The sequence below is a fragment of the Polypterus senegalus genome, chromosome 4 (assembly GCF_016835505.1).
Source record: "Polypterus senegalus isolate Bchr_013 chromosome 4, ASM1683550v1, whole genome shotgun sequence".
NCBI classification, from domain to species: domain Eukaryota; kingdom Metazoa; phylum Chordata; class Cladistia; order Polypteriformes; family Polypteridae; genus Polypterus; species Polypterus senegalus.
In genome coordinates this window covers 250,919,967-250,980,914 of record NC_053157.1, presented here as the reverse complement: position 1 = coordinate 250,980,914, position 60,948 = coordinate 250,919,967, and the positions used below count along the sequence as shown (strand labels likewise).

General features: G+C 41.3%; 1 protein-coding gene across 1 annotated transcript; it reads left to right on the top strand.

Annotated features, from left to right (window-relative positions):
• Positions 1-1,006: 1,006 nt before the first annotated feature.
• On the top strand, positions 1,007-27,021 carry LOC120528464 (tripartite motif-containing protein 16-like). Its single transcript, XM_039752622.1, has 6 exons — positions 1,007-1,608; positions 18,091-18,186; positions 20,280-20,510; positions 22,453-22,612; positions 25,144-25,209; positions 26,379-27,021. Exons 1-6 carry the CDS (start codon positions 1,030-1,032, stop codon positions 26,918-26,920), a joined length of 1,674 nt encoding a protein of 557 aa, XP_039608556.1. The 5' UTR covers positions 1,007-1,029; the 3' UTR covers positions 26,921-27,021.
• The last annotated feature ends 33,927 nt before the right edge of the window (positions 27,022-60,948 follow it).

The following is a 60,948-nucleotide window of genomic DNA, read 5'->3' as shown; positions in this document are numbered from 1 at the left end:
CCACACACAGAAGCATACATGGATGCCATCTGGGCCAATTACAGTATATCAGTACATAAACAGGGTCATACTTCTATAATCCTTGTCTTAATAATAAATTGTAAATTGGCAAGTGTGTGTGTGTGTGAGAGTGTCCACCTTGTGATAGACTGGCACCCTGTCAAGGGGTTGTTCCTGTCTGCCCTCAATGGTTACTGAGGTAGACTCCAGTTTCCCCAGAGTACTGCACCGTGTAAACAGGTTGGAAAATGAACGGATGGATGGATGGATGGATGGATGGATGGATGGATTATTCTGTTTCTTAAAATGAGGGGCTTTACTTACCTCGATGGAAGTCTAACAGCTGGGAACTTCAACTACAGAGAAAGGAAAAGAAAACAACGTGTGCGCTTTACTGAATAATAAAATTAATTACTGGCATTGACAAAAGGCACAACTGGTTATGATTTATTAGACAGATTGACATCAATCAATTTCTTTTTCTCCTCCTCACATTCCTATGAGTTTAATAAGTTAGAGAAGAGAACTTACTATGGGATGGACATTTTGATTAATAAAGAGCACCAGCATGAGAAGAATGATTCCTCAGTTTAACAGCTCGCTCTCTCGGTCTGCTGAGGTGCTGCCAGGCCATCACATTACAAATCTGTTTATGGTGATTTATGTGTTGTTTTTTATTTTAATTTTATTTCATTTGTAAATGAGCACTGACCTCTGAGTCTGTCTAATGTGCACTGCAGTATGTAATAAATGAATAAGAAATCTTGACATGAATGACACTTTAGCAGACCCCATGTGACAGGTCATCTCTTCTCTCACTTTGTGGTCTTCACTCTCTAAGCTCCTGTCTCACATTTACTGTTCACCCTCAGTGTCTCCTCAGATGTTCTCTCTGTGAGCTTTCAGCTTTCTCTTTAAATATCCTCTTCTTCCTCCTCACTGACCACAAACTTTCACTTTCGTTTCTTCACAAGTCACTTCCTTGTTTGTCTGACTGATTCTCTCTGCCTGCCTCTCCTCAGCCTGACGATGGCTGAAGCCCAGCTGTTTGTTTCACAGGACGAGTTCACCTGCTCGGTGTGTCTGGACACCCTGACTGACCCTGTGTCACTGCATTGTGGCCACAGTTTCTGTCTGAAGTGCTTAACTAACTACTGGGATCAGAGTCAAGAGTGCAGCTGTCCTCAGTGCAGACACACCTTCACCACAAGGCCTGAGCTGAACAGAAACACTCTGCTGAATGAACTCATCAAGAAATTAAAGAAGACGACACTCAATTCTCCTCCATCTCAGAATTATGCCGGCCCTGGAGACGTGGAGTGTGACTTCTGTACTGGGAAGAAGTTCATAGCGGTGAAGTCCTGTCTAACCTGCATGGCCTCCTGCTGTCAGACTCATCTGCAGCTTCACTATGAAGTAGAGGCCTGGAAGGGACACAAGCTGGTTGATCCTGATAGAAATCTGAAGGAGAAACTCTGTGAGAAACATCAGAAAAGTCTGGAGATGTTTTGCAGAACCGATGAGACGTGTATCTGCTTGATGTGTGGAGTGACTGAACATGATGGTCATGAAAAGGTTGAGCTGGAGACGGTAAAAGAAGAAAAACAGGTGAGTGGAGTTTAGTGTTTAATGAAGCTCAATAAAAAAGGAGTTAAGTGGTACATAAATGTAATTTGGCAGAGTAATCTATTCCTTCACGTTGAGGAGTCTCAATTTGCTTGTGTAGGACAGCAGGGAGCTGGAGCTTATCCTGGTGAGACTGGGTGGGAGACATGAAACAGTCCAGGATGAAATACACAGTGTGAACAATGGACAGTCGAGTGAGCTGAGTGCTCTCATTAAAATGAGCGGAGGTTCTTTGTGTTCTGATCACTTGTGTCTCGAGTACTTCAGGCCTCTTTAAGTTCAGAGACTGGTCTAAGAGTACCAGGTGGGACTCCTCAGGGCCTGCTGCTGTCCTGATATTCTGTTTCCTGAAAAGGTTTTTGTACCTCCAGGGTGGGGTGGAAAGGAATGACTGGGGGAAGGAAGATGAAGAAGGTGAATCAGACTTCTGTGAAGGGGGTCTTAGGGGAGTGACACTGAAATGGTTGTGAAAGGGAGAGGGGGGCTGTTGATACAGAAGGCAGAGGGTCAGAGTCCAAGCAGGGCCTCATGTCCTTGTCAATCCCAGCAACTCATTCATCTGATTAGCTAAAATGGAGGAGGATGAGGCCTGGGAGCTCTTCTGCCTTTTACGTTTAACTTCTTTCCACACTGCCTGCCTATTACTGCTAAAGCTTTTCTCCAGCTAATCTTTAAAAGTGACTTTTGTAGCTCGCAGAACTTTATTAAACTGCCGCTTTGCATAGTTATATTCATCCCTGTTTCCAGACCTGTGTGCCTGGGCCTTAGCAGCTCTGATAACCCTCCGCTCCTTGGTGAACCACAGCTTGTCATTGGTGTATCTCACAATGGACTTCTTAGGGACACACACATCTTCACAGAAGGAGATGTAAGATGTTACAATATCAGCAAATTCATCTCTGCTGCTACACCAGCCTTCCATGGCTTTCCAGTCTGTGGAGCCTAAACAGTCCATCAGCCTTCCAACAGCCTCAGGAGTCCATCTCCCTGCAGATTTTATTTTTTAATTTTTTAATTTAAGTGGCCATTGGACCTTACTCTTATTCTATGTTAATTAATGTTGACTTATTTTATTTTCTTACTGTGTCTTTTATTTTTCTATTCTTCATTATGTAAAGCACTTTGAGCTACATTTTTTTGTATGAAAATGTGCTATAGAAATAAATGTTGTTGTTGTTGTTGTTATCTGCAGCTAACAGTCCTGGTGGGCTTTGAGGGTTCCAGTTTCTGTTTATAGCTGGTGTGGTGCCCAGGTGCGTACCCCAACATAGACAGTCAGGACATGGGTTCAGTACACAATACACACTTTTATTTACAGCGGGTAGCACTTTTCTCTGCTCCCCACAGCATAAGACAGTACACCAAAACACCACCACAGTCACTTTGCCACCCCTTCAGTCCTCCACACAGGCTTAGGCAACTCACATGCAGATAAAGGCGGAAGCGGAAGCAGAAGCAGACAATGGCCGGCAGTGAGATGAATCACATTGTCGTCGTCATTGAAGAACTCCAGGCTCTCGACAACCAGATCCAAAAGCTCCTGTCCAGACGGTGGTACCTTAAGGATTTGAAGGCTCGGCTGCTGGGAAAACCATCCTCGTCATCTGAAATCGATGTAACACATTGGGTTTCAGTAATATCGACTCCGCGTTGTGCCACTCACCTCCAAGGCCAAGTGATCTTCATCCTCGCACATAGTCATTGGAGCGACAACGCCACCGATGAAGACCTCGGCTTGTTTCAGCTATGCAGGTTTAAGGCTAGAACACCTCCATCGGCACAGGCGAGCATCTCGACCTAGAACTGGTTCGACCCCCTCCGCGGCCCCAGTTTGCCTTCAACCCCGGGCGATGTAATCGTGATGAGTGATTCAATCATGCGCCGTCAGTCTTCGAGAAGCACAAGAACAGGGCAGTGAACTCCATTGTGATACACGGCAGGGTAAACAACGTGAGACACCGACAGTCGGAGATTCTCAAGGCTGACTTCGCAGCACAAATCAAAGCCACGAAGGAGAGGACTCTGTCGGCAAGGATCTTCATCTCAGGTCCACTACCTCACGTTAGAAGATCAAACGAATACTACAGTCGTCTGCTGGGATTAAACACCTGGCTGAAAGGCTTCTGCGAGAATCAAAACATCAGGTTCATAGACAACTGGGACCTCTTCTGGGAGAGGCCACGTTTCTTCAAGCGGGATGGTCTGCTTCCAAATGCATTTGGTGCCCGGTCCTCTCCAAAAACATCGCTAAGGTAATTTGTATCACTTGACTGTCTACTTCTACTGATGCTTTGCTAAGACATGATAATTCTTTAACAAAGTCTTCTGCAAAAGTGCACTGCATTATTACTCTAATAACTAATCTCAATGCATGTAAAAAATCTAGGCATTGCGGCATAAACACTAATAATTTAATTACAATTGCACCTTTAGATGAAAAATGTATTAAATCTATAAAAACAGATTATAGATTAAATAAAAAATACGCACAGAGAGGCGCTAATAAAAATAACTTAATTTCTATTTCAAACACCCATAAGAAAAGCAGCAGGCCCTGACGGCTACCCTGCAGAGTTTTACAAGAAATTCTCCGCTCAGCTAGCTCCCCTCCTATTAGCAACATTTACAGAAGCCAGAGATAACCAATTTCTTCCACAAACCTTTCGCCAAGCACTAATCACTGTCTTTCCAAAACAAAATAAGGATTTATTACAATGTGCATCATACAGACCAATTTCACTTCTGAATAACGACTTAAAATACTCTCTAAAATCATAGCTAGAAGGATGGAGAAAGTGCTCCCTAGGTAATATCACAAGACCAAACTGGATTTATTAGGGGCCGACACTTATCTTCAAATCTTCGACGCCTGTTTAATGTAATATACTCACCAACTAAATCAAACACCCCAGAAATATTATTATCATTGGATGCAGAAAAAGCATTCGACATGATTGAATGGAAATATCTTTTTACTATTTTGGAGAAGTTTGGGTTTGGCCCGAACATTTGTGCATGGATTAAATTACTGTATACTAACCCAGAAGCTTCAGTTTGCATCAATAACATTTGCTCAGACTACTTTAAACTAGAACGTGGCACAAGACAAGGATGCCCTTTGTCACCACTGCTGTTTGCAATTGCCATTGAACCACTGGCAATACATTGTCGAAATACTGATCAGATAAAGGGGATTAGCAGAGAAGGACTGGAACAGAAAATCTCATTATATGCAGATGACATGGTACTGTATATATCGGACCCAGAAAATTCTGTGCCTGCAGTCTTAGCAGCACTCACAGAATTTCAAAAGCTCTCTGGTCTCAGAATTAATCTGAATAAAAGTGTACTCTTTCCGTGAATTCTCAAGCATATAATATTAGATTAGACACCCTACCTTTTATCATTGCAGAACAGTTTAAATACCTCGGGGTAAACATCACAAGTAAACATAAAGCTCTATATCAACAAAATTTTGTCGCCTGCATGGAAAAATTAAACAAGACTTGCATAGATGGTCAACCCTTCATCTCACACTAGCTGGAAGAATTAACACTGTTAAGATGAATATTCTTCCTAAGCTCCTTTTTATTTCAAAACATACCAATATACATTAATAAATCGTTCTTTAAGCAATTAGATTCAACAATAACCTCATTTATTTGGAATTCTAAACATCCACGCATCAAAAGAGCGACCCTACAAAGACAAAAGGCAGAAGGTGGCATGGCTCTACCTAACTTCCAGTTTTATTACTGGGCGCAAATATACAGGCGATAAGAACCTGGACACAAATAGAAGAACATACACAGGCATGGACCGCAATAGAAGTAAAATCCTGCAGTACTTCTTTGTATTCCTTGCTCTGTGCTCCAATAAACACACGTTATCGGCAATACACTAATAACCCAATTGTGCTCCACTCACTTAGAATCTGGAACCAATGTAGAAAGCATTTTAAGACGGAGAAGCTTCTTTCTGTGGCACCCTGCAAAAGAACCACCTCTTTCAACCCTCACAAACATATGCAGTTTTAATATCTGGAAAAATTTGGAATTAACTTGCTTAGAGATCTTTATATAGACAACGTCTTTGCATCCTATGAACAATTACATTCCAAATTTAACATTCCAGCTACACATTTCTTTCACTATCTTCAAATCAGGAACTTTGTTAAACAGAACCTTCCAGATTTTCCTCATCTTGCACCCTCATCCACGCTGGAAAAATTATTGCTCAATTTCAAGGACTTAGACTCCATCTCTACAATATATAAAATCATTTTACAATCCCTTCCTTTCAAAGATCCAAGAGGACACTGGGAAAATGACCTCTCAATTAATATATCAGAAAAGGAGTGGAAAGTAGCAATGCAGAGAATTCATTCAAGCTCCATATGCGCAAAGCATACAATTATACAACTCAGAATTATATATCGAGCACATCTGTCTCGACTAAAACTCTCCAAAATGTTTCCAGGGCATGATCCAACCTGCGAACGTTGCAACCAAGTCCCAGCCTCACTAGGTCACATGTTCTGGGCCTGCACCAAATTAACATTATTCTGGACAAAAATTTTAATTACCTCTCAGACAGCCTTGGACTCACAATCCCTCCTAACCCATTAACAGCTGTGTTTGGGGTTCTTCCAGAGGGTCTTAAAGTGGAGAAGGACAAACAAATTGTGATTGCATTCACTACACTGTTGGCACGCAGACTTATTCTGATAAACTGGAAGAACCCAAACTCTCCTCTTTTAAGTCAGTCGGAAACTGATCTATACTAATAAAAGGCAAAGCCCTCACTCACTCACTGACTCACTCACTGACTCACTCACTCACTGACTCACTGACTCACTCACTGACTCATCACTAATTCTCCAACTTCCCGTGTGGGTGGAAGGCTGAAATTTGGCAGGTTCATTCCTTACAGCTTCCTTACAAAAGTTGGGCAGGTTTTATATCGAAATTCTACGCGTAATGGTCATAACTTGAAGCAGTTTTCTCCATTTACTGTAATGGAGATGAGCTTCAACGCCGTGGGGCGGAGTTTCGTGTGACATCATCACGCCTCCCACGTAATCACGCAGCACATAGAAAATCAGGAAGACCTCAAAAAAGCGCTGAAGAAAACATGCATTATATAATTGAGAAGGCAGCGAAACAATAAGAAGCGAGCGAGTGACATATACAACCATGTTCATGAGTTCTGCTACTTCGGAAACAAAGCACGTGTAAACCTACACTTTAAATTAAGTTCATAGACAGGCTGCCGCTGGCGTTTGTAATTTAGTGCCTGCCCATATAAGGCCGTCCGTCAGCGGCAATCCAATAGCAAACTGCCACTAAATATTCACGGGTTAAGGACTGTGCTTATGGAGAGGAAGATGAGATGGTCAGGGTGGTGTTTGACACAAACTCAGCGAAACTGCGAGAGAAAGTTTTAAGTGCCAGGACTAAGGTAACATTAAATACAGCCATGGACATAGCACCAGATGGCACCAGCACAGCTGGGAACCTTCGATGCATGTACACCGAGTGGCTCACGTGAACTGACGCAGTGCACAGATAAAAGCAACAGTTCCAAAGAGCTGAACAAAACCGAATTACACAATTGAAAAGGCAGCAAAAAATATGAAGCGTCTGATACATACAAGCATATTCATAAATCCAAAACAAAGCACACGTTGGAAAAAGTCAATGTCCCGCTAAACTAAGACAGTGTAAAAAAAACCCGTGCATGCAGTGTGTCAGGTCTCAGATAAAGAAGAAGACGAGCTGTTTATTGATGCAGTAAGAAACGAATCGATAAATGAAACCTGTCATCTTTACAACGATTGACAAACACGGAATGTAACTTGAACACAACACATCCTACAAATACGAACCTGATTGAAAGAAATAATGATAATCAAATCCTTGATGACAGCAACACTCAGTAACACTCACAAAACAAATACTGTATATTGACAGTCATGTTACGTTATTTTTAAAATGTTCCCTTTTCTTTTTCTACCTTTTTAACACACTACTTCTCCGCTGCGATACGCGGGTATATATATATGTATATATATATATCCCGCTCTACATACTCGAATAATGGATACTTTATTCGCCATCAATGATTGTTTTGGTAAAGCCATACTCAGTGTATTCATTAGATGAACGGTAAAAAAGTAAGAGCGAGGGGAAGATGCAGGCAGTAGTGCGCGTCAACTCTATCTGAATTGCGCGATCACATTTGAAAAAATATATCTTTTCAAGTTCTATTTAGTCCATATGTGTCAAACTCAAGGGCCGCGGGCCACATCCGGCCGGCGTGTAATTATAACCGGCCCGCGAGATCATTTTATATACTGTATTATTGTTATTAAAGCCCGGGTATATGAAGCGCTGGTAACACAATAAACTACAGATCCCATAATGCAGCGCTTCAGCTGCCTTGCCGAACACTTACCGCTTACTAGAGTTATTGCGCACTGAGTTTGCACGGCGCTTTGGTGACTTTGAAGAACAAAAAAAGTCCGTCTACTTGCGTCTCGAACCTTGTGCATGTTTGGTAGCACATATCTGTGTGAGAAGCTCTTTCCAGTGATAAAGAATAACAAAACAGCACACAGGAGTCGCCTCACTGATGAGCACCTGCAATCCATCCTGAGAATCTCCACAACACAGAACCTCACACCAAACAGAAACGAACTTGTGGCCAAAAAAAGATGCCAGGCGTCCAGCTCTAAAATGACATATGAGCAAAGACAACTGAATGATTTGATTTGTTATTGCACGTAATGGGGAGTCAACTGTTTTAACAAACAGCGTATTGCACTGATACGAAATAGCTGTGTGTGTATATATGTAGATATGTATGTATATGTATATATATGTTTATATATGTGTGTGTATATATGTAGATATATATGTATGTATATATGTGTATATGTATAGATATGTATATATATATATATGTTTATGTGTGTGTGTGTAAATATATATATATATATATATTTATATATATATATATATATATATATATATATATATATGACAACAACACTCATCACTCACAACAGTGACAAAACAATTACATTGACAATCAGGTTACGTTATTTTCAAAATGTTTCCTTTTCTTTTCATTGCTTCTTTAACACACTACTTCTCCGCTGCGAAGCGCGGGTATTTTGCTAGTGTGTTATATTATTTAAAATTGGAAAAAATCAAATACTCAGTTAGAGGATCTGTACAGACTTTTTTCAAAACATGGCAGGATCTAATCAGTAATATTTTAAAATAAGTTTATAAAGCACAGAGAATTTATTAATTTAGGTATTTTTACAAGCCTTATATTTTACACCGTTTGGCTTGCTCTCTCTCTCAAGGGTGGGGATCGATCTGTTCTTAACATAATTCTTTTTTTTTTTTTGTAAAAACTTGATTGTAATAAAATTAACAAATAAAAATTAAAAAAAAACAAAAAAAAAAACACCCATAACACACATAAAATTCAGCTCTGCTCCTGCGAAACATTAAATATGGCTTTATTAAATGTTAGAGCATTAACCAACAAGACGTTTTTCACCAACGATCTTATTAGTGATAGGAAAATTGATTTTATTGCACTAAGTGAAACGTGGCTTAGCTCTGATGGTGCATCTGTTTTAACCGAATCTGCACCTCTGAATTACAGCTTTACTCATGCAGATCGCCAGGGAAAGAAAGGCAGCATTTTAGCAAACATATACTCGAGCTGGTTAAAGTGTAAAGATGTCAGTTTTGGTAAATTCAAGTCCTTTGAGTATCTTGCCGTTGTTATTCGTGGAGTTTCTCATATTCTAGTATTATCCGTGTATAGACCTCTTAAATTTAATGTGTCTTTCTTTGAGGAATTCTCAGACTTGGTGTCAATTATAATTACGAACTATGACATACTCTTAATAGTCAGCGATTTTAACTTTCATATCGATAATCAGTGTGACCCAAAAGTAAAAGAATTCATGAACTTCGTGGACTCTTTCGATTTGAGACAGCTCGTAAATCAGCCTACACATAAAGCAGGCCATACGTTAGACTTAGTGATTACTAAAGGACTAAAAGTTGATGTAAAGCAGATCATTGATATCGGTCTATCAGACCATTTTCTTTTACTATTTAATATAGAAATAATCATAGAAAACATTCATAAGAAGCATATTGTTAAAAAACGCTTCTTTGACTCATCAGCAGCCTTTAAACTTACAAACATTCTAAGCAATCAGTCCGTTTATAGTGCCAGCTATAATAGCGAGGATAATGTAAATAGTAAGGTGGAAAGATTTAATACTAAGGTGAGAGCTGCTGTTGACATAGTTGCACCTGAAAAGACAGTTAAAAAATCTTCTAGCATTGTTATACCATGGAAGACCCAAAGTGTGTCGGATTTAAAGAGAACATGCTGGAGAGCTGAGCGTCAATGGAGGAAAACTAAACTAACTATCCACTAAGAGATATTGAAGGCTAAAATAACAGAATACAATAACACTGTCCGTCTTGAGAGGCACTGCTATTTCTCTAAGATTATAAATAACAATGCTAGTAATCCCAGAGTCTTATTCTCGACGATTGATTTTCTGCTAAACCCAGGTAATGCAAAGAAATGCCTCCAGTGAAACCTGTGAGGCTATTGCTGTATTTTTCAATCAAAAAATTAATGATATTAGAAATAACATAGTATATCTCACCAACACTGTGGATCCTTTTAAGCCCCAGTACTCCGTTATAAACAAATTAAATTCTTTCACCAGGATAGCTTTACCTGATTTACATAAAATTATTTCTCAACTGAGACCCTCCACCTGCATCCTTAACCCAATACCAACAACTATTTTCAAAGAAGTATCAGGCGTGCTAATTGATAATATTCTTGACATAGTAAATTCGTCATTAGATACGGGTGTTTTCCCAGACTGTCTTAAGACTGCTGTAGTTAAACCCCTACTCAAGAAAAATAATCTTGACCCCTCTGCTTTTGAAAATTTTAGACCCACTTCTAACCTGCCTTTCTTAAGTAAAATTCTAGAGAAGGCAGTCATTATGCAGTTAAATGACCACCTCAATAAACCTGCTATTATTGATAAATTTCAGTCAGGTTTTAGAACAAATCACAGCACAGAAACTGCACTCGTTAAAGTAGTAAATGACTTGCGGGTAAATGCAGACAGAGGCCATTTATCTGTTCTCATCCTCTTAGATCTGAGTGCCGCATTTGACACCATTGATCACAACATTCTTAGAAATCGCCTTAGTCAGTGGGTGGGCCTCTCTGGCAGTGTCTTAAATTGGTTTAAATCCTACCGGGCAGGGAGAAAATTCTTTTTTAGTTGTGGTAATTACAACTCAAAGACACGTGATATCCGATATGGGGTTCCACAAGGCTCTATCCTGGGTCCGCTGCTCTTCTCAATCTACATGCTTCCGTTAGGTCAGATTATCTCAGGGCACAATGTGAGCTACCACAGCTATGCTGATGACACACAGCTGTATTTATCAATAGCGCCTGACGACCCCAACTCTGTTGTTTCACTAACACAATGTCTTACTTGTGTTTCTAAGTGGATAAGTAGTAATTTTCTCAAGCTAAATAAAGAGAAAACAGAAATTTTAGTGATTGGCAATAATGGATACAATGAGGTTATCAGAAATAAACTTGATGCATTATGTTTAAAATTCAAGACGGAAGCAAAGAATTTAGAGGTGACTGTTGACTGTAACCTGAATTTTAAATTGCATCAACATTCAAGCAGGTGAGGGGACGCTGGCGCACACAAGTTGCTGCCGCTCCTCCCTGTTAACAACACTTTTCGCAAAATTCGCCTTAATTCTACACTTTCTCATGCTTGTTTTATTTCTTTTATTGTACGTATAGTTCGTGGATACAGCCGACTTGAATTGCATGGATTTGGCTTAATATTTACATTTTTTATGGACTCCACTTTGACTGGGAACAGTGTGTCAAATTTACATTGTGTGGAAATAAACCCTGATTACGGCTCTGTGCAAAAAGATGCCTCATTAACTACTATTGCTCTGTTTAACTCGAGATCTCTTAATGGCAAAGCATTGTTGCTGTCAGAACTCATCACTAACACCAAACTTGATATACTGTGTTTAACGGAGACTTGGCAAAAAACAAACAAATTGACGTCTCTCATGGAGGTGACTCCATCTGGTTTCACTTTCCATAAAGAACCTCGCAGCTCTAGACAAGGAGGTGGGCTAGCGGTAATTATCAGAGCAGACTTAAATATAAAAACAACTCCCAATTGACTGTCCACTGTCTTTTTAGTGCCTGGCTCTTAAACTAATAACGGAAACAGGTCCTGTCTCACTCGTTGTTCTTTATCGTCCCCCAAAATACAATGCATCCTTCTTATCTGATCTGATTGAACTTTTAACCCACCTAAGCTCTTACTCTCAGAGAATTATCCTTCTTGGTGATTTCAACATCCATATTGACACAACTACATCTAAACTGAGAAATGAATTCCTATCCCTACTGGACTGTTTTGACTTGACTCAACATGTTGATTTTCCTCCATCCAACCCACTCTGGTGGTCATATATTGGACCTGATCTGCATTTCTGGTCTATCTGTTACCAACATTTACAGCACTGATTTGAGGTTTCCTTTAAACGTTCAGCTCCTTGGTATAACTCAAAATTGCGATCTATGAAGGCAGCTGGCCGACGCCTTGAGAGAATGTCACGTAAGACTAACCTCACCGTGCACATCCAGGCTTTCTCTGACTACCAAAGAGCTTACAAAGAAGCACTAACTGCTGCTAAGAACACCCACTATGGCAGAATAATAGAAAGTGGCCACGATAACCCAAGGGTTTTGTTTTCTGTAGTTAATAAACCACTCAAACCTGCATCTGGCCCAACTACCTCTTCTACTGAAGTCTGTGAGAATTTCCTCCACTTTTTCCGTAACAAAATTAAAGATCTAAACAATTCAACTAACATAAATACATCATCTGTTTATATTTCTCCCTGTTTTCCCACTCCATCCAGCTCCTTCTCTAAGTTCTCACCAGTCACATCTGCTTTTGTTAATGACCTGCTTTGTAAGATGAGACTGACTACTTGTGTACTGGACCCCATCCCCAGCACACTACTTAAATCCTGCCTTCATGCCATAATCCCGACTGCTACAACAATAATAAACTCATCCCTTGACACTGGCTCTGTGCCGCTCACTTTTAAAATCGCTTCTGTAACCCCAATGTTAAAAAAGTCTGGTCTTGATACTGACAATCTAAACAATTTCCGGCCTATTTCCCATTTACCTTTCCTGTCAAAAGCTCTTGAGCGTGTTGTAGCCTCCCAGCTCACCAATTACTTAACCTCTAATAACTTAATGGAACCCTTTCAGTCTGGTTTCAGGACGCAGCACTGCTGTGAACCTGCTCTGCTACGGTAACCAATGATCTGCTTATGGCAGCAGACTCTGGACAAACCAGCATATTAATTTTATTAGACCTCAGTGCAGCATTTGACACTGTCAGACATGACATTCTACTGTCCAGAATGGAGAACATGCTGGGTATCTCTGGCACTGCCCTCCAGTGGTTCAAGTCCTATCTGACTGATAGGCAAGAGTTTGTTAGTCTTGGCAACAGCAGATCCAGCTCGGCGCCAGTCACACAAGGAGTTCCTCAGGGCTCTGTCCTCGGCCCTCTTCTCTTCTGTATTTATATGCTTCCCCTTGGCCATATTATTCGTAGCTATGGACTGGGCTATCATTTTTATGCAGATGATACTCAACTCTACTTCAATGTTAAAAGTGGAACTTCATCAGAGCTTTCTCAGCTCACAACCTGCCTCAGTGAAATTAAAACCTGGATGGAGCAGAACTCTTTAAAATTAAACTGCAACAAAACTGAACTCCTGCAAATTGGGACTAAAATGCAACTTAATAAAATGAGCTCCTTCACAGTCTGTCTTGGTGGTGATCTCATCAGACCTGCCTCTACTGCAAAGAATCTTGGTGTCATTTTTGATTCCTCCCTTTCTTACTCCACCCACATAAATCACATTATGAAACTTTCTTACTTTCATATCCGTAACATATCCCGTGTTTGCTCCTGCCTCTCCTTTTCTAATGCTGAGGAACTTGTCCATGCTTTTATTACATCCCGCATAGATTATTGTAACTCACTGCTGGCAGGTTTCCCTTCTAATCTTATATCACAGCTCCAGCTTATTCAAAACTCGGCTGCAAGAGTCCTCACTCGAACCAGCAGCATCGAGCACATCACACCCATCCTGCTCCGTCTTCACTGCTCCCTGTGTCTTACAGAATCGAATATAAAATCCTACTAATAACCTACAAAGCCTTAAATAACTTCGTGCCAAACTACATCAGTGACCTTCTTCATCACTATGTGCCTGTCTACCCACTAAGGTCCTCTGATTTTGGTAATCTTGTTGTGCCCCACACTAATCTACACTCCATGGGTGACAGCAGGGCCTTCAGCTGTATAGCGCCCAGACTCTGGAATGACCTACCGAAATTAATCAGGTCAGCTGACTCCATGAATTCTTTTAAAAAACAACTTAAAACTCATCTGTTCAGGAAGGCCTTTAGCTCTACTTGACTTTATTACCCTTCTCTCAGTTTACCTCTCTGTCAAGATGCTCATGTAACCTGTGTGTGTGTGCAGACCATCAATTCTGTTGTCTGTTAGGCTTTCTCTGAATTTACTGTCTTAATCTTCTTTATTTATTTATTTGCTTTGTACTATGGTATATACTGTATACCCTGGCGTTCTTTCTTATATTCTGTAAGTGCCTTGAACAGGGGAAAGGCGTTATATAAATAAAATGCATTATTATTATTATTGTTATTATTATTATTATTATTATTATTATTATTATTATTATTATATTAGTCAGATCACTAGGACAGCATTTTTTCACTTAAGAAACATAGTAAAAGTTAGACCTCTTATATCACTGAAAGATGCTGAGAAATTAATTCACGCTTTTGTTTTCAGTCGACTAGATTACTGTAACACACTCCTCTCAGGACTTCCCAAAAAAGATATAAATCATTTCCAACTTCTAGCAGCTGCTAGAATCCTAACTTGGAAAAGAAAATCCAAACACATTTCTTCAGTTTTGATGACACTACACTGGTTACCTGTGTCATTCAGAATTGACTTTTAAATACTGCTTATGGTTTATAAAACCTTAAATAATCTCGCCCCATCTTATATTTCAGAATGTCTGACACCTTATATTCCAATTCGTAACCTCAGATCCTCAAATGAGTGTCTCCTTAGAATTCCAAAAGCTAAACTTAAAAGAAGTGGTGAGGCGGCCTTCTGCTGCTATGCACCAAAAATCTGGAATAGCCTGCCAATAGGAATTCGCCGGCTAATACAGTGGGGCACTTTAAAACACTGCTGAAACACATTACTTTAACACGGCTTTCTGATAACTTCATTTTAGTTTAATACCGATGCACAGCATATTCAATTAATTCGTGGTGGCTCCAAAATCCGTACTAACCCCTACTCTCTCTTCTGTTTTTTTTTTTCTCTGGTTTTCTGTGGTGGCGACCTGCACCACCACCACCTGATCAAAGCACCGTGATGTTCCTTCATTGATGGATTAAAAGCCAGAAGTCTACACAACCATTGTCATCAAGTCCTTCCATGAGAACCCTAAACACAAAGAGGACTGTTTCATTTATGTTAGGTTTAATGCCCAGAGGAGGCTGGGGGGTCTTATGGTCTGGAACCCCTGCAGGTTTTATTTTTTCTCCAGCCATTTAGAATTTTTTTTTTTTTTTTGTTTGTTTTTTCTGTCCTCCTTGGCCATCAGACCTTACTCTTATTCTGTGTTAATTAGTGTTGTCTTTTTTTTTTCTTTTCTTCATCATGTAAAGCACTTTGAGCTACATTATTTGTATAAAAAATGTGCTATATAAATAAATGTTGTTATTGTTGTTGTTATTCCTCTTGACTCTTGGCCCCTCTGGGGGAGAAACTTTCCTAGAAGTACTCCCTCCCTCGGGCCTTTCATAAGGGTAAGGGTACCGACCGTACCGCCACACTGGGAACAAATCATGGCATGGTCAGAGTGGGCAAGACGTGCACAGGAGAAATGGTAAAATGCCCTTTTAATGTTGGTGTAAAAGTGATCCAATGTTCTGCCCTGACATGTGGGCCAGTTGATCAGTTGGTGGTATCTGGGCAGATTGTCTTTCATGTTACTGTGGTTAAAATCCCCCATAATGAAAATCAAAGAACTGGGGAATTGATTTTCTAAATGATGAATGTTATCAGCTAGCAACTGTTCTGCCAATTGAGCATTCGCTTCAGGAGGAATGAAAATACCAACCAGTATAACAGGATGAAATTCCTAGGTTAGATAGAATGGCTTGCAGTGAATGATAAGAGCTTCAATATCAGCAGAGGAAAAGAAAGAATTTCAGACACATCCCTGCATCAGCCTTTGTTCATAAACAGGCACACGGCGCCACCTCGAGGTTTGTCACAAAGTCCACTGCTATGGTCCACTCTGAATAACTGATATCCTGACATTTGAACCCCATTGTCAAACATCTGAAAGGCAGATTGGCAGGAGTGAAGCACGGAAGCCTCCGCATCTCCAGCACACCTGAGCGCCAGCCTGCGTACCGCAGTACCGCCTGGTGAAGTGGAATTGACGGGCGGCATTCCTGTAGGCAGACGGGACAACTTCTGTGGTAAATCTTTCTCATCACAAAAAAACACAGGAAAGAAATCAAATGGAACTAAGGCCTGTATTTTCAAAAACTCTTCACAAGTAAATGTAATACTTGAAGTCAACAAACAACACACACCAACTACTCAAAACACCCAGACGCTTACTGTTTAAAATCATATAAGATTTGTTTCAATTATAATTTAAGATAAAGATTATATTTTTATTAGCATATATTGTTTTACTTTGTTGACTTTCATACTAATATCCACCCCAGCTTATCCCTTATTCTTATTAATATCTCTGCCTGTTTCTCTTCATGAGTGTGTAACCCCATTTTCACCTGTCTTCTTATTTGTAGAATTAAACTGTAAATGTTGTCCAGCCCCTCTAAGGAGAGATCATGCACTGATAGAGTGTGGTTCTGCACCCACCAGCATCAGTTATATCTTCTTTGTCTTTCTGCTCCTCCCATTTAGGGGTTGCCACAATGGACCATCCGTCTCCATCTCTCTCTGTCTTTCACATCATTTTCTGCCACACCAACTGCCTTCATGTCCTCCCTGACCACATCCATAAACCTCCTCCTTGGCCTTCCTCTTTTCTTCTTGCCAGGCAGTTCCATCCCCAACATTCTTTCCCTGAAGTACAACTCATCTCTCCTCTTCTCAATCCATCTCAATCTCTCCTCTCTCACTTGGTCATCAATCTGTCATTCCTGTGTTGTCCCCCTGATATACTCGTTCCTAATCCTGGATACCCTCGTTACTCCAAGTGACAATTGTAGCATCCTCATCTCTGCCACTTCCAGCTCTTTCTCCTGTCTTCTGGTCAGTGCCACCATCTCCAAGCCATACAGCATAGCTGTTCTCACCACCATCTTGTAGACCTTCCCTTTCACTCTTGCAGATACTCTTCTGTCACAAATCACTTCTGACTTCTTCTTCACTCAGTCCACCTTGCCTACACTCTCTTCTTCACCTCTCTGCCACTCTCTCCATTGGTTTGGACTGTGGAACCCAAGTATTTAAAATGTCTTACCATCATGTTGTCTGTTCCTTGCTGTCTCACACTTCAGTTATAATATTTTCTTTAAATATTACCATGAGTTACTCATTCGTTTTATGGTCGGATTTATCTGAGCTCATTAAACTCATCTCGGATTTAACTTTTTGCTGAACTCCTCAGACTCACTCGTGTATTCTTTGCCTCAGTTATCTCTCTTGAATCCTAAAATGGCCAAACATTTGGCAAAGTTCTCACAAGTCTGAACTCCACAATGGCCTTGTAGATCCGACACTTGCAGCCGTTGTGTGTCCAAGTTCTCCTGGGTCTGCTAGCATTTCTTCATCCTCCACAGTCCAGTGTTTTTATGAGTGAACGTCTGATATCCTGGTCATCAATCCGATGTCATCTAAACATCAAGGACTGACTCATACACCAGTGAGCCTTCAGACTGTCTTCTTTATTTGTAGCTCTCTTCAAGCCCAAACTCCATCTTGAATTGAATTATTAAACAAAACCTTTCTTTCAAATCTTTTCTATTATTATACTTATTTTAGCAAATCTCTGTGTGTCACCTACTGTGGCATTATGAAGACAAGTGTGACAGAAACAATAAGTTGTGTCATGGCACGTAAAACAAATGTGTTGCATAAATATATGCACTCAGAATAACACCAAAAGTGGAAGTGAATTCTGATGAGACCCTCATGTGTCCTCTTGTGTCTCCAAACAGAAACAGCTGGGGGCAACACTGAGTGAAATCAGGAGGAGACTTGAGAAGAAAGAGAAGAAAATGAAGGAGACGAGGAGAGCTATAGAACAGATGAAGGTGAGTGGAATTAAGATAACACTTCATATGAAAGTAAGGAAAAAAAAGTAAAAGGGTTGTCAGAGTTTCTGGTGATGAGGACAGGGAGATGGAGAATGAAAGGAGATGGTTTATTGTGTCCTTCATGGCTTTTCACTGTGGACAGCATTTCAAGTTTAATTTATTAGGAATTCAGACACTGACATCTTAACATCCTCAGGTTTCTCATTCCACCACTTAAAGATGACTTAACTCCCCCTAACAATAACTATTGATGCTGATGTTCTGATGTTCAGATGTGCATTAAGCCATCTCATCTATTTAACCCCATGTGTACCGGTGTGTGTGGCACAAGTGGAAATCCTGAGGTGACCACTTTGTCAGTTCTGCTTCTTAACTTTGCACCCAACTCTTTGCCCTGCAGAACTGGCAGTCTGATCTCCATATTTCAATTGTACAATGACAACTAGACAAGCTAGATGATGACATTTGGATCCTTCACTGCTCTGGGTAGGAGCCTATCCAGCTATCCACAAAGGTTTTCTATCTGTGTACCGAGAAGGCAACACAACATATGAGACTCTCTGTATCTGGAGCAAAACTTTATCTCAATTCTCATAATATCCGAATCCCTGACTATGACTACTTTCAGGGCTCCTCATCCCTGCCTACTGTCTCAGAGATATCAGAGTCACTATGCAGCTCTGCAAGGTCCCGAAAACAGCTGAACACGTCCAGCTTTGGGGTTGGTGATCCTGGACAGTGTGCACCTCATACCCTACACTTACATCTGACTGTGACCCACCTGCACACAAACTTTCACCTCAATGACACTCGGGTGAACCGTTCAAATACAATGTCACAGTGGCATTTATTAGTAATAATGAAAAGTTAAATAAAGGAAATAGAACTGCAGCAACCTGATATATAAAGACTAGCAACTCTGAGGATTACGATTGAAAACAGTTGGGTGAAGGTTAATAGATCCAGGCCTTTAATGACCTCTTGGGCAGAGCCACCAGCAGTGTGTTTGTTTGCGGATAGAGTGCTGACCTTGTCGAGAGGTTTACTTAGCTTGGCAGTGACCTTCATGTCTCTGGTGACTCTTCCTATGAAGTCAGTAGATGAATTAAGAGATCATGAGGGTTCATGAGGTCACTGGAAAGGGGTGTGTGCTACTTATATTTATGCAAAAGGACGAAGGTCCAAGTCTTTAGAGTCCTGGTGCTTCCTGTCTTGCTATATGGTTGTGAGACATGGATGCTATTCAGTTACCTAAGACTGGACTCATTTGGTACTGTGTCTCTCCTTAAAATCCTTGGGTATCATTGGTTTGACTTTGTGTCGAATGAGCGGTTGCTCATGGAGTCCCGAATGAGGCACATTATCTGCATTGTGAGGGAGCATCAGTTACGGCACTACGGCCATGTGCCGTGTTTCCCCGAGGGTGATCCAGCTCATAAGATCCTCATTGTTGGGGACCCAAGTAGCTGGACCAGGCCAAGGGGTCGCCCACGTATCACCTGGCTGCGGCAGACAAAGGGTCATTTCCGGAGGGTGGAACTGGACTGCGTGTCTGCCTGGGGTGTTGCCAACCGGGATCCCAAGTTTTATCATCATGTAGTGGATGGGGCGACACACTGTACCAGTGCATGCTTCCTAACTTGACTTGACTCAACTTTAAAATCTGATGATTACAATTGAATACAGTTGGTGGGTAAAGGTAAATAAGCAAACACACAATTAATGTAATTAAATTACAACAGATCAGCTTTTTTCCATAATACCAATTCTTCTTCTTCTTACTTCAATCCCAGGATTACCAGGAGAGGCTCTTTTAAAGACACACCTCTGTAACACTACCAGAGTCCTCATTGGACAATAGAGCTGTCCTGCCAATCACTCTTATAGATCATAAAGAGCCCCTTATTAAGACGGCACATTCCATACGGTCTTTCAGGTGCCTTCAGAAGATGCTGCTACCCAGAGTACCAAGGGTCTGCTACTGCCCGTATCCTAATTCAAATTATCCATCACTATATCAGAATACCAACAAAAGTGTCTTAGGATTGTTTTTTTGTTTTTAATTCTATATTTTTCTCTTATACAATCAGCTCTCTGTGGAAAGAGTGATGGAGGAACATAATAAGAGCTTCAGTGATCTGGTACAGAGCATTGAGGAAGCCCACAAGGAACTGACTGAGATGATCAGAGAACGAGAAAAGAGAGAGATGGAGAAGGCTGAAGGAGTCATGGAGCAACTGGAGGAGGAGATTGAGGAGCTGAAGAGACGAGAGGCTGAGCTGAAGGAGCTTTCAGAGAACAACCAACTCCACTTCCTACAGGTGAGAGTGACACATCACAGGGAGTCTGGTTAGACTGGGGTTTGTGGGACCTTAAACTTTAAAGTTAATTTCAAAGGATCTGAGGAGTTTATACAAACGGCAAGAACAGGCCATTCAGCCCAATTTCACATTTGCCTAATATTTCCCTAATTTATACAAAGCTCTCAAAGTTCCTGCCTTTTTCTACGGCCTTCAAATAACATCCTATGGCCACCTGACAACATTCCACCTCAGTTTTACTGCACTGATCAATGTAACTCTTTTATGACGTTTTATAATATGAAGATTGGAAATATCCACCAGCAGTTAACTTCTCTTGTAAACTCTGTACATGGAACATTTTATGATCCCCCTCCTTCTTCTTTTCTTACTATTTTTAATCTCCCAACTGTGGTTGAAATATCTGATATTATTAGAAATTCCAAGCCCTCTGGAGTTGGCTCCAGTCCTACTGATTTCTTCTTTCCTCTCTAATAACTAACATCATACATTCTTCTCTTATCTCTGGTCTTGTTCCTTTATCTCTTAAAACGACTGTGATAACTCAAATTCTAAAGAAATCTGGTGTGGATCTCTACAACCTAAATAATTATCATACAATCTCAAATTTACATTTCCTTTCAAAAACACTTGGAAAACAGTTGCCGTGCTCACACTCACCTTACTGACAATCATTTGTTTGAACAATTTCACTGTGGCTTTTGTCCATTTTACAGCACAGTTACAGCCCTGGTTAAAATCACCAATGACCTGCTGATGGCCGCTGACTTGGGGCTGTTGACCGCACTTGTGCTCCTTGATCTGAGCTCTGCCTTCGATACAATATCTCATGATATTCTTCTGGAGAGATGAAAATCGATTGGCATTATTGGCACTCCACATGCCTGGTTCAAATCTTATCTCTCAGATCATACACAGTTTGTACAACTAAAATATTTCAGATCCCAAGTTTGTCCAGTTGTTAGTGATGTTCCCCAGGCTCTATCTTGGGTCCTCTTCTATTTATTATTTATCTTCTGCCTCTTGATCGTATCTTTAAGAAATTTGATATTCACTTTCACTGTTATGCTGTCGACCCCCAGCTCTATCTGTTTACTAAGTCTGATTCCACTCTTCCACCTTCTTCATTCTCTGACTGTCTGCAGGAAGTTAAATCATGGCTGTCTACTAATTTTATTAAATGAAATAGTGATAAAACAGAGGTTCTTCTGGTAGGAACTAAATCTGTTTTGGACAAATGTGATGATATTTGGTTGACTATTGACAATTCTTTAATCTCTTCTTCCTCCAAGGTTAAGAGCTTAGGTGTCATTCTTGATAGCACCTTAAATTTTGAGGTTCATATTAATATTATAACTTCATTGGCATTTTTCCATATCAGCTGTTTACGCTCATCTCTTTCAGCTACCAGCACTGCTATTCTCGTTCATGCTCTGGTCACATCTGGTAATTATAGTAATTCTGTCCTCTCTTAGTCTTCCTCATAAACTCCTCTATCTATCTATCTATCTATCTATCTATCTATCTATCTATCTATCTATCTATCTATCTATCTATCTATCTATCTATCTATCTATCTATCTATCTATCTATCTATCTAAAGTAATTTAATCTCAGTACATTAAAGAGCCCAATGCCTTGTTTTGTCTGCTAAGTCAGTTTTTCACCTTCCTGTCTGCTGCCCCCGCAGTCCACTTATCTACAGTCTGATGACTGCTCTTATGGACTTCTGTGTGAAAATCTTTTTGAAAGTCAAGTCACCTGACAATTAATGGTCCACTATAGTGAAATATTCTCCTATAAATAACCAATAAATTAATGAAAATTAATTTGTCTAAACCCAAACTTTTTGTTCACCATGCTGATCCTTACTTGAGAGGTGGTCCTTCTTATTATTGTTACTTTTTATTTCTCCTTTGTCCCTTCCTCTCTCCTGATGCAGACTTTGTCATCTCGCTGTGACCTTCCTGCTGATGGAGGCTCTCTCAGCTTCATTGTCACCACCGATTTCTCTTCTGAGATTCTCCTAAAGGAGCTATCAGGTCTTAAAAGGCGTCTGGAGAAGATCAGCCAGTGGAAAATCCTGCCATTGACTCCATCAGGTACATCGTCTGGTCATGTTGTGTTCATGTTACAGTCCACTGTCCACAAAGACAGTGAGGTGCATGAAGATGGCCTGTTCATTGAGATTTATCCATTTTCTCTATAAGTAATTTTTATAGTGCTGTTCACAATGATGAGCTGAGTGATATCACACTCTCACAGTAAGGAGCTGCTTTTATTTAGAGTTCTTGATATTGTGAAGGATGGCCGGCATCTTTACCCAGTCAGGACACCCTTAGGATGGAAGGAAAGGGGGAGACAGATTGCACATTGCTTTATCTCCCCCAGGACACTAGATGGCAGTGAGCCCAGGCTCAGATTCTCATGAGTGCCCGCAGGGCATGCTGGGTATTGTACTCCCAGGGCATAGCCCTGTTGGGACCAATGAGTGCCACCAGGGGAAGATGCAGGATTGGGGAATCCCTACGTCATGGGGTTTCCACCTCACATGGAAGTGCTGACAGACCACTTCAGGGGCAGCTAAAAAAAAGGGACTGTTTGCCTCACATTGTGGGTCATAGTCAAGAGGAAGGAGGACAAGCCATCAGTTATTTTGTGCTTTTGTTTCCTCTGTTCATTGGACATTGCTGCCCTCTGTTGGACACTCAATTACATTATGCTCTGGCACAGATGTCGGACATTGGACCGTTTATTGCTTTATATATACAGTAGAGAGGATGCTTTTTCTATTTACTCCTTTAAAAGCTTCTTCTTCATTTGACATTGTGATTCTCTTTATGTGCTCAGCATAACAGCCAACATAAAATAAGGAACAGGAAGTTGTGTTAAATTGGCAGGGCCAGCTCAGAGTACAAATGAAGACACAAAGGAAAATGAAACTGAATTGGGATCAACTTCAGTGCTTTGTGATATCATGAAGTCTGAAGGAGCTACTTAACAAGGATGAAACCCACTGCTCCAAAGCTACCATCAAAAACCAGACTGCAGCTTGTAATGACACAGGGGGACAAAGATTTGACCTTCTGGAGAAAAGACTTCCTGGCTGATGAATCCAAGATTCAACTATATGGCCAGAATGACCATAGTGATGTTTGTAGGACAAAGGGTGAGGCTGCTAAGTCAAAGAACAACATCACAGCTGTCAAGCATGGAGGTGAGAGTGACATGTTGTGGGGGCTGCAGGATGGACTGGCACACTTCACAAAATAGATGGCCTCATGAGGAAGGACAATGATGGGGATACACTTGAGCAACAACTCAAGAGCTCAGCAACAAAGATGAAGCTCAGTCGCAAAGGGGACCTCCAAATCTACAAGGACCTAAAAAGCTGAGGTAAAATAGCTTAAAAATAACAGGGTTGAGGTATTGGATTGGCCATCACAAAGCCCAGACCCCAATCTGATTGAATTGAAAAAGAGTGTGTGAGCAAAGAGGCCTAAGAACCTGTCCCAGTAACACTAGTCCTGTCTAAAGGAATTGGACGAAACTCCAGCACCTTATTGTAAGAATTGGCTCAAGTTAAACAATTTAAAGGCAACATGACCAGATATGAACAAAGTGTGAGTGAACTTGTCACCATCTGGAATTGTAATACGGTCAATAAAAAGTGAAATACTTTGAACATTGAAGAAAAAAATGACTTCTGCCCTGCACAGAGTAGACATCTTAAATGATTGCTAGTACAAAGTATACTGTGTCTCTTTGGAGAATCCTTGGGTACTGCTGGTCTGACTTTGAATGAGGCACATGACCTGCACTGTGAGGGAGCATCAGTTACGACACTACGGCCATGTGGCGCGATTACCTGAGGGTGACCCTCATTGTTGAGGACTTGAGTCGCTGCACCAGGCTAAGGGGCTGTGGTAGATAGAGGGTCATTTCTGGATGGTGGGATTGGACCGTGTGTCTGCCTGGAGGGATGGCCAGCCAGGATCCAAAGCTGTTTCATCATGTGGTGGTGTGGCAACATGCTGTATCAGTGCATGCCCCTCAACCTGACCTGACCAGACCTAACTAAATCTGTGGAGGTTATAAAGTGCTGTGCAGATTTATTTAAACACACAGTAAGATAAAGCAGTTCTGCACTGATGAACATAAATGGAACCTAACAATGTCTGTCCATGGCCAGAACTGCTGAGCTGTGGACAACTGATAATACAGGAGAGGAAAACAGAAAGTGAGGTGACGAGGGTTAACAGGTCAGACATGTGTGCACCCAACTGCACCGGCACTGTTTACTACCTGGAAGAAAGTCTGAGATCCAATGGTGGATTGGACTGGGCAGACTGAACTCAGTCAGTTTCTTATCATGGAGCTTTGAGATGTTGATATCTAAAGCAGAGGTCAAGTCCACAATCGAGACCCTCACATGTGTCTGTGACTCATCAAAATGTTGGTAAATAAAACTCGCTGCATCATCCACACACCGGTGGGCTCAGTACACAAACTTGATCCGCATGTCTTGTTGTTTTATTCAACTGCACTGCGTTTGTAATAAGTGTCTAAGAATTTAACATTATAAAAATCCATCTTAACATTCTCCATTCTTCTCTTTTCTTTGTATTTTCAGGTCGTGAAGCTCCAATCTTCACCATACTGGCTCCTAGACCTCAGCGCAGAGAGGAGTTTTTACAATGTGAGTCTGTCAATTCATGGTGTTTATCATCATTTTACTTTTAATATCTCAGGCCAGGTTTATGATATGAAAGCATTATGTGAGTGTGGTGTGACTGATGAGCTGAAAGTGACGGTGGTCCTGTGACTGGTGCATTATGGGATATTGAGATTCAGTACAGGGTGACACCAAGGCAGTCTATTGGACTTGAGTCTCTTAAGAGTCAAGTGGACTCACAGAAAATTAAAATGAAATCCTGCCGACTACGCCAGGTCCTCCTGTCACTCCAGTCCTACCTCCATTGTTCTTTATTCCTTTGTCTCATTTTTTCATTTCACTTTCTGCTGTTTTCCTTTTCTCTTTTCTCCTTTCTGTTTCTTTATTATTTCAGTCATTCCCTTACAATATTGATAAGAATTATTTATTTACACAGCACAAGGCACACAATGAAAGCAGCTCAGTGTGCAGCACATAAAATCACAATGTCAACTCCATTAATATCTACATATACAGTCTATGTGTTTTTAATTCAGAACTTAAGATATTGTAAGAATAAAACTAAACTAAGATAACAGAAGAAAATACTGGGAGACCTTAGATGTTAAAAGATCACATTAGATGAGAATTAACCCTCTAATGAGAATCTCAAGGGTCTTCAGTCACTTATTAAAGTCCCCACTTTGCTGTGATATGTCATTGTGTGCCTCACACTGAACGTGGACAAGGAAAAAAGAAGAAAGGATGAAGGTCACAGCTGACCAGGTCAAGGTGAAGACTACAAGACCACCTCCAAAGATCTTCATGTTCATGTGGGCACAGCAGCTAACATTAAGAAGTTTAAAGTCCATGGGACTGCAGCCAAACTCACTGAATGTCACTAGAAATAAAAAACGGATCCCTTATTGACCAGAAGGACAGTTTAAGAGGTGAAGAACAAACCAAGGAAGACATCAGGACAGACTCGGGCTGACCACCATGATCAAAGTACAACGGCTTCAAGTAGCTCAGTCAATCACTTACTGAATGAAAGGGGGCTTCAAGGTAGAAGAGCCCACTTCTGAAAGATAGCATTTGAGCCTTGTCACCACAGCTCCTGATTGCTTCTTGTTAATTGTTTGTGTTGTGCTCCGCCCCCAGTCCTGTTACACACTCCCAGATTTCCTCACTCATTTTTTTTTCTATCCTTTCAGACTTCTGTCCCCTCCTACTGGACATCAACACGGCACACAGAGACCTCTGTCTGTCTAAAGGGAACAAGAAGATGACACATGAGGGGACAAAAACTGAATATCCTGATCATCCTGACAGATTTGACTGCTGGTACCAAGTTCTCTGCAGAAAGGCTCTGATTGGGACTCGCTGTTACTGGGAGGTGGAGGGCAGTGGAGGGGATGTGGTGATTGGAGTCGCATATAAAGGACTGAGCAGGAAAGGACAGGGTTTGGACAGCCTATTTGGATTAAATGGCAAGTCCTGGTGTTTGTGGTGTTCTCAAACCCAGTACTTTGTGTGTCACAATAACAAGTGGACTGAAATCAGCACCCCCTACAGCACCAGAATAGGTGTGTATCTGGACTGGCCTGCTGGCTCTCTGTCATTTTATAGCATCTCACACACAATGACCCTCCTGCACAGGTTCAACAACTCCTTCACTGAGCCCCTCTATCCAGGTTTTGGTTTTGGTCGTAACTCCAGTGTAACAATCAGCCATCTGACACCATGTGAACACTGACCAGTACCCTCCACAGGTCACTTGATGTCCTCACAAGCACACAAGGTCATCATTGTGTTTGTAGTTTCAGAGTAAAATTAAATTTGCAGGATTTGGGGTCAGCACCTCTGTGATTGAATTTGTGGATGAGAATGTGGGGCGAGTGCAACTGTAAGGGTCTCCTTTATTATTGGAGTGGCCAATCAGGTGTGTGTGTGTCATAGTGAGGGGCGGAGAGACCTCAGACCTACAAATGCCAGTCAGACCAGCAGAGGTCACTGTTGATTCACAGCCACATGACCTTCAAGCTAAAACCCCAACAACTACTGAGGCCCCCAACTGTCATTGAATGTCACCTGTTAAGTAGGACAGGCATGTGGTCCTGCTGGATCAGCACAGCTGAAAGGTGCTTTAAAGACTCAGTATGGAGAGCTCTTGAATAGTGACTATATGTAGGAGAAGAGAGTGACAGATGGGACTGGAGTGTTGTCCTCTCACCAGACATTTGTGACCCTCCATTGGTCACTCAAAGGGTCTATAATTTCAGGATGAATAAGAATACAATACAATACAGTTTATTTTTGCATAGCCCAAAATCACACAGGAAGTGCCGCAATGGGCTTTAACAGGCCCTGCCTCTTGACAGCCCCTCACCCTTGACTGTCTAAGAAGACGAGGAAAAACTCCCAAAAAACCTTGTAGGGAAAACGGAAGGAACTTTGGGAAAGGCAGTTCAAAGAGAGACCCCTTTCCAGGTAGGTTGGGCGTGCAGTGGGTGTCAAAAGAAGGGGGTCAATACAAGACAATACACAGAACAGAACAAATCCTCAATGCAGAATAAAAATACTAATTTTAGAAGTACGGAACACAATTTAACAGTAGATGATATCATATAATAAGATTTGGATATTTTTCGAGTCCTGGAGACCTCATCCATCAAGCTGCCTCCCCCATCTGGCCATTCCACAGCTGAAACAGTGCTGGGCCAGCCAATCTGATGAAAGGACCCCTCTTTCCCATGATTCCTGCGATCCTCCATCAGGGATGACTTTACCATAGGCAGGCAAAACAACTTGGCAAGTGAGCTGTGGCACCAAGTGCCACATTTGAGTACCGAGAAGAGAAACAGAATAGGTGAGGGTTTGTATTCAATTATAACTGTCATGTTACTTCTGTTTTAGTGCTAATGACTAACAACAGAGGTGCAGTCTGTACAGTTAATCAGCAGCTCTAGTCAGGGTGTGCTAAACTGAAGTAGTGAGTCTTCAGCCGGGATTTAAAAGCTGAGACCGAAGGGGCATCTCTTATAGAAGCAGGCACACCACTCCACAGTTTAGGGGCCCTGTAACTTAAAGCTCGACCTCACACTGTTATTTTTCATAAGCAGACCGGCATCTTGAGATCTTAATGTGCGCTCAGGTTTGTAAGTCATGATAAGTTCAGACTAGTAAGCTGGACCTTGGCCATTTAATGCTTTATATGTTAAAAGGAGGATTTTGAAATCTGCCCTAAACTTAACCGGGAGCCAGTGTAAGGATTTAAGAACTGGAGTTATGTGTTCATATTTTCTTGTTCTTGTGATAATTCTTGCAGCCGTGTTTTGGATTAACTGGAGGCTGTATAAAGAACAGTTTGAACAGCCAGTGAACACCGCATTGTAGTAGTCAGTCCTACTACAGATAAATGCAGGAATTAATTTCTCAGAATCCTGTTTACTTAGAAAGTGCCTTAATTTCCTAACATTTTTAAGATGGAAGAAACCTGTTTTGGACAACTTTGTAATATGTGCTTAAATGACATGCTAGAGTCAAAGATAACTCCTAGATTGCGGGCTGATTCAGTAAAATTAATTGGGATTCCAACTGAGTTAAATGACGACAGAATATATTGTTGTGATCCGCGTCATTCTCTCCAACAATTAACATCTCTGTTTTATCTGTATTTAAAGAAAAGTAGTTCTCATTCATCCATTCCTTTAATTCACTAACACAACTAATTAAAGACAACATCGGAGAAACTTCATTTGATTTAAATAAAAGGTATAACTGGGTGTCATCTGCATACGAGTGAAAATTAACATTATGTTTCCTAATGAGAGATCCCAGTGGAAGCATGTAAAGTGAAAACAGTAAAGGTCCCAGTACTGAGCCCTGCGGGACACCATATTGAACTTCTGTGTATAATGATGGAGTCCTGTCAGCACATTTCTGTACATATTGGAATTGATTTGATAAATAAGAACTAAACCAAGCGAGCACAGGGCCTGTAAGCCCAACATGATTTTCTAGCCTGTGCAATAAAATAGAATGGTCAATGGTGTCAAATGCTGCACTTAAGTCCAACAACATAATTACAGTGGAGTTTCCTTCATCAAAGGATATCAGAATGTCATTTAAAACCTGTGTTAGTGCAGTTTCTGTACTATGACCAGTGCGAAAACCAGACTGGAATTTCTCAAATAAATTGTATTTTTTTCACTGTGTAGAATTCACTGTGAATGTCTAAAGACGAGAACTCATCAGTTAGTAAGATGTCAGCCATAATGACGGAGGACAAATAATTAAATAATGATGTGATTTCAAACAAGGGATTGTAATTGTGATTTGTACCCACGAAAGTCTGAGTATATAAGTAGCAAAGATTGGCTAGAGGATCTCCAGATTGTCAACACACGAGTTAGAAAATGATTGAGATGTTTAAAAACAATGTTCATCAAAGAAAGAGTGGAAGGGATTTTCAAATCTCTCCCTCTGTGGTGTGTAATATCATTAAATGGTTCAGCAATCAGAAGAATTCCAGTGCGTAAAGCGCAAAGGCAGACCATCTCGGACCCCTCAGACCACAGGCCCTGCATCAAGGAGCGTCACTCCTCAGTAGCTGACAGAACCTCATGGCATGACGTGGGATTACTTTGGCAAACCTTCGTCAAGCACTACAATAGTTAATCCACAAATACCACTTTAATCTTCACTGTACAACAAAGAAGCCTCGTGTTCACCGTGTCCAGAAGTGCCGTTGAATTCTGTGGGCTCGGCGGTGTCTGTGATGGACCATTGCACAGTGGAAGTGTGTATTGTGGTCAGACGAATCAAGACTCCAGATCTTTATTGGAAGAAATTAACGCCGTGTGCTCCGGACCATCCAGACTGTTATCAGAAACAAGTCCAAAAGCCTGCAGGGCCTGTCATGGTATGGCGTTGTGTCAGTGCCCATATATACTTCTGTGATGGCAGCATTAATGCAGAAAAGTACATTGACATTTTAGATCAACAGGCTAAGGAAGAAGAGGGCAGGGCTACTGGACCGGCCTGCCTGCAGTCCTCACCTGTCCCAGTAGAGAATGTGTGGAGAATTCTGAAATGAGAAATGTGACAATGACAACCCCGTACTGTGGCACACCATAAGACGTGTTTGGAAGAAGAATGGGACAAAACAGCAACAGAAACGTCTCATCGTTTGGTATCCTCAGTGCCAAAACCTCTTTGACGTGTCGTGAGAAGGAATGGCGACTTTACAAAGTGGTGAATGCTTTACCGACCCCACTTGTTTGAAATGTGTTACAGGTCTGAAATGAAGGAATGGATGAGCATTAAGAAAGGAAATGAAGTACGCATGGGAAATTATTAAATGTCTTAGGTCTGCAAAGAAATACAGTTCAAAGGACATTTAAGAATAACTGCGTTATGTATATACATACAGTATATATATATATGTTTTATTTTTTTGCATTTCCCATACCTTCCCAACTCTTTTTTGTACTTATTTAGGGTTGCAGTATTTAGACCACCATGTCCCTGAACTTCCAAAAGGTTCCCCATCTGTGGAAAACATCCTGTGTGGTCCCAGTGCCAAAGAAAGGGCATTCCAGTGACCCCAAGGACTTCAGACCAATTGCTCTTACTTCATACCTCATGAAGACCTTTGAGAGGCTGGTCCTAAAACAGCTACGGCCTCTCATTTCAGCACATCTGGATGGTCTGCAGTGTGCCAATCAGACACATATCAGTGTGGAGGATTCTGTCGTCTGTCTTCTCCACAGTCCTACTCACACTTGGACAAAGCCTGCACCACAGTCACAATCATGTTCTTGAATATGTCCATGGCCTTTATCACATTCAGCCTTATCGACTATTGAAAAGGCTCAAGCCGATGCATCATGATGCCCCCCTCAGTCTCCTGGACTACTTGAACAACAGACGAGAGTTTGTGAGGATCAAGGGCTGTGTGTCAGAACCGATGGTGTGTAATACTGGAGCACATTTGGGAAATGTTCTGCCTCTCTTCTTGTTCACTCTCTACACAACAGACTTCCAGTACAATCTCAGCAGTTGACACCTGCAGTAATTCTCAGAAGATTCCTCCATTATTGGCTGCACTAAAAATGGAGATGAGTCAAAGTACAAGAGGCTTGTGAAGGACTTTGGTTTGTGGTGCAGGGAGAACCACCTGCTGATCGAATATCATCAGGACAAAAGAGTTGGTGGTGAACTTCTGGCAAGCCAAAGAGCCTCTGAGACCACTCGCTGTTCAGAGGGATGACGTACACGTGGTGCACAGCACAAGTACCTGGAGGTCCATATGAGCAGCAAACTGGACTGGTATGAGCACACAGTGGTGCTGTACAAGAAGGACTGGAGCAGCTTGGACTTCCTGAGGGGACTCAGGTCTTTTGATGTGTGCAGCAAGCTGCTGGAAATCTGAGAAGCATCCACTTGCAGAGCCACAGTGCCATACGTCACCACAGTTTCAGACCCGCAGTTGTAGACCTGGAATTTATAGGCAAGGTGAACACAATGCCTCCATTTATCGAACACAAGTCTCAGTTTTTAGTATGAGTGCAGCATTTTCAAACACAAACAAAATATGACAGAAAACAGCACAGTATTGTTATTATTATTATTACTGTTATTCTTAACTAATTATAAAACTGTACATTTTGCAAAACGTTTTTCAAAACAGTTTGAAAAGTTAACGTTACGTTTACATGTATGTAATCTTTGGCTGGCGAGCTAATTGTTAATGTCTGCAACACTAATTGAATGTTCAGAATTTGGTGCATTAGTTAACAAGGCTAAATCTTCCTTCATTTTCTTACTACATTTGTGAAAGATCTTTTACTTTCTCTTTGGTAAGCCACATTTAAGTATTATAAATTAGTTTTTAAATCTTGGATATGTACTTACATTATTTATACTGGCTAATAACCTCTTAAGGTAAAAAAAAAACTTTTTAACTGTGATCTATCAAATTATAGACCAATTTTCTATTCTTTCTTGTATTTTTAAAATTTAGAGAAAGCTGTAGGTGAGCGGTTCTCTATATTTTTGCAAATAAAAGTAATCTCTTGTAACATTTTTATTCACGTACTGCTTTAGTCAAAGTATTCAATGATTCGCACTCCACTGACCACGGTTGCATTTTTAGGCCCTTAGTATTCTAATCTACAGTGAGTGCCACATTTGATACTATAGACCATAATATTCATCTGATCAACTTCATGAACCATCTCAGCGTTCTACAATAGAGGTTTGCCTGTTAGAAAGTCGATTCCTTGAAATTTTCATTTGTTGAATTGTAACAAAACAGAAGTGCTAGTCATTGTTTCGAAAGCTGCTAAAAATGTCAGTCTGAATGTAACATGTCTGTAGATGGCACCCCCATCACTCACAATACACTCCTTCTAAACTTGGGTATATCTACAGTGAAAATGATGATCTTTCATTTGATACACTTACTAAACATGTATCTAGAGTAACATTATGTTAGCATTCCATGATGCTAAATAACTTATCCGTGCTTTTATTACTTCTACATGGATCACTGTAAGGCTTTGTGGCTGATGACAGACTTAATTTAATTCAAAATACAGCGGCTGAAGAGCTTACAAGAGCCAGGAAATATGAACAGTTTATATCACCTCTGTTTTGCTTTCTTTACATTTTCTGTCTGCAAATTTTGTGTTATTTCGTATTGAATTATTAGGTACTGGTGATCACCTGTATCACTTTGCATAGTTAAGGATCTCAATATTTGAGTTACCTTTTAATTCTTTACAGTCACTCTTACAGGAAGTGAGATATCTTGTTGTCTCTAGAATAAAAAAAGCTGTAGCTGGAAATAAAACAGCAGTTTGTAAAGCACACCGTTAGGAACAACCGTCACAAAGTGGTATGAGATTCTGACAGTCTGTCAGCCTTCAAATCTGGGATAAAAATATATTTGTTTAGTCAGTCCAATAAGTAAAATTTACAATGAAACTACATTCCTATTTGTTATTTGTCTTTTCATTTTAAACTTGCTATATTATTTTTAATTTGTGTAAAACAAAACAGACCATTTTTTATTTTGTTCAATAATAATCTGGTACTGACACCAAGATTTTTGTCCCCGGGTTTATAGCCTGGAAATATTTAAAGCTGCTTTGTGACAATACTAATTGTGAAATGCACAAAATAATTCAAATTGGATTGCTTGATTAAAACAGTGTCACGCACGCACGATTAGGAGACCGCGGATGGACCTTAAACCGCTTCGAAAGATGTTCACCGGCAGGCAGTGGTGGGGTACTAACCTTTCTCCTTTGATTTCTTCCAGGAAAAAAGATGCTCCGCCATCATAAGCCTTCCCGCAGTACGTTTACTTCCACCCTTCCTCCGCCATCTTTCCTGACGTCATCAGTCCCATCCTCCCTCACGGTTCCTTCCCAGCATTCCTCCACTTCCGGCTCCTCCCTTATAAAATGGCTGCCGACCCCTCTAATGGTGTCACGCATATGAACTGTTTTGTTTATATCTTTTGACCTGATTTGCAGAGTGGATTTTTCTGCAATATACGGGGCCCGGAAACCCCAAACCTTTATGTTGTCTCTTGTTGAGTCTTTTACAGTGGCGTAGTTGGCAGGATACAAATTCCGAAGAAAATGACTGAAGGACAGGACCTCAACACACTGCTGCAGGGGATAAATGCCCAGATCCTGTCCCTGCAGCAAGCGCAAGCCGCTACCACCCAGGAGTTGGAGGAAACGAAGGCCAGGTTGGCAGAAGCCTGGAGGGTAAGACCCGACCTGCCTCGTCCAACGCCTCCGCCTCTGGTGCCTATGACAGAGGCTGATGACGTCGAGTCGTACCTCGGCATATTTGAACGGATGGCCACCCGGAACGAGTGGCAGCGGTCCGAGTGGGCGTCCATTCTGGCGCCCTACCAGAAGGGTCCCGCGCAGCGCACTTACTACGATTTCCCCGAGGAGGTGGCCGCAAGTTACGACCTCCTAAAACAGGAGATCCTGGCATGCTACGGCATTACGCCGGGCCAGCTGGCGAGTGAATGGCGGAGCTGGCAGTTTGACCCAGAAAAACCGGCCCGAGCCCAGGCCTTTGACTTCTGGGGTAAAATGGGGCGCTGGCTACGGCCCGAGGGTCCCCAAGCCCGGAAGGTAGTAGAGCAGGTGGCCTGTGAGGGCCTCGTAAACGCCTTGCCTAGCTCCCTCGCATAACAGGTCCGGCGCCATCCTTACAAGGACATGCCAGGACTCCTGGAAGTCCTAGAGCGTCAGCTCGTGGTCTTCCTAGCCAGGGGGGTCGGAAAGGCAAGCTCGTGGGAACCGACAGGGACGGGCGGCCACCCCCAAGCCCTCTCAATGCGCTGCGGAAGCGCCGCAAAGAACCAAAGAAAGGCCGCTGTTACAAGTGCGGTGAGACCGGCCACCTACTGCCGACCTGTCCCCTCAACACCACCTCAGAGCCGATGGACTGCACCTGGGCCACCACGGAAAGGTACTGTACTCCATCGCACCCGCTGGCAAGTCCAAACACGGGAGTGGTGTTATTGAACGGGCACTCGGTGGTGGCTTTATTTGACTCCGGCAGCAACATTACCATTGTCGCTCGCCGTTATGTATTACCGCGACAGTGGCTTAAGCAACATTTGCAAGTCACTTGTGTGCATGGGGAGACCAAGTCATACCATTTCGTTCGCTGCTACACCACCTGGAAGGGGCAATTGTCTAATTTGGTGGTCGCAGTGTTGCCCGAACCACCCTATCCAGTGATTTTGGGACAAGACTGGTCACACAGAAACTGCGGTAAGACACACACCGCTCCCGGGGCCTCACTGGGTCTGGCTATGAGGGGACGAGGCGCCCTTCCCGCGGTCTCCATGCCATGCTCTGGGGCAGGCCCTACTGGCGCAGGCACATCGGGGGATGCTTCCTCTGCGACGGACCCTGACCCCGAAGTATCCGCCGGAGAAAGGATGAGCCAGGGAATGCTTCTGCTAACTCGCTCACAAGACCCCCTTAGCAACTTGGACCATCAGTTTCGATCCACGCCTGCCTCATTTAAAAGGGAGCAGTGGAATGACGATTCCCTGCGGTTTGCCCGGAATGCGATTGTTCTTCCAGGCAGCTCACAAACTGACGGTTCCATTCTTTGTTCTGGAGAATGATCTGCTGTATCGGGTGGCAACCCACGAGGGGGAGGTGCGGAAATTGTTGCTAGTGCGTACCTTCCAGCGGGAGTTATTTGAACTAGCTCACGCTCACCTCCTAGGCGCCCACCTCAGGGCCGAAAAAACTTTGGAGAGAATCAAACTCCACTTTTACTGGCCCGGGATCAACGAGGAGGTCCGGCGCTTCTGTCAATCCTGTCCAGAATGTCAGACTCACCAGATTCATAGGAGGGATCACGTCCCAATACCCCTGATAGACATCCCTTTTGATAGAATATGGGTGGACTTAGTAGGCCCCCTGGAACCCTCAAACCGTGGCCATAAGTACATATCGGTCATGGTGGATTACGCTACATGATACCCAGAGGGGGTTCCCCTGCGCTCTGCTAACACAAAAAATATTGCACGGGAATTAGTCAACCTATTTTCTAGAGTGGGTATCCCCAAAGAAGTCCTCATGGACCAGGATACTCCCTTCACCTCAGATACGTTCAGGGAGGTTGCCAGATTACTGCGAATAAAGCACCTGAAGACGTCTGTCTACCACCCTCAAACAGACGGGCTGGTGGAGCGGTTTAATCAGACGCTTAAACAAATGCTCCGCAAGGCAGTCAACGCCGATGGCAGGAATTGGGACCAGCTCCTACCGCTCGTGCTTTTTGCTTACCGGGAAGTGCCCCAGGCCTCTATGGGCTTCTCCCCTTTTGAATTATTGGACCGGCGACAACCTCGAGGACTTTTAGACATACTAAAAGAGGGCTGGGAGGCTGAGGCCCTTACCTCCTCCAATATATTGGAGTATTTGGCGCAACTGCGCGACAGACTAGCTAAAATCAGGCCACTCCTAAACGACCATGTGACTCGTGCGCAGGCCCGGTGTTACAATCACAACTCCGTCCTCCGAGAGTTCCGCACGGGGGATCGAGTGATGGTGCTCGTTCCTACCTCCCATTCCAAGTTGCTAGCTCACTGGCAGGGGCCATACGAGGTTAAGGAAAGAAAGGGGCTTGTCGACTATTTAGTTAAGCAACCTAATCGTCGGCCGAGCGAGAGGATCTATCATGTCAATTTGTTAAAACTTTGGAAGGACAGGGAGGAGACTCCCGACACTCGTAGATCCATCTCCCTATTCGCTAGCACGTCTGCCCTTAACCTCGGTGCTGAGCTGACACCCTTACAGCGGCAGGAGTTAACCCAGGCAATCCAGGCCGTCCCCGAAGTAGTGAGCAAGTCACCGGGCCGGACCTCGCTGATTACGCACGATATAGTCACGGACCCCGGAGTAGTCGTCCGGGAGAGGCCCTATAGACTCCCGGAGGCAAAACGCGCCGAAGTGGAACTGGAGGTGCAACGGATGTTGGATATGGACATTGTTGAGGAAAGCCATAGTCCTTGGTCCAGTCCTATCGTCCTCGTTTCCAAGCCAAATGGCTCTTGGAGGTTCTGTAATGACTTTAGACATCTGAATCAGGTCTCCAAGTTCGACGCCTACCCGATGCCCCACATCGACGACCTACTTGAGCGCCTGGGTGCGGCTCGATACTTGACTACTCTTGATATGACGAAAGGGTATTGTCAAATTCCCTTAATGGCATCTGCAAAAGAAAAAACGGCCTTTAGCACCCCTAGTGAACATTTGCAATACAAGGTCCTCCCATTTGGGCTGCACGGGGGCCCCAGCGACATTTCAACGTCTGGTGGATAGAGTGCTGAAGCCCCACCAGTCCTATAGTGCCGTCCACCTGGATGACGTCGTCATCTATTCCGGCACTTGGGAGGAGCATCTATTGCAGGTCTCTGCTGTCCTTTCAACACTCGCTAAAGCCGGCCTTCGCATTAACCCCCGTAAATGTTATTTTGGCTTAAAGGAGGCCATTTAGGCTACCTTGTGGGACGAGGACAGGTGAGACCCCAATGTTCTAAAGTCAAAGACATCCTGGAATGGCCCCGTCCGAATACCAAGAGACAGGTGCAGGCTTTCTTGGGGTTGGCAGGGTACTACCGCCGGTTTGTACCCCGTTTCTCCGAAAGGGCAGCACCCTTGACCAATTTAACAAAGAAGGGCGCTCCCCTATACGTGGTATGGAACGACAAGGCGGAACATGCATTTAGTGACCTAAAAAAGGCCCTAACGTCGGCACCTGTATTAAGGACCCCTGATTTTGGGCTTCCTTTTATCCTCCAGACCGACGCTTCGGACACAGGCCTGGGTGCCGTGTTGAGCCAAAGCGTCGATGGTGTTGAACACCCCGTGATGGATTTAAGCCGGAAACTGCTGGACCGAGAGACCAGGTATGCGGCAGTGGAGAGGGTAGCCTTGGCCATTAAGTGGGCGGTGACTCATCTCTGGTACTACCTGTTGGATTGCAAGATTACTCTAGTGACTGATCACGCTGTGCTTCAGTGGATGTCTCTGCACAAAGAGTCGAATCTGAAGGTCACCAGGTGGTTTCTGGACCTACAACCCTATAAGTTCACGGTCACTTATCGTCGCGGCAACCTTTAGGCCAATGCCGATGCCCTCTCTCGCCTCCACGACCTCTCGGTTAGGTCCGCCCGACCTGACGGTCTTGGGCTAAGGGGGGGTCGTGTCATGCAGGCGCGATTAGGAGACCGCGGACGGACCTTAAACCGCTTCAAAAGACGTTCGCCAGCAGGGAGGGGCCCGATGTCTGACGTGGTTTACAGCCTCTATGGCACGGACCACCCTGCTCAAATTACTAAAGGAGAGACGAGATTTAATGTCATTTATTTACTTAGCTCAGTCCAGTTGGGCTACTTCATGAACATAACATGCATTTACCGTAGTGGCACAGTGTAAGACCTCCACCATGTTTCAGCAGTAACAGGATCTCATGTTCACGTCAGATGGTGCTGAGAGATGGAAAAGAAAATACAAATAAATCACAAGCCGTAACAGTCAGGTGCTCATCTTTCACAGGTTGTGTGTTCAGAACAAACATCAAATTCTGACATCAGATGACTGAGTATTTATCGTGTGCCAGAAATATTCTGCTGAAAAGTCACAGACATTAAATGAGAATTTGTGTAAGGGTTATCTGCCACAAATCAGACACCCTGTCTGCTGTCCAAATATGTACCAGGAGTTTATATCTGTACTTGCTAACCTCCTTAAGAACTCGAGGATAAATACAATAATAATAATAATAATAATAATAATAATAATAATAATAATAATAATAATAATAATAATACATTTTATTTATGTAGTGCCTTTCCCATGCTCATGGCACTTACTAACCCTTAAACCACCAGCTATAGTCACTTCCCAGTGCCATTTGCCAGCACGCTGGAGCTGATCAGTCAGTGCCGTGTATTTATTGAGCAGCCAGCTCGTGCCCACTGGCGCCCCCTGCAGTACTGCAGCCTCACTGTCTCTGGGATTGAGTCGCTGCACTAGACTGGCCTGCCAGCATCAGCGCTTCCCTCTGTGTGTTTGTGTTCAGGCCGTTCAAGCACAGTTGGCGCTGTGATTTATTGAATGTCATCAATGGCGTCAGTTGCACCTTGTACACGTAATAATAGATTGTTGCAGTAGCTTTTTAAATAGTTTTTACAGTTCATTGTCAGGGTGTAAATGATGAGTGTTGCAGTAATTGTGATGCTCTTTGCATGAAGAAAAATCTGTGTTCCGTTAAAATTTCACTTTTTCTTTGTGAATTGTGAGGTTTACTTAAAAAGTGCAGCAAAAACGTATTTGGTGTCTAGGGGTGCATTAATCTCCAAGTATGTGGCAGTTTATATCATTCATAACTTTATTTAATATGAATCGTAATTGTATACTTCGCAGTATTTCTTTGTACTTGTTCGGCCCAATTGACATGTCAATTCGCAGCTGGCTCTGCCGCTGTGACTGATCTTTAAATTGAATCTAGAAGTTCATTACTAGTCGTTACGGTTAATTGCAGTGCAGCCGTTATGTACTTTCAGTGGTGCAGTGTAATACTCAATCTGTAATTGCATATATTTAAAGGTGCGTATTCATATATTTGCTTGCATGGAGTTTTCGTGATTTTAATAATTTCATATTAGTTATAAATGTATTCTCTTTTATAGTTTTAACATGGATGGGAAAAAGAAAAGAAAAGTTGATCATGAATGTCATGTGTTTAATGAAGAATAGGACATGAAATACTTCTTCATACAATCGAATTAAGTCAAAGGTTAAAGCCATATGTCTCATTTGTAAAGACACTGTTGCTGTGTTGTAAGAATACAATATATGCCGACATTATGAAATAAAACCTGCTTCAAAGTTATCGCAATGTAAAGAAAAGGAGCGTTCAAATCAATTTGAGGTATGATGTCGTTGTCTGCGTTCTCAGCAAAACATATTTACGAATGCAAACTGAAGCCTTAACCTTAGTAAGCTACAAGGCTACTTATGTTTTGCCAAAAAGAGAAAACAATTCACCGACGGCAATATCATCAAAGAATGTGTGATGGAAGTTGTGGCTGAGTTATGCCCAGAAACATTTGATCTTTATAAAATGATAAGTCCTGCGCTAAATACTGTTGCTCGTCGGGTGAAAAATATGGGAAATAGCATATCGAGCAAGTTGTAGGCAAAGCCCAATGTTTAAGTCGGGATTCTCTCTTGCTGGATGAATCAACTGATGTCTGTAAGACCTCGCAACTTGTAATATTTTTTCATGGCGTTGACGATGAACTTAATGTCACACAGGAATTAACGTCACTTCACAGCATGCAGGGCACTACAACAGGAGAGGAGATCTTCAAAGAAATTCAAAAAACACGAACAGAATATAATTTGGACTGGAGTCGTCTGCAGTGTGTAACAGTTGATGGAAGACAAAACAGGTATGAAGATGGCTTTGGATGGACAAATCACAAAAGCTTGTGAGGATGCAGGAATATCAAACCAATGTTTCTTCATTGTGTTATCCACCAACAGTCACTCTGTGGACAATACGTTGATATGAGCTGTGTCTTCAAACCTGTTATTTCGATGGTAAACTTCATTCGCTCTCCTGCACTTCATCATCGCCACTTTCGGTCTTTCCTCGAGGATTGTGATTCCGAGTGTTGACTTCACATTTTATACTGCAGTCCGATGGCTTAGCTGTGGAAAGCGTCTTTCATCTCAGGAATGAAACTGATATATTTCTTACAGAGAAAAACTATCATGAATCACAGATACCGAGGGGCTTTGGAAACTGGCATTTTCTGCAGATCTGTGAACCACGTGAACAACTTGAATGTAAAGTTGCAGGGTGAAAATAACTTCATTTATGATTTATTAGCTCATATCAAGGCATTCAGAGCAAAGCTGATACTTCTGGAAGGTCTGGTGAAAGATTGTAACTTTGCTCACATGCCATACTGTGCAGATTTGCATAAAAAGGGTGAAGCGCAATTTCCTTTCTCATTTGCAAATTTAGTTATTTCAGATCTTAAACAGCAATTTCAGAAGCGATTTGCTGATTTGGACGCCAATGCCACGGAAATTTCAAAATCCGTTTGACTGTGATGTCGCTGATGTCCCAAGTCAAATTCAAATGGAAATTATTGAACTTCAGGCAAATGAACATATTAAAGATAAATACAAGGAAGGAAACTTGATCGATTTTTATAAATTTTTGACCTCTGAGCAGTTTCCAAATTTGAAGAAATTAGCTTGTATATTTATCTCCATTTTTGAAACAACATATCTTTGCGAACAAATATTTTCCTGAATGAAATATATCAAATACAAAGGCAAATGTATCTGATAAACACTGGAAGTCGCTACTTGTAATTAGCATTTCAAAAGTTGAACCTCAGTTTAATAAGATTTTAAAAACACGAAAACAGTTCCATCATTCGCATTAATGGTTTATTATAAGTTGTGATGAAAACATGAGAAGTTGCTGGAAGTGTTCGTCGTCATTAATATACGATAATTTAATCTCACATAAAGTGGCGGTTTTTGATATGGGCGACATGGGCCGTTGCCCAGGGCGGCATCGTGGTGTGGGCTTCATCTTGGGCATCGGCAAATATTTTTTTTGCGCGCGCCCATGCTGCCCCGACATCATGCCAGCGCATTTTTGGGATTGCATGGGTACCGATCGGTTTTCTATGCCCATTTGCGTAGAGTATGGGTGCCCTCTATTTGCGAGGTGCGCCTGCTGCTTTCTGCTTGCCGCACAAGAAGGAGAGGAGAGGGGCGAGGCGGCGGGGGATTCTCTGGCTGGCTGGCATCTAATAACCAATTCGCAAAATAAAACAAAATAAAAACAAACACAAAAGCACCAGACATTATGATATAGACTTAGAATTTGCACCGATGTGTTTCTAAATTCTATCACACCCATATATGCGGGAAGTGAGCGCGTGGGCCCTCATATTCGGTGCGCCTGCTCGCTGATGCTGCTGTGCTGAAGTCTCACACACAACCTGTCGAAAGGGGAGGGGGTGGGGCGCTTCCAAATAAAACACATTTCATTCATAACATCCAAGCCCAGGGCACCAAACAGGCTAGGACCGCCCCTGCTCACATACTCTGTATTTAGTTTATAAAAAATTCTGCTTTCAATAAAACTCATACATCTAGTTATTTATCTTTTATTTAAGTACGGTCCGCTGAAAAGTGCTGAAGTACCCAAAGTGGCCCTTGTGGCGAAAAGTTTGCAGACCCCTTTACTAAACGGCAGCTCAAACAGCACTTAACAGTAAATAGTCTAACAACTCAATATAAGACAATGAAACGAAGAGGCCGCGCCGCAGACAATGAAGGCTCACGCTGTCCTGTTGCGTGTTTGGAAGGCGCTGATTGGCTGAAACTGTTTAAAGCGCATTGTCCTAATATGGAAGTGCCGTATAGCGATCAGCAACGAAAAGGCACATTTGGACATGCTGGACAGTAGTTTGTCTATCTACAATACAAATTCAGTACGACACCAGGGTCTCCAAACATTTAAATATGAAGCTTATTAAGTTTTACTGTGAAAATCTTTACATACACAATATAATTAGGGGTGTGTGCCCCCTGGCCGACTACTGTGGCCCACCCTCCCTTGAGAGCTCGATTCGCTCGCTGTTGGTACACAAAAGGAAGATCAACGACGCGAACTCCTGCAGTTTAAAAAATTACAGTAAAAATACAACAAATTACCGTATATTTTTCACAGTAATAAACTGTAGTACAATTAATGGTATAAAAATGTAATTAAACAGAAAAATGTATGTATATTCACATTTAAGCAGTGTTTTAGTTGTTTGAATGTGTAAGAATATTTTTTAAGTAACTGTTGTATTGCCATTAATCCACATTAATTTTGTATTAAAACACTGAATGTTTCCAAAAATACATATGTACTGTTAAAGTTTGAATGTCCAGGTTTTCTAAAATGTTTATGAAGTACAGTTGTTTTTGTAGGCCTATGTTTTGTTTTGTTTTTTTATACAAAATCCTAAATGTTACAGCTTCACCCTATTTATTTAACAGATCCTTGATAAAACGATAATGCTAAATATTGTTGATTTTTTAGTTCTTTAAACTTAATCGATACTAATTGACACGTTATATTCCAAATTGTAACCTTAGATCCTCAAATGAGTGTCTCCTTAGAATTCCAAAAGCTAAACTTAAAAGAAGTGGTGAGGCGGGCAGGCGGCCTTCTGCTGTTATGCACCCAAAATCTGGAATAGCCTGCCAATAGGAATTCCAGGCAAATACAGTGGAGCACTTTAAAACACGGCTGAAAACACATTACTTTAACATGGCCTTTTTAGAACTTCACTTTAACTTAATCCTGATACTCTGTATGTTCAATTCTTCATAATAACTATTCACAGTGGCTCCAAAATCCGTACTGACCCCTACTCTCTCTTCTGTTTCTTTTTCCGGTTTCTTTGTGGTGGCGGCCTGCGCCACCATCACCTACTCAAAACATCCTGATGCACCAACATTGATGGACTGAAAGCCAGAAGTCTACGTGACCATCATCATCAGGTCCTTCCATGAAAACGCTAAATACAAAGAGGACTGTTTGATTTATGTTAGGTAGATTGTCCAGAGGGGACTGGGCGGTCTCTTGGTCTGGAACCCCTACAGATTTTATTTTTTCTCCAGCCTTTGGAGTTTTTTGTTTTTCTGTCCACCCTGGCCATCGGACCTTACTCTTATTCTATGTTAATTAATGTTGACTTATGTTTATCTTTTATTGTGTCTTCTATTTCTCTATTCATTTTGTAAAGCACTTTGAGCTACATTTTTTTTGTATGAATATGTGCTATATAAATAAATGTTGATTGATTGATTGATTGATTGACAAGGTGCTTAGAAATTAGTTGCGTTAATTTAAAATGCTTAGGTAGCATAAGTCTGAGACTAAAAGACATTTATGCTTGTGCCAAGTAACATCAATTGCTGTTATTCTTACAGCGGCTGCCCCTTCAGTGATGCTGCCTTACAATAAGCGGGCAGTTCATCCTTACAGTGGGCGTCCAGTGAAAGACGCTGTGGGCGTTGCGTGAATGACGTAGTAGCTACTGTTTCTACCGCGTGCTGCAGTTCCTCTCTGTTTGCTCTTTTGAGATCCTCGCGCTCCGACTTCTTCACGGCCACAAGATCAAGCAAAGCTGCGGAAGGTGAGACAACGTCGAACGTGGGGATCGCGTACGGGTGGGAATGCCAGCAGTGAGGAAGATCGCGACATGCTGAACGGCTTCAAATTTTAGGAGGTGGAATTGTTGGGGATTGCGAGCTAGCACGTAGAGGAGGAGGGGGCACAGAAAATCGCACCTTCACGAGTTTATTGTGGATGACGGGGGTCGCGCACTTTTAGCTGGTGATACGTTAATTTATTTTCCGGTCGGTGTCCCGTGAAATGTAATTCTACATCTGACTTGGCGAAGGCGCGTTAAGTCGGGATCGCTTCGGTTCTCTTTCGCGCTCGTGCACTTTTCCGCGCCGTTTCTCCTTTTGATTTCACGCATGCTCTAAACTGTGCTGTCCGTCGGGCACGCGCTTGTTCAGCCGCTCGCTCCCGCACGGCCCCGTCGTTCATTTCTGATTTTTCTCGAGCTCTGCGTGTTCTTTGTGTTTTGTCCTTTAAAGCCGTCATCAGCAAACTTTGTTAAAGTGGCGGCGAACGGTGTAACTTTACAGGGCGCGTTCAGGTTTAATTTCCAGCAATTTGTCTCATACTGAGACCTGTTAGGAATAATTGAAATGATTTCATTTTTTGGTATTTTCTTATCGGGATCGATGCTGGTGCTGTTTCACCGTAACGGAGGAACTTTGATTTGTTTAATGGGAAATAAAAATGCACACATTACACAAGCTAGTGCTTCTGGAGGGTTACAGTAAAATCTACAGCGGGCTGGCATTACGAGTACATTTTTGTGATATTTGAGACGGTATTGCTGTATTTAATGTCTTTTATCCTTTACATCTCCTTTCAATATTTCTGTACACTTTGATACTTTAACTTACTAGAGATGGCGTGTTAAATGAAGAACAAGACTCAAGCCAATCGGGCTGTTTGTGTCGGACCACATGAAGCCATCAAAATACAAAATGTGAAAGCTGCAGAGCCACGACTCGACTATTATGGGCTGGCGCTCAACTGTCTGTCCTCATTGTTTAAAGTGGTGAGCAGGGGGTCAGTCATGGGGGCTGAGAATGGGCCACGGGGGGTGGGGGGCAGACCGACAGACGGCATTTACTGCGAGTGCAGGGCTTTGGAAATTAGGGGCGATTGGGAAAATATTTTGTTAGTTTAAAATATGAAAATTTACCTGAAGAAGTTATTTTAAAATGTGAGCAGATTGCGTTGCCACGTGACTTTGAAGTAGACGAGCCTTTTGAAATGTATTTTCTTTAAGTAAAGCGAGTTTGAGAAGCAATGCAGTTATGAGGAATATGTGAAGAAGCGTTAATCCAAATGGCAGGGACTTTAAAGTGAACCGATTCTTTACATCCCAATGACGTCACTTCATATTAAGAGTTGTATTCTCTTAGAAAGTTTCTTCTCAGTTTATATAAATATATGTTAAAATACGCCAGACAATATGATAATTAGATTGATTACAGATAGCGCTGACTGTGGAAACACTTTTTTATTTTTTTATTCTTGTCTTCTCGAATTGGCTTGAATGTTGTTGTGCTGTGAACTTTTATATGTAAGTTGATAAATATTTTGTATGTCTTTGTTTGCTAGTTAGACACAGCAATGTGATATTAGTGTTTCATTGGTGAGAAGCTTTCATGTTTAAAGACCCCCTCACCGCCCACTGAATGAGGAATTTGATGGCCGACTTGGTGGAAGCTCTTCAAACCGGTTTGGCAAGTGACTCTCGGCAGGGCAGGAAGACCCCCCAGTTGGAGAGCTTCAGCTTATCAGATGGCCTTAGGGTGGGGGTATGAAGGGCAGTGTGTGTGATGGAGGATCAGAGCAGCTTTGGCAGGAGTGACTGAGTTTGGACTGAGAGCCGAAAAACACAAAGAAAGTGAATGGCAGCCCCACAGGAAAGACAAACTACCAGCTGGCAAACAGCAGCTCAACCAGTGTTTTTTGGGGTGGTTGGAGATGACGCAGGTGTGAAAGGGCCCTGTGTGCCACCATTGGTCTGAAGTCTACTGTTTGGGATTTGTTTGAATTGGAGGCCATTCTGTAGCACAACGTCCTATTGGGGTGAGGATTTGGACAAAGAATGTAGAACTTTGATTGATTTACTTGTTGGCACATTAGCAGGTTTTGTGCTGGATGCTGAGATGTTGGCATCAAATGATACATCAGGTCTGCTTTGGCTGCCCACCCAGAGAGTCGGCCCTGTTTTTGACTTGAGTTGTCAGTTCACATTGTAGAAAGCAATTCAAGAAACCTCTAACCTTCACTTAATCAAATGCATGCTATTAGGTGAATGTTCAATGATGTTATTAAATATTTTAATTTGAAAACATTATTTAATGTGTTGACGTGAAAGAATTATATTAGTACATATTTTAGCATAGACTTGTAAGTAATCTAAATTCAAAATCCTTTTTTCATTTATTGAAAAACAAAATTCAAGTTTGTCTAACCTAACCTAACGCTGTGGCTACTTCATTTCTCTGCTTCATGAGTTGGCGCCCTTTTAACGTGCTGTGCCAAGTTCGTAATGCCATACTGCAAGTGCAAAAAACAACAATGAGAGAGAGCGGATATCTTAATCGCTGTCAAAGGTGAATATTACTTAATTCCTCCTTCAGAAATCCTCCATTATTATTTGCACAATGCTGACAGGACTAGTAACATTACTTTATGTCTGTAGAGGTTAAGCTACGGAGTCAGAGAGGCTAACATGATGGCTGTCTAACTAACATTAGTCAGATGAGCAGATAAAAGCTAAGTGATAGAGGAGCCATTTCAAGCTAGTAATTATTTACATTGCTCTAACATAGTAAATGTCATTTACTTATTTTTCATAACCAGTTGAATAGCATAAGTGAAATTTAGTGCCAACCATCTTCCAGAGGCGTGACCACTTGGGCTGGGATGGGCACTGCCCCCCCAGAGACAAGCCGTGCCCACCCTGCGAAATGCTCTGTCTGTTCAGTGAAAACTCTGAAGAAGAATAACATTTGATTTTCAAAACTGAGTTGCTTTCCGATTAGACAGGCACCGTGCTGCTCGCAGTTTACTTCGCCGCACAGTTTTGTTGTTTAAAAAAACCAGACTCTTTGTCCACAAAGAGATGTATAAAAATCATCTACTCTATTACAAGGATTGTATAGCTCAAACCAAATCTAATTATTACACTCAGTTAATTACTTGTAATACAGGTAACACCAAGTCTTTGTTTTCTTTACTTAATAATGTTACACAACCTCCAGACTCTTTACCATCTCACTTTCACTCAACTGCCTTCTGTAATTCTCTTATGTCTTTTTTCAATGAGAAAATCCAAAAGATACATCAGCACCTTGGTCCAGATCCTTTCTGTGTTTCTTCTGAACTACACTCACCTCTTCACTCATTCTCTTCTTTCCAGCTTCCCACTTCCTCTGAAATCTCAGATCTCATCTGCAAATCCAAGTCATCTACTTGTTAGCTGGACCCCCTGCCTACAGTTCTGGTTAAAGCCTGCCTCCCCTCTCTAGTCCCTCTTATTTCTGCCATCATTCACTCTTCTCTCACTACTGGTATTATTCCCTCATCTTTCAAAACTGCTGCTATAACCCCAATTCTAAAAAAAAACAGGTTGTGATCCTACTAATTTCAATAATTTTCGCCCCATTTCTAACTTGCCCTTTATCTCCAAAATTCTTGAAAAAATAGTAGCTATCCAACTTCACACCCACATGTCTCACAATAATCTATATGAGAAGTTCCAGTCTGGTTTTCACTCCCTTCATAGTACAGAAACGACACTTGTTAAAATTACCAATGACCTCCTTATGGCTGCTGATTCTGGTCTAATCACTATTCTCATCCTTCTTGATCTGAGTGCGGCCTTTGATACTATTTGTCATACCACTCTCCTTAATAGATTATCTTTGATTGGCATTACTCACACTTCACTTGATTGGTTTAGATCTTACCTTTCAGGCCGCACTCAGTTCATACAGCTTAAAACTTTCACATCCCAATCCACCGCTGTTACTTCAGGTGGGCTCTGTCCTGGGGCCTCTTCTTTTTATTATTTACCTTCTTCCCCTTGGCAATATTTTTCGCAAATATAACATTAATTTTCACTGTTATGCTGAGGGCACCCAGCTCTACGTTGCTGGTAAACCCACCTCCTCTTTTCCACCACCCTCACTTATTGATTGCATTTCTGAAATTAAATCCTGGTTCATCTTCAAATTTTCTTAAATTTAAATAGTGACAAAACTGAGGTTCTCCTCATTGGTTCAAAATCATCATTATCCAAAACCAATAATCTTTCTCTTATTATTGATAACTCTGTTGTTTCCCCATCATCTCAGGTCAAGAGTCTGGGTGTCATCCTCGACAGTACTCTATCTTTACAATGTCACATTAATAACATCACCCGGTCTGCTTACTTCCACTTCCGTAATATTAATCGCATTTGTCCCTCCCTCACTCCTCATACTACTGCCATTCTTGTTCACAGTCTTGTCACTTCTCGGCTGGACTACTGCAATTCACTCCTCTTTGGTCTCCCTAATAAATCTCTTCACAAGCTTCAGTTAGTCCAGAATTCTGCAGCACATATCATCACTGGAATCCCATCTTTTCACCATATTACTCCGGTCTTGCAGCAGCTTCATTGGCTCCCCATCAAGTTTCGTATTGATTTTAAGATTCTGCTACTAACTTTTAAGGCCATCCATAACCTCGCACCTCCATATCTGTCTGACCTTCTACATGTTGCCATTCCATCCCGTAACCTTAGATCCTCTTCCTCCACCCATCTGACCGTCCCTCCCGCCCGTCTAACCACCATGGGGAGCAGAGCTTTCAGCCGTTCTGCTCCCAAGCACTGGAACTCATTACCTGCGGATCTCCGAAATATCAAATCATATTCATCTTGCAAATGTAAACTTAAAACACATTTGTTTAAAATGGCTTTTTCTTCTTCCTCCTAATTATAGTGGTTTTGTTTGGTTTTAATTTTTAGATTTTCTGATGTTTTAAGTTGTTTATAATTGTGTTTTGTATTTATTTATTGTTTGTTCGGTGTCGTTGAGTTCTCTGAAAGGCGTCTTGTATAAATAAAATGTATTATTATTATTATTATTATAGTTTGCAGCACGTTTTGAACCTGTTGACCGCATTCTTTAATTAAAACAGCATAAACGTTTCATTCTTCTTTTATTTTCTGGTTGGTAACACCAAAGTCTATGCATAGACAAAAGGTACAAATTTAACACAACAATTGCACTTTTATTCTAAAATATAACTGCTGAAACAAAAAGCCGCCTTAACATGCGACATTGACACCCATTTATTATGACTGCCTCTGTGGCGCGATAGAATCAGCTGCTGACTGGGAATCAAATGGTTGTGAGTTTGATCCTGCACCACTCCATTTTGAGAAGTAAACTGCTATTAGTCTTACTATTTTAGAATAAAAACATACATTTGATTTCTGTCTGTAACAGCCGGTGTAATTTATGATGCTTGTAAAGGTTAGCTTTGTTTTTTTTTAGTCAGTTTTATTATTTCGGCCGCATTCACGAGCACAAACACACCTCACCCCCGCATCTGACACGGCTGTTTTCACATAGACGCGCTGTAACAGACGTAAACTCGGCTCCCTTCTACATCGGACCAAGAATGCACATACCATTGCTTGCATACTAAAGTGTCAGCAGGCACTTTTCGTGGCATTACGCACAGTTTTGAGCATGCCCTATGCACACTATTTGTGACTTTAGGCTTTAAGAAGTAAGTAAATAAATAAAGGTAAATCGTGTCATAAAATGATTTCTTCAAAACGTCGAATGTTATTTATTTGGCACGGACATGCTCAAAAAATACATGTGTAATGCCACAAAAAGTGCATGCAGACATGTCCGTGCCAAATAAATAACATTGGAGTGGTGCAGGATCGAGCTCGCAACCTTTTGATTTCCAGTCGGCAGCTATCACAGAGGCAGTCATAATAAATGGGTGTCAATGTCGCATGTTAAGGCGGCTTTTTGTTTCTGCAGTTATATTTTTGAATAAAAGCGCAATTGTTGTGTTAGATTTGTACCTTTTGTGAAAGTATTTCTTTGATACTTCAGGCTTCATACACTATATAGTTTATGCCCACATTTTGTCATCTACTACTAGAATATAAAAAACATTTCTGTTTTAACAATGTGTTTACACAGATTACAGTACTGTAGAAACGGAACAGACATGACATGCGTGTGTTCCAAACAACAATCTATTATTTCCACTCTAAAACTCCACTTCACTCCCAGAAAATCAATCAAGGCCTGAGCTGGGAGAAGTTTGTGTACGTTCTAAGTCGGTGGGGGATGGAATAGCCGGCTGCTTGCAGCCTGATTTTTATCAGTACATATATATGACAAAAGATGCTGGTGGAGAGCTGTGAACGATTTTAAGAAGCAATTTAAGGTGGGACGGATTTACGAGTTTTTTCGTAGGCTCTGGTAATTCTAGTGTTAAAAGTGATGGTGCCAGGGATCGCTGTAACTTTGAGAATTTGTCTGTAGTGGTTAGATTTGTCCAGAATTCCATCCCTGAAGAACAACTGATTGGCTTAATTGAACTGAATCAGCTTGATGCTGAATATATTTGTAACCAAATTCTGTCACATCTCTCTGAGCTAGGTTACAGCCTAGACAATTTAGTGTGTCAGTGTTTTGATGGTGCTTCTGTCATGATGTCTGGGGCAAAGGGTGGTGTCCAGGCTTTGTTACAAGTACATTCCATATGTACACTGCTACAACCACCAGCTCCATTTAGCAGTGATACAGGCAATGGAATCAGAACCTCTGGCTAAGAAGTTCTTTGACTGGTCTAATTAATTGAACACATTTTGTCACAGACATTATGTTTCACGCACATACAATACACCCACACTGACAAGACTTCTAGAAATATGATGGACCAGTCATTATGATGTCAAAAAGTCCATTGTCAACAATGAGGAAGCTATAAGGGGGCTTCTCTCAGAGGTAGCAGAGGCTGGCACTGCCCCTTTTGAGATTTGCATAGAGGCATGTGGTCTTCTGACCCAATTAAAAAAGCAGAATTTCTTCAATACAGGAAAATTCCTCCTTCATGTGCTTGGTGTGCTGAAACCAGCCAATGCAATTCTACAGGCACATGTAGTGGACTTGTGTACGGCTGGGGAGGTGGTGACAGCTTCACTGGCCACACTGACGGAGATGAGATGCGACTCATTCTGGGAGGAGCATTTCTCTCAGTGTGAAAGTAGGCCTACCAATTTGCTCAAAAGGAAACGGAAAGTTAATTCACAGCTTGATGACAGTATTGTCATGTCTATGCTTGGGCATGGTGACTCTGATGAACAAATTGCTCCTAATCAGACTTTTAAAAGGGCTATGTTCAGCATTCTTGATAGAGCTATTGTGGAAATGGAGACAAGATCCTCACAGAGAAATGTTGAATTATTGAGGGCCACATCGCTTCTCCTGCCAAAATCAGAATTATTTCTTGATCATTCTCTCCTGAAACCTCTTCAGGCACTTGCAGGCACAGAGCAAAACAGCATGAACTTGCAAAATGAAATTTCTGTGGCAAAAGCAATGTTGATCAATAAACTGGCAGCTGATGCTAATCTCTCTGAAGAATGCAAATGCATTCAGCAGTACAAAGAGGCCTTCCCTATGTTGCATTCACTATACGTCACAGCACTCATCATTGGTGTGTCTTCAGCTGCATGCGAAAGCTCTTTCTCTACTTTGAACCGCATTCTCACTCCACTCCGCCGAACAATGCTGCATTCAAGGAAAAGAAATTTAGTCATTCTGGCACTTGAGAAAAACATCAACATCGACATGAATTAATTGATTTCAGAATTTGCCAAGAGTAACAGCAGACTGGTCCTGTAGATAATATCCAGGTTAAACACTGGAAACTGATAACCTATAGCCTCCCTAATGACTACAATGAGCCATGTTTCTGTTCTTGCTGTAATATGTTGTATACATTTGACTTTATTGATATTTACCTTGTAGATGTATTATTTTTTGTGAACAGATAAAGAACTACAAGTTCCATTGCCTCTGTTAATTTTATTGAACAATAGGTTATGATTTATGCCACAATTTTTGCTCTAATATGTTATATAAAACTATATTGTTATTATTATTTGACCCCCCCTACAAAATGGGAATGGATGGATATTTTTTGCCCCCCCAAACAAGCCAAATGCACACCCACACATGATGTTCTGGTCACACCTCTGCATCTTACCATTTTTTCTCAACATCACTTTTTTGTTCCAGCCGCTGATGATTTCTCACGTGCGTTTGCATGATGATTAAGGATGTAAGCCTGATGGCATATTGAGAAGATACTTCATTAATTGTAATCTATCTTTGAATTTGCTTGTTTTCCAGTTATTAAGTTTAGATTATACTCCGAAGCTGTATAGTAAAATGTGTTTGCATCTTGCAATAGAAGTCAGGTTTGACATATTTAGCAATTGAATATTACATTGAGGCCTATATTTTTGGTATTTGTTAGACTTTTTGAAAATGTTGAAAAATGTAAAAATGCAACATTATATTTCCAATAAAGTAAATTTTGCAACACTTTCATTCATTAAATGGCTGTAGTTTTAATAAATTAGTAAGTAATTAAACTTGATCAAGCTTAAAATTATAGGTCGAAAACACTAATTACACCAACTTCATGTTTTTGTTGTTGTAAATCAAAAAGCTTGATGCAGAGTGTTGCGTTTGTTGGCCTAAAACAATTGTTTTTAGAGTGCAGGTGCACTGGGGGGATCATCTCTTTTCGTGATTCTAGAAGGTTCTCTGGCAGTGGTCTGCAGATTCTCTGTGTAGATTTCTTTCTGTGTACATGTTGCTCCATTGAGACTTACAAACTGCAGTCAGACAGTCGAAGTGATCGCGGCCTTCATGGCAAACATGGAAAGCTGATCTGAGATATGGAATGACTGAAATGTGAACCTGCACATAGAGGGCCCTATGGAGTCTGTTTTATTTTTTCTGATTTTCAGTTTTCATCGTTTTATTTTTACTTGATTCAGATTTTTAGGTTTTTATTATTTTTTTTTTTAATGTATGGAAGTATCAACAGCTCTAACAACACAAACAATAATGAACTGGCCATTAACATTCCTTTTAATGAAACCACACAATAGCATAAGTGTACCTTATTGTGCCTACACATAATGGGTAGAAGTTCAGGGCATAAACTGAAGAATAATAAAAGTTCAAGTCATAATTGAGAAAATACATCTATATATTATAACTAAAAATAAAAATATAATTGGTATGTTTAAATATCTAAATTCAGCAAACTAAGAGTGTAGCTGCAGGATCAAGCAATGGGGTCAAATGTGTGCTGAAAGAAACTTCTCGGTCTAAAAGTTCATTTTAAAAGTTTTATTGAAAATTCAAAGCAAACATTCCACACGAGAATAAAGAGAAAGGTTGTAACACGCGGACAATAAAAAGCAACAAAAATGTGTATAATGTCTCTTCTGTAAATGTGGCCTTTTCTTGTTAAACTTTCGTTGTTTTCTATCCTAACAGGTGCTTCACTTCACCTTCAGTACTCTCTAAACGTACGCCTCTGCTTATTCATCACAGCACATTACGTTACACACAACATGAGGCACGTCAAGGCACAGTTTGAACCCGTGTGCCCTCCATGGCTTCCACACGCCAAGGCAAGTCACTAACTGAGCCTCATCTGTAGTCACATTGACAAGAAACAGTTTGAATTGACAAACTCGGGTCAGCTTGTGGCCATTGGAGAACCTCTCGTAGATTTTGTTCTTTTTATAGCCAGACATTTCACATAACTAAGCCAATCTTTCTATCTGCTTGACGTAACCTCAGTAACTAGCAAATGGCTCTTACAGACAGTCATTATATTTTAAGGCCCTTAATCAGTCCATTTTGTTTTAGCGTGGAGCTGTGCTCATTTGGTTGATTTCCATCTCTGACACTCATCCCCGTTAAAGTCCATGATTGTGAGGTGCTTGGTGTTTTAGCTCACTGAGTGACTCTCTCATGTCTTATATTCACTAAAGCTCCTCTCACCATCCACTGAGCTGACTGGCATGTAGATGTCGGCCAACGCTATCTCTGTCACCCTTTACAAATGCTGTCTCGCACCCTTCCATTAATCAGCCAGCTCCACAGAAGAAGAGAGACCCTGATTTGAGGCGCAGTGTAAATACGCTGTCCACTCTTCACTTAGGTCTGCTGATGGCTTCATCACAGGTTTCAGTTTTGTGTTTCCTTCATTGTGTGTGTCCATAGCTGGGGCCTGCCCGGGATCAAATACTCTGATCAGCTTATATTCCTCCTTCACAAGATGGACATCCCAGCAACTTAGCAAAGGCCAGTTGGAAGGAATCATGCAGGTGTTCAAGCACACCCATCTGATTCAACAGCTCCTCAGTTTTGGCACCAAAGCCGTAGGTTTTCGTAGTTCCATTCATCAGGTAGGAGCCCAGATCCTCCATGATATTGTGTGCTGAGACTGCAGTAGGACAGCGAGTGCCCTCCAGAACTGTAAGAGCTGTTTAGTTTGACGCATCCTTTTCAGATGAAGGTTCACTTCACTTTGAGGGTCTCCAGTTCTTCCTCTGTATCAATCAGCTCTATCATATTTGTTACAGCCTGAGCTGATGTGTTCTCAGCCAGAAAGACCTCTTTGTAGGGGTGGACATGTTCAGCGTTGTACCGTCCCTGATTTGAACCCGCTATTCCACCTGCGGTTTCCTGCCTCTCTTGCTCAGAGCAATCTCCTTCATTGACTAGAAGGTTGCTTGTCTCCTTTTCCTGGCTGGCTTCTTGAAGAAAGCAGATTATCCACCATTGCTAGTGATGCAGTGCTGGCAGGTCTCTCCCACCTACTGATGACATGACACCCTGTTAGGCGTAACCCCTTTGAAAACGTCCTGGTCTGCTTTCAGACAGTGTGGTGCATTGTCTGTCAGCTCTGCTCGAATGTCAGGAAGATTCAGCTGGTTGGTGTGAAGGAACTGAAAGTGCTGCTGCCTGTGAAAAGGTGGAGAAGTTACAGCTCTGCATAAAGATAACATGTGCCAGAAAGTCCTGGAACCTCATGCATAACACCATGAGTAGAATTCACACTAAAACATGGCATACAGACAAAAGCGGAAACGTGCGTTTGCACAAAAAAAAAATCAGATGCATAAATCTGTGCATTCGCCAACTTCCAAGTTCTTCCACTACATAAATCCCGGTCAACGTGAAAAGTAACGCATGGGCCTGTCGCCACTCCCAAACTCCTCCCAGAATTACGCCTCTTTGAATATGCAAATCAATATAAATAACTCTTAAGCTCAGCGTTCTGTGAAAAAGCAATGGCAAAAGCACTTGGGGAAATAGAAGAATTTCAGCGAATACCAAGTGGATGCAAGGAAAAAGTACCACTTTTTGGTTTAAACAGTGGTAGAATCAACAAAAGGAAGTTGACTGAGTGACACAGAGTGTCGGAGAAACTTAAAAGTTCAAGTTCACAAAGTCGCACAGTGCCAAAAAAAAAGAAGTTGTCAGATATCAAAGTTGCTGTGAAAAGGTGAGTTGTAGCTCACCGTCTGAGTGTCATATGAAAGCTTATTAGGGTACAGAGAAAAGAAAAAAATAGGGACACAGTGGGGAAAAAAGTTTGAAATGTCAAGTTTAATCTTGAAATTATCACTTTAATCATGTATTTTATTTTGTCATTAAAGTAGAAAATCATAAACTTCATCTTAAAATCGTTTAATTTACTAGTTTCTCAAATCCCATCGTAACTAAAGTAGCACGTTAAATGCTTTGTTTTGTATGTGTTCTTCTATGTGCTCTATGTGTGCGAATCACTATGTGCTTCTTTAACTGGCTTTCTCTTCCTCCGACAGAATCCAGAATCCATTACATTCATGATATTACAGCTCTCTGAATAATCCAAATACTGAGATGTATACTTGATATCATTTTTGTGATGATAGGAGTTAAAGCATGTTATTAAACATGGGAACACGGTGGTGCAGTGATAGTGACAAGCTGTCGCCCCGTCCAGAGATTGTTCCTGCCTCATGCAAGATGCTTGTTGCACCGTACACGACCTTCTTTTAAATAATTTATTGCAGCAGTACTGTCTCTTTCAAATGTACTAACCTCCAATTCCTGTCCTTCCTTTTCTTTCTCCAAGTACCCAATCGCCACACAATTAGCTCAGTAAAATTTGTTAAGCCATCTGTAAGCTTAGGATGCAGATTCTTCAAAACTTTTAAGGCACATTGAAATATCTTCATAGTTTAACCGCTGCAACACTGTGTCCTCACATGTTTAATTATTGACAATATAGGTTATTTAAATTATGTTAACATTTTATCTGTATAATGTAATACACATATTTTGCTGCATTTCATCTTAAAATGATATTGTCTTCATATGTAAATACACGCTTTATAAAGTGGCTGAGGTTGTGTAATATTATAACTGCATCGCAAGTTTACAGTGAGGTGATTGTAATAATAAGTACAAACAGTTCTACAAGCAGCACTTGATGGACTGATTGAGTGCGTTTAAATCTCTTAGGATGAAACTGTTTCTGAATCGTGAGGTCAGTATAGAAAAGCCTCTGTTGCATTTGTCATATGAGAGCAGTTCAAATGGACAGCATGGCTGAGGCAGTGTGTGCTTGATCCTGTACACAGATGATTCTCTTTCAGATCAGCTGCTGTAGAGCTGTGATTCCAAACTCAGATACAGTGATATAAATACTCTGAGTGGTGCAGTGAGAGTAATATGGAAAAAGATGATCCACTATGGCAACCCCTGACGGGAGCAGCTGAAAGAAGAAGAAGGTGCAGTGAGAGTAACAACGGTGAAGCAGTTATGGTATTTGGAATAGTTTAGCCATTCCGTGGACCATTATATGGTTACAGGTTAATTAGAATCGGATGCCTTAAACTATCTATCTATCTATCTATCTATCTATCTATCTATCTATCTATCTATCTATCTATCGATCGATCGATCGATCGATCGATATGTGGTTAATTTCATTGTATTTGATAAATCCGTGAGGGATGTGGATCTAAAAAGGAAAGGGAAACCACACTGCAACAAAAGCACCACTTTGACACTGGGTGCCACCAGTTTGCAAAATCGAGTGAATAACTTGCGTATGCCAGGGATTGAGTTAGCATGAAAATCTGCATGGCTTTATGTCAAGTTTAGGTTTTATACGTTGCAGTGTGATCGTGGAAATGGGCTTACGCAACATTTGTGTGCGTATGCATCTTTATACATGAGGCCCCTGGTCTTTAGTACCTCAAATTGTAATTATGTGAATTATTACTCATGATTCTTAAAGCTTAAATGTTTACAGATTGAAAACGTGCATCATTATGTCTGTATCTTAAAAAGCTGTACATCTGTAGCTTCATCTACTGCATATCTTAAAATAATTAATTACAAATCAAAAGCAAACTAAGCTGGAAGACGCTATATTAGGGAATTCAATTGAAATTAAGAAAGAGAGACCCACTTTTAAGGGCTCTTTGCATCTGGGGAGATGCCTGCTCTTCTGCTCAGGTTTGTAGGGCTGAGTTTATAACGGAAGAGTCAAATGTGGAGGTCGCGTGCCTTGTCACCACCAGGAAAAACATTTATTAAATCAGAAACACCATTATAAAAGGGAACCAGTTAACAACCAGTGCTGTTCACTAATAGCAGTTTTCTATATGAAAGACTGTTAATACCGATTAAATATAATTTAATTGGTTACAAGATTCACAGTAAATTCATCCCATACAATTAGAACTGCCAACATAAAATAATTACCATACAGCCGAATGTTTACTCGCCCATCATTATGTTGAGAACGCGGTGCTCTCAGCTATCTGTGCTTTCATTAACTACAACATAAATTTTCCTGCCACGAATCTTTCGAAGAACGGCCTCCATATGTTGTTCAAAGACATGGGCCAATGAGTTTGACGAAGACTGCTCTCAGTCTCTGGCAGTGCACCTTCCTGTTTACAATGCTTAATAAAGAAAGGACGCATTTTTGTTCATCTTGCACATGACGATTTTGTTGTTTCCTCTGTTGTTACCTGAAGGTGAACACCTATTGATCTTAATTTCTCCTTGTACTTGAGGTGGGTTTTAGATTTGGCGTGGTCATTGTATCTTTTCATGTCCAGCCTATTGTGTGCTGGCAAAACTTAGAGAAAAGTTTTTGTGCAGATTCGCAAAGTGGCCAAAGGGATATTGTTGTGTCCTCAATTTTGCAGTCAAGTTTGTGTTTCTTAGTTATTTGGACATAGTTGGGGTATTTGATACTGCTGGCTTTGACATTTCTGTCTCATGGAGCTAGCTAATTGACGTGCCTTTAACGAGAAAACCTACAAGAAACACGTGCACAAACAGATAGAGGCGCAACTGAATTTCTATGAAGAATTGTGTTCGCTTGAAAGACAACAAACTGGAAAATAGCATCTGACTGATAGAACTATAGAGTATTCAATTGTTTTAATACTGTATATTGGGAAGATTTGTAACAATCACCCCTTCAGTCTCTAAATTCCACACATTTCCGTTTTTAAATCTAAAATCTGTTTTTATGTGTTAATTCTGTGATTCCGTTCGTGTTTTCTAAATCATAGTGCCCTACCCATATAAAATCATCAACGTGGCATGCAGGTTTTCCAGTCACGGTGCCATCTTTATCCAGTCAGTAACAAACTGTGGTGTCCACTTGTGAAACTTCTCCTCCTGTCTTCAGCGTGATCTCCTTTACTTTATTGTATCAGTGAAGTGCTGTGACTGTGAGACCACACAGACATTTTCTGAGCCTCCAGTTTTCCTACACTTTTAGCCTCAGTATGTGGATGAATATAAGTTTATAGTGTGACAGAAATGCCCATTGTTATCAGACTTGATTTTTCTACGAAGTTTCATGTAATAATAATAATCCATTTTATTTATATAGCACCTTTCCCATGCTCAAGGTGCTTCACAGAGTCTTAGAAAAAAAAAAACAGCAGGGTATATGGTCCAGAATGACGTTAATTTGTCTCAGGCCCAAAACATGTGAACCAGTGAGGCTTGAACTTGATTGTAACTTTCACAGGTTTCATCTTGGCCTGGAAACCTTTTGGACAATTTTAAATGAGATGCACTCGATATATAATTTTAAGTTAATTGTATGCTTTGCGCATATGGAGCTCGAGTGAATTCTGTGCATTGCTGCCATTCACTCAGTTTCTGAGATGTTGAGTGAGAGATCCTTTTCCCACTGTCCTCTGGGATCTTTGAAAGGGAGGGACTGTAAAATGTGTATATTGCAGAAATGATGGCCGAGTCCTGGAGACTTGTATTTTTTCCGGCATAGAGGGAGGTGAGGAAAATTGGGCAGGTTCTATTAAACAAAGTTTTTAATTTGGAGGTATTGAAAGAAATTTGAATAGCAAAACATCTATTTTATAACTGGCAAATTTTTCACTAAACCTATCTTAAAATGTCATTAACATCTCCAGAAAATTTGGTTTAATTAAAATCTGTGATGATGAGGTCCAAAAGTGTGATGATCTGACATGGATTTCCCCATCAGACATACTGTATCTCTGCTCCAAATCGATGATCTAATCCAACATCGAAACTGCACTCGCCCTTTTAACTCTGTTAAATCTGAATATCCTCATAGATGTGATCCTTTATTTCCTTTAAACATAACATCAAGCCTTTCTATCAGAATAGTCACACCTTCATCTTTGTTCAGGTCTTGTGCTCAAATTGACATCTCAATGCTGTCCTTGTAAGCAACAGTGTCCCCAAGTGTGTTTTTTTTATTTCTAAGCTCAGTAACCCATATCCATATTAAATCTTAATTTTTCCAGCTCTCGTGTGCCTTTCTCTTGTCAAATTCAGGCATGTTAAACTTAAATAACAACACAACACCTTTGATGTTAGCCACACACTTTTGATTCTACTCTCCCATAAAACACACCCATTATAAGTAACCTCCAACAAACTCACTCTCCTCAAACCCCGAATGTCCTACTCCCAGTCGGGATGCAATCCTGTAATCCCACAAATAGGAGCACATATATAAGATATAGAATATAACAACTGTGGACGCTGAAAGTCATAAACAACGGAAGACAAACACCAATTGAACATAAAAAGCAATTTCTTTATTCTTGGTGAGTCAAAGAGACTGCCGTCTTCCAGCTCAGTGGCACTGACTGGTCAGATCAGACAGCCTGCAGCCTGTACCTAGTTTGAGTATTAAACAAATTATGTGTGTGTATATATATATATATATATATATATATATATATATATATATATATATATCTCTATATGTATGTATGTATATACATATATATATATATATATATATATATATATGTGTATATATATATATATATATATATATATATATATATGTATATATACATATATACATACATACACTCACCTAAAGGATTATTAGGAACTCCATACTAATACGGTGTTTGATCCCCTTTCGCCTTCAGAACTGCCTTAATTCTACGTGGCATTGATTCAACAAGGTGCTGAAAGCATTCTTTAGAAATGTTGGTCCATATTGATAGGATAGCATCTTGCAGTTGATGGAGATTTGTGGGATGCACATCCAGGGCACGAAGCTCCCATTCCACCACATCCCAAAGATGCTCTATTGGGTTGAGATCTGGTGACTGTGGGGGCCATTTTAGTACAGTGAACTCATTGTCATGTTCAAGAAACCAATTTGAAATGATTCGAGCTTTGTGACATGGTGCATTATCCTGCTGGAAGTAGCCATCAGATGATGGGTACATGGTGGTCATGAAGGGATGGACATGGTCAGAAACAATGCTCAGGTAGCCCGTGGCATTTAAACAATGCCCAATTGGCACTAAGGGGCCTAAAGTGTGCCAAGAAAACGTCCCCCACACCATTACACCACCACCAGCAG

Bases quoted from the DNA above. Each gene is read 5' to 3' on its own strand.
- LOC120528464 (XM_039752622.1), top strand. From the start codon at position 1,030: ATGGCTGAAGCCCAGCTGTTTGTTTCACAGGACGAGTTCACCTGCTCG. The intron at 1,609-18,090 runs GTGAGTGGAGTT...GTCTCCAAACAG, and splicing joins CGGTAAAAGAAGAAAAACAG to AAACAGCTGGGGGCAACACT. The intron at 22,613-25,143 runs GTACATCGTCTG...TTGTATTTTCAG, and splicing joins CCTGCCATTGACTCCATCAG to GTCGTGAAGCTCCAATCTTC.